We start from the raw sequence: 64,571 nt of genomic DNA, 5'->3' as shown, positions 1-64,571 counted from the left end.
ACAATCAAACACTCAAATTTTACGACTCAATTGTTCAATACAAATAAATTTTACGTTAAATATTGACGCGAAGTACCAAAAACATCCGATATCTATTTCTATACATATATATGACGGTATTTAGAGATAAAATTCTTCAGACAGCCTTCGATATTAATAGGTCGCCTATTTATACGATGTGCTGGTTAATTCCGACCTCGTTAGCACGATCCTATCCACGCGAAGAGCCTCCAATTAATCCTTTTATGCTCCCCAGATTAATGAGGCGTCTAACTTTGAGGACCTGTATACTTAAGTATAGTGCTATTTTATAGTTTACGATATTTTAAACTTTAAAGACGAGTGTTCGTATAGAGTAAATGTTTTTAGAAAAATTGGATGCTTAAGACTAATTTGACTACAATTACCCCCTTGTATTAATCGAGAACTTTGAAACGCAAGAAGTCCTCGCAATATAAGGTCTTGTGAGTCCGCACGGGTAGGTACCAACACCCTGCCTATTTCCGCCGTGAAGCAGTAATGCGTTTCGGTTTGAAGGGTGGGGCAACCGTTGTAACTATACTGAGACCTTAGAACTTATATCTCAAGGTGGGTGGCGCATTTACTTTGTAGATGTCTATGGGCTCCAGTAACCGCTTAACACCAGGTGGGCTGTGAGCTCGTCCAATCATCTAAGCAATAAATAAATAAATGTGCAAATGTTAAGGTCATATATTGTTTAACAAATATACCACAAAAAATAAATGATCGGAGACAATTTACTTAACACGATTACAAATTAGGATTCCCTGTATTGTAAAAACCAGAAACTAAATAAAAACTATTATAACTGTTTATGAAATACCCATCCACCATCGTATTAGACGTAAGAATGTGAGCCCAAAATGTGAGTCAAATGTACAACCCTAGACTAAGTAGAGTAACGTTTTTTTTCCTACGTAAGCTGATGGTCTAGAGAGACCATATCAGCGTAACCTTAACTAGTAGGTGAGCTCAGGGGCTCAAACCTGACGATGTTGCTAATACGAACCCCAGCAAGAGCCGTGCTTCGCAGAATCTACCTATGGATCGGAAACGCGACCCACTGAGAAGATCCGGCGAGAAACTCAGTGGGCTGTCTCTGTGGGTTAATTTACTCGCCGACTTTTACTTTTACTTACATCGCAAGCAACGGGATAGAGTAACGTTAATGACTGCACCGCCAGGTCAGTCAAGGATTGTGTAGATGACATTTATTTCATTTCAGATGAAACAATGAAACAGGTGAATTACTTTATTAGGTTAACGTGGAAGAAATCAAAGTGCCGAATTTTTATAAATTGCCTTTGTAGACGAGAGCATGTGACCTACCTGATAAAACTCTTCTTCTTCTTGCCCTTATCCCACATAATCGATAAGTCGGCAAACACATCCTCTTATCATGCTCCGTATGGATTTGGCACGTGTTTTACGACTTGCCTGCTGGAGGTCAACCCTCCTTGGGTTATATCTCCATGTATCTGTAACGTACCATAGATAGGGCCTTTGGGTGTTTCTTCATCATCATCCGTATTTGGTTCTATGTCTAGTATTTTTACACGACCCGATACGACTAATCGGTAGGTAATCACCATCACTCATATCGGGTATCGGTAAAGCTTATTGTAATATGTGAGATAATGAATGAAATATACATATTTACAACAAAATACATATCGTCTTCTCGCATTAAAACTGTATAATCTCAAAACATACTAATTTTATAGGAGAGTGTTTTAAAGGTTTAACATGTGATATTTTTAATATTAATCATCTTTGCAATATTATTTTTTTTATTTTTTACCAGTTACATTATCTGTAAAGTAAGATAAAATTGTGTATTAATTTTGTTTATAGTAGTCAAAATATAGGTAAACTAAAAAAAAAAAAAAAAAGTGTGTGTGTCCGCTCCGACGCACGACTGGAGTTTACTGGATATAAAAAATTAAACGAAACAATACGAGAAATAGTTCTATATTACGACAACACGATACACTACAGATTATTAACAAATTAACGAGACACAAAACAAACGACTAACAAATATATGAAAATACAATAATGAGAGAAACGCGCGATCAGTACGAGGCTTTGTGGCGGACTGCCGGCGCAGCAGCCCGGCGTCACCTGCGATAACGCGGCCGCGCGTTGGCTCCTGATTGGCGCGCGCACGCATCACGCAATCAGGAGCCAATCAGGCGCATAACGCATTTCGTGTGACATGCTAGTACGATTTTGGTCCCCATAATTTTCATACCCCGGGCCTATATATGTAAATCGATTCTAAAGGAGTAAACTCCAAAAAAAACTAAAATAAACTATGGTCTTTTGACAGTATTTATGAGAAAAATACTGATGATCCCAAATGATTGGGCATATTAACTCAATTTCGAATATTTTTGGAAGTTGTACACTTTTAATGCCAAAAGACGATATAAGGTAATTTGTAAAAAAAAATTAATCGTATCTGGAAAATTGTTTGATTTTCAAAGCGGACAAGGAATTGTTAGGCCCTGAATATAAATGGTATTGCGAGATCAAACTATTTTGATTTAGTGCTTCTATCAGTAAACGCATATAGTCTTGTATCAAAACCCGTCATTTGGTTATATAGTCTAAATTTCCAACAATAAATGTAGTTTGAAAACAAACATACAAACATACGTTTAAATAGCAAACCGGACTAACAATTAATATAATATTTTTTTTCCTGTTGATACTGGTCAGGATATTCAAAGTTATTAAATTATTGTATTATCATCGTTCATTAATGCGTGTGTAAATTTTCAAACAGACTCCATAAAGTCGGTGAAAATGACGTTCAAAGATCCCGTTAGATAAATACAAAAATGCATACTTAGCAAGCTATTAAAAAAATGTTAAAAATACTTGTCTAAGTTACCAACCTAGCATATTATATTTCGTTTGTCTTGACGCTGATATACGTCTTAATACCATACGATAACTTTATATTGCCTATTGGCTTTAATAGTGCCCATTGATCTTTTATATCGTTCCCTCACTGCCGAGGATCGCGAGCATATGTGATGTTCCTACAGAGTGTTCGATCATGGGTGGCTTGGACCGCATGGTACATACTACCACCAAGTGCTTCCTCAACTAGATCTGACCTGGCTGGTGTTCTGCCCACGGCCCGCTTGCCCTCTATGCGACCCGAAATTATGAGCTTCTCTTCTAATTCTTGTCTGGGAGACCGCATGACGTGTCCGAAGAAGCTCATAACACGTTCCCGGCAGATGGAAGAGAGCCTTTTTTGGAAGTTTAGCTCCCTTAGAATGGACTCATTAGTTCTCATTCATACTTTTTTTTATTACTTAGATGTGTGGACTACCTCATGACAAGTGGCCACTAGAGCCCAAAGACATTAACAACGCAAATGCCTTGAGGTGTGAGTTCTAAGTATGTTTTTATAGTAGAACGGCTGCACGCCCCTTCAAGTCGAAACGCAAGGCTGCTTCTCTGCAGAAATAGGCAGGGTGATGGCGGATACTCGAGCAAGCTTCCAAGACGTCATGTTATCAGTAAAGTGATAGTTCCCGAACACCTTTTGATTTGTCCGTTGGGAGGGCTATGCCAGTAGTCACCACGCTTGGCAGACGGGTTGGTGATCGCAGTACTATGTCCTTTCCTCAGGGCATGCTGCTGCCCATATCCTGATGGGTTTTTATTTAAAGACAGCTTATTATGGATGGTTATACCGCCATCGGTCGGTCGCCAGGGCCTCGTCCGTTAGCTAGCAGGGTGCACCACGGGCAGGTGAGGTTGTCTATTGCCATGATTCCATTGCCATCCCTTACACCCCAATCTGGGAAAGATTGAATGCGGAAGGCGGTGGATCTCGTTCATTGTGGCGGACTATGGGAGAGACCTATATCCAGCAGTGGAGAGATACAGGCTGATGATGACTTATTGATTAATTAAGGTCCGTCGTATTCCTTCTTTCGTTTTTATTATTTCATGCAACTCTAGAAACCCATTTTAATAGACAGTTACGTAATAATAACTGTTATGTTGTAAACTAGAACAAATTTATATCACGGAGCAATCGATTTGTTTAATTCGATTTTCTACGATGCTAAAACGAATTTTAAAATCATTTGTATTAAGTTTTGAACTTATACTAACAAGCATTAAGAACTTTTTAAAACGAATGTAATTTTTTTTTATTCACCTATATAAAATGAGCCCGTAGGTAGACCAGCGGTTCCTAAACTTATTTAGTTTACTGCACACTTTGAGAATAAATGATTATTTAGCGCCCCCATTTTTTCACCTAATTAAAAACCACTATAGCAAGAGCTCAGTCGACGTCTAAGAGTCCTCCTAGATGAAATTACAAAACGCCCTCCTTTAGGCCTGCAGCACCCACAAGGAGTCGTTATCGCCCACTTTGGGAAAGGCTGCCGGAGACTAATGGGTAGGTACCACAATCTTCATTCATATACAAGCAGATTAGGCCTCCAGCTTCAAGTTTTTTTTTTTCAATGCTTTCATAGGCAGGCGAGCACATGATTTATCTCATGGTGAGTGGTAGCCGTCCATTGTGGCAATGGCAGCTAAGAGCTAAGCCACTGTTTACCGCAGAGTACTCTCGCAGAGTAATCAAACTTCGTTGGAAGAAAGATATATCATTGCGCTCAGAAAAAATCGTCGTGGGAAAGTAAGTCGATTCCGAACCTGAATGGTGTGTGTCGAGAAAAATCTGGAAACTCAGACCAACATTTACAATAATAAGACTATTTCAATGCATGACCGCAGAATCCATTCTGTGGACGGAATGTCCGTAAAATGAATCAAATAAACCCAAGAATACTTTTAAACTGTTTTTAATTAAGTGCCTCTATCGCGTTAAACTCGGAAAAAACTATGCGTAATATCTATTCCGTTCGTTTATTGCCTATGTGAGTGATTGAGCACACGGCTCAGCTACTGTGTTGTGGTTATCGGAGCCCATGGTCATCACAGCGTGATTTTTTTTTATTGCTTAGGTTGGTGGACGAGCTCACAGCCCACCTGGTGTTAAATGGTTACTGGAACCCATAGACATCTACGACGTAAATGCGCCACCCACCTTGAGATATAAATTCTAAGGTCTCAGTATAGTTACGACGGCTGCCCCACCCTTCAAACCGAAACGCATTATTGTTTTACTTCAGAAATAAGCAGGGCGGTGGTACCTACCCGTGCGGACTCACAAGAGGTCCTACCACCCGCCACCCACCTTCAGACAAAACAAAGACACTTCACATCTTTTATATTACACAATTATTAATTAACGATCATCTGTCCTACGTCATTTGGTTTGTTTAAATTCGTATGTAAACTTCTTGTGAAACTGCTGAGTAAATATCGCATTAATTAACAAAATATACTTAAATAAATTCACAGAATTGAAAATACTCTTCAATAGGCACCCACTTGGGTCTGCTCCTGGCTCTCTGATAAGACACAATCAGAAGGGTCAGAACCGTTGTCATCCCTATCAGAAACGTGGTCTAGCTTCGCAAGCAAAAAAAAATTCAATTGTTTTTCATTTACGTTGGAATAAAAGCTATTAGGAGTCGCAGTCAGGATTTTTTGCAACCCATATTAATGTAGTTTTTCACACGATCATTTTAGTAATTTAAACATTTTTTATTACTGGTGGTAGGACCTCTTGTGAGTCCGCACGGGTAGGTACCACCGCCCCGCCTATTTCTGCCGTGAAGCAGTAATGCGTTTCGGTTTGAATGATAGGGCAGCCGTTGTGACTATACTGAGACCTTAGAACTATATCTCAAGGTGTGTGGCGCATTTACGTCGTAGATGTCTATGGGCTCCAGTAACCACTTAACACCAGGTGGGCTGTGAGCTCGTCCACACATCTAAGCAATAAAAAAAAAACTTACGTATACTCGTAGATAAACATATAAACAAACTTACATCATAAGTTCTTCTTCTGTAAAATCGTTGCTTACAGCTGGAAGGGTAGGATGGTTTGTTTACACTTACACTATATTTGATTTGATACGAATCGTATCCTACGGACATTTTCTTTTTCAGGGATTTTATGACCTTGTAACTAAGACCTTTACGTCAAGTCTTATTTTAATTTTAATTAAAAGTGCACTATTACTTCATGTTAATATTAAATTGTTTTTATACTATTTTTAATATAAGTTTATAAGTATTTATGTCTTTTAATAACTCTGCAAGTAGCGGGGGGCGGGATGAAGAATCAGACTTAATTTTCACATCACTGAGTTCACTAGCCAATACTAAACTGTCAAGCAAGAAGTTTTGACAGTCAAAACTAAGATGCTCCATGATGCCTTCTTTTTTTTATGATTGAAAGATTACTGGTGGCCCGGAGGCCTTTCCAGTTTCACCAGGACAGGTGGGCGAGCAAAGGCTCAGCCAGGAGGGGTGGGATTTACTAACAGCTACCCGAGCGCCTCCGAAGGAGACCTAACAGCTCAAGAGTAGCTGCTTCGCGAATGAATCTACTACCGGATCGGAATCGCGACCCGCTGAGAAGATCCGGCGAGAAACTCAGCGAGCTGATTCATGGGTTAGTTTGCACGGCGAACTCTTTGTCGAGTTCGACGAGTACGGTTACCGAGGTCCCTAAGCCTGCTCCTAGTGTTAGAGCTGAAGGCGTCTAATGCAAAGGTTATTGGATCTGATGGATCCGTAAGGACGTGTCTAGGGCATGTTGCCTTCTTTGGATTCACAGTGTGTACATTGTTTGTAATACTCGTAATGCCAAGTCTAGCAAGGTGCGACGGCGAAAAATAAATAATACTCCCGAACCTCGCATAAATAACAAGAACAGTTTAAATAACAACAAAGGTTGGAAACTTTTAAAGATTCAAATAAATGTAGTGTGTTTCCAGAGGTCTTTTTTGCCACGTACCATCCGGCTATGGAATAAGCTCCCCTCCACGGTGTTTCCCGAGCGCTACGACATGTCCTTCTTCAAACCAGGCCTGTGGATAGTATTAAGCGGTAGGCAGCGGCTTGGCTCTGCCCCTGGCATTGCTGAAGTCCATGGGCAACGGTAACCATTCACCATCAGGTGGGCCGTATGCTCGTCTGCCTACAAGGGCAATAAAAAAAGATGTGTGGTGTCGTGGGACACCGGATAAGAACGAAGTTCTTTATTATAAAATATTAATTTTAAGTTCTATTCGAGGTATAAAGAAAATTATTATTCGGGTGTACATTTTTTATTATGGTTTTTTTATTGATAAAAATAAAAATAATTAATTGATGTCAGAGAAATTAAATATTGTTATTTTAAACAAAATTTAATTATACTCAATAATCTCTTAAAAATAGAAAAAAAAACAAAAAATAAAAAAATATATTTATTTATAAATTTTCTATTATAATTATTAAAATCATAATAACCGTCATCACGTAGACTATACATTAGACACTGTATAGCCATCATACTAAGACTATACATAAATAATAAAAATCGGACGTTTTTTCCCGGTTAGGGTACCCCTTCGCATCGTCCCATAAGGAACTTCATTCCAAAAATAAAAAACAATGCCTGAGAGACAACCCGAATGTTTATTGATTACACGGTCTGCTACAGTATTGCGTGTAGGGTCAAGGTGACGCAAGCGGGAAGACAGATCGACGCCGTCGCAGCTGACTCAAATCTCAAACCGTAGTCAGTTCGGCTCAAACGCAGATTCGTAAGGACGTGAATATAAGCAACAGGTATGTCGCATAATGTGTTTTCGAATTTGAATTTTTTTGTTTTCTCATTCTTCGTTTTTGATCAATTATTATAGATTTAATAAAAAACGACTGAAGCCAATTGAAAAGTTTTAGTTTATCTGTAACATTGTTTTTTTGGTATTAAATTTTAACATAATGTGTGACGAATAAATGCACGAATATTTTTTTTTGCGGTAATAGAATTCTTGAAGTATTCTAGTATGAAAACGTGGGCTAAGATTAGTGTAAAAAACACGCTTAAAGTTCCATACACTTTTATTTTTTCAGACAATAAACATTATTACCTGCTTAAAACTTTCATCAAATTAATAGAAGTGATCAGTTTAATTTATTTTTTGTTTATTAGTCCTGGCTTAGAATATGTGACAGTAATTTTTATCGCGTCTCAAATTTCTAAGTAATTCAGTGTTCAAAATATAACGTCCATAAATCTATCTTTGTCGCCTACGACTTACTTATCCCTACGATTTACATTTTCTGGGTTTTGTGAGGCGTCAACATTATTAAAATTACTTTTATCTTTTAGTCTCACCTTCTGTGATGACCATAAAAATTGTAAAATATTCAAACGTCGCAAATAATAAAAAGAAATAATAAACAAAAGAAAACGCGAGATTAAGCCCTCGTAAGTAATTTTATGAAATACCAATTAACTATATAGTTATAATGTGATAAAAAAAATGTTGTGTTTACTAGGTTCGCGGGTCATTTAACCAAGTGATTTAAAACAATATACAGTTTGTCTTCAATCGATATTAACCTATTTTTTAAAATTCAATAACACAAATTTTATCAAAGATACTTGTTAAAAATTTGTATTGAAACTAAAGTCGCCTCCAAAACAACAAAAATTGAAGTTATAAACAAAACCTGAAAATTCCACAATCAAATTCTACGCTAACCCAATTAGTCGATCATCAGGCATACATGACCGCTAAAACTGCATATACCATGTTAATTGTTAAATAATCACGTGTGAAACAATTTCTACAGATACTCTGTGGGTGAGTGAAAATACGAGATGAAAGGGAATACTTGTATCGTGTACACAATTATCTACTATTTCATATGTTTATGAATAAAATATGAATCTAATTTCAAGTTTTAAGTGAAATATTATTCAATGGTTTTGCTTAGAAAACTATAGGTACTTAAAAATAGGAGAAACCTTCTGTATGTATTTTTTACATTGGACAACCATTATATTGAGATTTTGACAGTACGTCCAGTTAAAATAGGCAAAGGCATTAACGTTGTAATATTTATGAGCGCTAGAAACCTCCTTTTCACTGTTACTGAATTTAAAAGGGAGCAGTGATAAATAGAAGTAGATCATATGTATATCAACAAGTAAAAAGTTTAAAATATACTGTCTTGAAATCGAATTAAAAGTTTTTTTTTTTTATGATCGAAGGCTTACTGGTGGCCCTGAGGCCTTTCCAGTTTCACCATGACAATTAATGTGCGTAAAAAAAAACACAAAAATAAAAATAGTTCAAAAGAATAGGTACCAGTGTTGTCTCATTTTCTAGAAACTCACTGAGTTTTTCGCTGGGTTTTTCAGTATATCGCGATTCCGATGCCGTGGTAAAGTACTACGAAGTACTACTCTTGGTAGGGCCAGTGTTACCAAATTTACTTAGCTTGAACCCGTGAGCTCACCTACCAGCGAGCGTACTCTACTTAGTCTACCAGAGATTAGGTAGAGAAAGTTTTTTTTCTTGCATTGTCAAAAGCTCCTCACTTATATCGGCTAATTCTTGTTTTGAAAAAAAAAACTAAGAATATCTTATTGGGAACTTGGCTTTAAATGAATTAAGTAATACCAACAAATTTCGATAATTTTTTTGTTACCTTTTTTTATTGCTTAAATGGGTGGACCAGCTCACAGCCCACCTGGTGTTAAGTGGTTACTGGAGCCCATAGATATCTACAGCGTAAGTGCCGCCACATACCTTGAGATATAAGTTCTAAGGGTCTCAGTATTGTTACAACGGCTGCCCCACCCTTTAAACCGAAACGCATTACTGCTTCACGGCAGAAATAGGCAGGGTGGTACCTACCCGTACGGACTCACAAGAGGTCCTACCACCAGTACAAGTACAGTTTTTTTTACGTAAGCTCTATGTACTAAAATAGTTTCATTTTGCATTCAGGGCACAATTTCAACCCTTATGATTCGGTTAGTCTCAGGGTTCAGTGTTATCTTGGGGCTTTACATTCGTCTTTGTAGGTACGGTTAAAATTAAATCATGCCCGACAGCCATTTGGGTTGATTTGTCGTAAAAGGAAAGAAAAACCTCAGAGAAATCTGTTATTCAGAAAGCGTTGATGGTACCCGAGGCGGTTACACTGTAGGAAAAGTGAATATTTTGTGAAGCGTTTCGCTTCCATTTACTGTTTTGGAAGTATGTATACAAGAATCATATATCGTCTTCTCGTGTTAAAACTGTATAATCTCAAAACTTACAAATTTTACAGGAGAGAGTTTTAAAGGTTTAACATTTGTGATATTTTTAATATTAATCATCTTTGCAACATTTATTTTTTATTTTTTAACAGTTACATTATCTGTCTTTTAAATTAAGATAAAATTATGTATGAATTTTTTTAATAGTAGTCAAAACATAGGTAAACTGAAAAAAAATCTAAAACTAAACTACGCTCTTTTGACAGTATTTATGAGAAAAATACTGGTGATACCAAATGATTCCGCATATTAATTCAATTTCGAATATTTTAGGAAATGAAAAGACTGATGAAAAATGAATTTTAACTGTAATGTATGTGAATAATTGTAATTTTTTCTCTCTCCCGTCTATTTACAAAATTATGTTAATATTAAGTAATTTCATCTTTTTCGTTTTTATGTTACGCTAATTAAGGTAGATAAAAAATATTTCTGTCAGCGAATCGACCACGTAAATCCTTATTTAGGATCTCGAGCTTATTTACAAAAGGTGCAGGCATTGCGCATTTCTCTAATCTCCTAAGCGATTATTTCTTGTTTCATCTAGACGCTTATGAATCAATACTTTAATATGCGACAATCACAATTTGATTTATCATCGTTGGAAACAATTCTTGTTTATAAATTTAAATGTAGGAAACGACGCAATAAGGCAAGTCGGCCTTCCTTGCCCACAAAAGTACAGCCTCAGACTTAAAGATTGGGCACACTACTGTTTCTATACAATCTTTCATTGCTCCAGTAAAGGGAAACAGATGGGACCGTCAGCTTTCTCTCTCTCTCGCTCTATCTCTCTCTCTCTCTCGCTCTATCTCTCTCTCGCTATCTCTCGCTCTATCTCCCTCTCGCTCTCTCTCTCTCTCTCGCTCTCTCTCTCTCCCGCTCTCTTTCTCTCTCTCTCGCTTTCTCTATCTCTCTCGCTCTCTCCACCTGTGTAGGTTTCTTCATATGCACTACATTCTTTTCGGTTTCTTTAGGCATAGATAATACCAGGCGCATAGTTACGCGGTAAGCTATCTTAAGAAAACGAGAGTAAATACTTTTTATTTTATTATAAACATTTAATTTTAACATAATGCTCAAAGAATCTGAATTTCGAGATGTTTTGAACAGATAAATCTACTTTTAAATTAAGTTTTTGTACCGTAGTAAATTCTTTACTTTAACATTAGTCGTCATTGTGATATTAATTCCATAATATTCCTGAAAATTCTGGATAGGTTAAAAAACGTTGTTTCCAGAATTCTAATTGCTTGAATTAATATAAATCGGTCGGACGATTTACAACTTCGAATTCAATTCACATTTCAATATTGTTAACAAATCTTTAACGTTATATTAGAACACGCTATTAAGTTTGCGATATTAATTTTCTAAATCCGCATTTAAATAGCTTGACTTTTGAACTGAACTCTATTGATAAATAGCATTTAAATACATATTAGTTTGATGTAGGTTAATGTTTTAGTGCGCGATAAAATAACTGTGTCTCTTGGTCTTGATTGGACTTTATAATCGTTTCGCGAATTCGATTTTTATTAAATTTATTAGTGTTGCAAAACCAAATAATTCGCTATGCTATGAAATGTTAACTTTTTTTTATATTGCTTAGAAGGGTGGACGAGCTCACAGCCTACCTGGTGTTAAGTGGTTACTGGAGCATCTACAACGTAAATGCGACACCCACCTTGAGATATGAGTTCTGAGGTCTCAGTTACAACGGCTGTCCCACCCTTCAAACCGAAACGCATTACAGCTTCACGGCAGAAATAGGCGGGATGATGGTACTTACCCGTGGCGGACTGACAAGAGGTCCTACCACCAGTACTGACATATTTTATCTACATATCTGTTGAATTATTTTTGGTATTGGTAGACAAAATAATTCATACTAGTACTGTCCATCACATTCAACTCTAATTCACCTACTACTACAGTCTTTACATATATTGAAATAACGTTCAAATTTCAATACTTTGTCTTTCAATTGGAATTAATTATTGTTTCATGAAAGAAACGGGTTGAAATCGGCTTTTGCTTTAACTTTATATTCATTTTTTTTAAATAACAGTGCATAAGACTAAATGTTAACGAAAAATATTGTAATGAATTCTATTTTCGAAACTTTTTTTCACCTTTCGCCTCAAATCTAGATTCAATATAGTATATAAATCGTATACGAGTCACTCAGATATCAAGCTGTACGTGTTTTTGCATCATTTGAATTTAACCTTCATTAAGTTGAATATTATAATATGGGAAGTTCCGCGTTGGTTTATGCTGTAAGCGATTAGCGTTTTATAGAACGAATCGTTAAATAAAATGTTTTTTTTATTTTTAAAGTACATATTAATCTTTTTCTTCTAGTGCCATCTTCGTTAAGGCAATTTGAACCTTATGCACACCAATTTTAAGCAACGAACGAATGTTTTTGCTAAATCATTGTTGTAACATTTTCGCCTTTGCATTCTTTATTTCTTTGTCCGTTGTCCTTAGATTATAAGGTATATAAGCTATATTCAGGATTATCATTTCATCATTATCAGTTTCTTAATTTGTAAATTTAATTTTAGATAAAATTTGTTTGGGGATAGGTACCTTGGTAAATGTCTACCTTGCCATACACAAAAATAAACAGAACAGCTAAACAATCCTTAAGGTAAGAGTTCTGGCATTGGCTTGCCAGAAAAAAAAAAAAAAAAGGTAAGAGTTCTGGCATTGGTTTATATAGTTTAGAAACAATGTCAACCACTTTCAAACCGGTTGTCTTAAGATCAATAACCATTAGTAATGCATTCCGTTTGGAAGGATGTGCCAGCCGTTGCGACACAAAGCACGAAGTGGATTGTAGACTTAACAAAGCCATTTCTGTAACAAACAAAAAAAAACATTGGTCTTTTGTTGGCAATTTTTTAGATCAGATTTTTTTAATTTTTTTTTATGGTTTTGTTAGGTGAATTGTCTCTCAGGTGTTAACTGGTAATCGAAGTACATAGATATCAACAACATAAATGCCACCACATTTTTTTTTCTTGTTGACAGTCGTCACCCGCCTTGACACATGGGTTCTAGTCTCAATTGTACAGTACAAGTTGTAAAGGGTGATGCTAATGAGGGTGAGGATCAATTAGACATCACCGATAAGCGCTTTCATCTTTTGTCAAATATTTCACTACCAGCCTATGATCGAGCTTGATTATCTCTAAGTGAAACGAATAAGCTGATGATAATAAAAAACAAGTAAAACAATAAAACATCTCCGAAAAATTCCTACGCAACAATTCATGAGATAATCCAGCAGATTGAATTAATCTTTGCCGGTCAACATGGATTACGGGAATCCCGATAAAACGTGTTTGTAAAGGCGTTGATTATGAAAATCTTCTTTGTCTTGTGTCATATTAATTACTACACGTGCTCTCTGCTAGGTACTGACGGGTAAGTGCCGTCATCTCACCTATTTCTGTTCTGAAGCACACCGCTTTGAATTTACGTCTTTACTTAACATCAGAAGAGCCGTGAGATTATGTATCTTTATTTGGTGCGTAGGTATACGGGCTCACGGACCATTTGGTGTTTAGTGGTGACCGAAGCTAAAATAAATGTGACCACCTAGTAACGTGAGATCAAAATCTTAAATTAGTGGCCATCTCTCCCTTTATATCGGAACGCATCACAGCACAAGTAGACACTTACCTAGGTGCTTAGCTTGCAATACTTTGAAACCCGTAAAATGGGCAGGTTTTTGCCAAAAACTTTAACACTAAGCATAACGGGTAAAATTCACTTATCGTTATTATACTTTTTTTGTTTTGTTTTGTTTATTTTAAGTAATACCTACTTGTCGACCTATCGGCTATGGTAGAAATAGGTACTAGTAAGCGTTAGTATGATTATGATTATTATAAATGGGTTTCAATGGCCAATGGTATTGGATATACAGCATTTTTGTATGGAGCGTTTTACGAAATCTGTTCAACAGCTTCCAAGGTTAGCAGAGCGTTGACACGACACATGATTGTAGTCTTTGTTCTCCTACCTAAACGCCTACCAACTTAACTAAGAACGGATCAAACTAAGATTGATTGGCGTAATAGCCGCAATGTGATTTAATAGATGTAAATTTGTCAATGACCTTTGTAGTTTTTTTTATGAATTTGTAAACACAGCATTGTCTTTAGTTTATTTCAATTTATCGTATGTATTTGGGGTCTACAAGACTAGCGATTTTGAATTTGAAATTAATATTCTATTCTATCTTCTATAGTTTTAATTTCATATCGATAGGGTTGCATCCGCCAACTTCCTATGATTTAAATCACGATATTTAAACTTCCTTAAACAAGAGTGTTTGTACCTATCATTGTAAATAAATGTTTTGCGTTTGTGTTAAGGTCTCTTTACTGCTCTGTATGGGTAGATGAGCTCAGAGCCTAACCGGATTTTTTGCCACGCTTTTTTATTAACAGTGGCTAATCTGCATTTTTAACCGGACCATATTTATAAGTACGAAATTTTAAATTTTTGCGTAGGTATTTGATATTTTCTTTCGTCGTGCAAGCATTGCATGGACATGTGTTAACTACGTACTAGAGGTCCCGCAGTAGTCGAAATTCGACTATAATTAATTAGAATTGTAAGTTTGTACACTATTATGATTGTATTTTATACTTCTATAATCACAAATTTCGCCAAGACTACACTATAAAAATATTAACAAAGACAAACAATATTTAATCTATTCTCAATTTGACAACAGACGTCAAGAACAAAAGTTTGACAATAAATAGTATATATGCGTGTGTGCGTCAAATACATGGTATGTAGTGTGTGTAATGTTTTCTTTATTGATTTAATGTATATTTTATGCATTTTTAAAAAAAAAAATTAGCATTATGCACTTCTTCTCTATATTCTCTATAAGTGTGGAAATTTTCATACTCCTCCGTCCGCGCAATTTTCGTAAAAAGGGATACAACGTTTTTGCTTCACGTATTAATATAGGTATAGATTTTTACGTAAAAATTTGTACTTGGATTGAGCACTGGATTTGAACTCTGGCGCAGTGGCGTTGCTTGTTATGACTACACCGGGTATCTTATTCTTTGAGCCATGACGACTTCAAGGTGTTGAGTGCTTATAGAAGCAGCCTTCCTACCTTGAGACATGGGATCGAAGTTATAATTGAATTGTTGAGTTGAACAAGTTTCTTTTTTTTTTTATTGCTTATATGGGTGGACGAGCTCACAGCCCACCTGGTGTTAAGTGGTTACTGGAGCCCATAGACATCCACAACGTAAATGCGCCACCCACCTTGAGATATAAGTTCTAAAGTCTCAAGTATAGTTACAACGGCCGCCCCACCCTTCAAACCGAAACGCGTTACTGCTTCACGTTAGAAATAGGCAGGGTGGTGGTACCCACCGGCGCGGACTCACAAGAGGTCCTACCACCAGTAAAAACTGACACTGACACTTTACAACTGAGACAGTCACACTTTTAAAACCGAATGTTGCTTCACTGGCGTAGATTATCTAAATTTTGTTTAGTAATTAACCAAAAAAAAATTTAGCAGACCACTGATAAAAACATCACTTTTACTAGTATTTCGCTTACAATAAACTAATGCATACATATACATCTAAAATACATTAACAAACGTAATGCTCCGTGATCTGAAACAATGAAACAAAAAAAAAAACAATTTTTGCTACATCCGTATCACATAGCTATTTTGGTTCACTAATTTGACCTTATGAGATATTACAAAACCATACGGATCGAATCCCACGAACCGCGTAATGTCAAGGGAACTCCGTGATAGAGTACGCTCTTTAACATTATTGTCTGGCTGACTTAAAGGTATCTTATTGAAAATGTCTTCGAGTCTTTCTTTAATGACTGTACCTGAATGATTTATGAATCAGCCTAGATGTAGAATTTGTTGTTTGTTGTTTCTTTTGTTGTTAGGTTTCCTTCGGAGGCGCTCGGGCAGTTGTTAGCAAATCCCACCCCTCTTGGCTGAGCCTTTGCTCGCCCACTTGTCCTGGTGAAACTGGAAAGGCCTCCGGGCCACCAGTAACTTAGTAATCTTTCAATAATAAAAAAAAATAAAAAACAATCCAGCCTTGTAAGGTTGTAATATACCGCGGTAGACCGACCAGAAAACAGCTTATTAAAAATGTGATTTTATCAAATACTAGCTGACCCGGCAGACTTCTTAGAGCTACAATCGATAAATAAAAGACCTAAACTTTTGTATAAAATAAACTTAAAACAAACAAAAGGATTCCTCCGACGGGGGAACATCAAAGAAAAAACAAAATTGTTATTTTTATTTAATTCCGAGCATTTTCATATTTATCTACCTTTTAAACTTTCTTTGGACTTCCACAAATCATTCAAGACCAAAATTAGCCAAATCTGTCCAGCCGTTCTCGAGTTTTAGCGAGACTAACGAACAGCAATTCATTTTTATATATATAGATAAAGATAATGATTATTATAACAAACTTTGTGTTACTTGATTTACTTAAACTCTGACTGACTCAGTGGTGCAGTACTTAGCGTCCCTGACCGTTGCACCGACGGTCGTGGGCATCGATTCCCACATCAAGCAAACATTCGTATGATCAACAGGTCTTTTTGCTTTTGCCTGGGTGCCTATTATCTGTATATGTATATATTTGAAAATATGAGTATGTATGTCAGCCTCTGATTCCTATAGTACAGATAAACCTAATTTCGGAGCGAATGATCGTGCGTACACGTGTTTTGTTCTCGGTTTTTTATTATTCCACACTAATATATAAATCTACAGTGGTTTTACGAATGTTCCGTTATAACTACTGAACCATGCATTCGATTGACTTGAAACTTGGTATGCATGTAGAAAATACATGTAGGTACTTAATAGATAGGCTATTATTTGTATGAGTGTTGGACTCCCCACATCAGTTGCGGGGGCGTTAATGATGAGAATCTTTATAGGGGGTGAGAAATAATAATGTTAATTTTAAATTCCCAGCGAAGCGGACGGCTACAGCTAGTATTTATTATGACTCTTAAGACTCTAGAGTCTGTCTGTTCATTTCATGTTTCACATGAATTATTTATCCCTTGTGGTCTGTAGATATAGCTTGCCGTCTATTATGGAGTCTAGAATGGCACCTTAAGTCCCTGGAGGTCCGACTCAAGTCGTTTAATTAACAGCGTTTCAAAATCAACAAGAGATCTTCTTGTGTTTACTTTTCATTTGCGGGCGCTGTTTGTATTTCGGTGCCCGCTACGAATACGATTTTGTGCAGATCCCTTTGTCATCGTAAAACTAAATTACGTGTCTATAAGTTTTTTTTTTTTTGTATTCCTTAGATGTGTGGACGAGCTCACAGCCCACCTGGTGTTAAGTGGTTACTGGAGCCCATAGACATCTACAACGTAAATGCGCCACCCACCTTGAGATATAAGTTCTAAGGTCTCAGTATAGTTACAACGGCTGCCCCACCCTTCAAACCGAAACGCATTACTGCTTCACGGCAGAAATAGGCCGGGCGGTGGTACCTACCCGCGCGGACTCACAAGAGGTTCTACCACCAGTCATACGAGAAATCATTATGACAATTCAAAGCATCAGCACTTTTTAAAATCAGTGAAATGAACGCGGTATTTAAATAACTCAAGATTGACGGAATATCTTTTTTATTTTATTTATAACTAGCTTTTGTCCGCGACTCCGTCCGCGTGGAATAGTTACTTTGGCATAACGCTACATTTTATCCCCCACTATATTTACGTAGAAAGTGAAAATATTATTGTATTATAGGATGTTAAGGAGTTATTTAAACTCCTATTTTAAAACATTCTTTATTGGTGCTCCACTTGTATTGGTTTTACCGTGATGTTATGTAGCCTATAGTCTTCCTCAATAAACGAGCTATCTAAAACTGAAAGAATTTTTCAAAATGGACCAGTAGTTCCTGAGATTAGCGCGTTCAAACAAACAAACTCTTCAGCTTTATAACATTAGTATAGATATTCTTGAGGTATTTTAGAATTACGGAATTGAAGAAAAATTAGAATTACATTATGAAAACGAGGTCTACGAATCTCCATTTTATGGTCTAAAGCCTTTTTTATTTATTTATTTTTTATTGCCCTTATAGGCAGACGAGCATACGGCCCACCTGATGGTGAGTGGTTACCGTCGCCCATGGACTTCAGCAATGCCAGGGGCAGAGCCAAGCCGCTGCCTATCGCTTAATACTCTCCTCAAGCCTCTTTTAAAGAAGGACATGTCATAGCCTATCCCACCGTAAACTGAAAGGCGAGGCTGCGAATGAAATAGGCAGGGTGGTGGGTGGTAGCCTTTCTTTTTCCACCAACAAATATTTCGAAAAAAATATTGCCATTATCGAACAATACAAAAGAAGATAAATGAAAATTTCTTTTTCCATTTCTTACTCGACTTAAATTGGCCTTTATCATCTGAGCGTAAATTAAAACCGCAAATATATTGACAAAGTAACAAAGCAATTTACTTCTTAATGCATCAGGGGTTCATTGAACCGATTTGTTTCACATCATGTCTTCGATTGTTTGTTTTTGCCGTTATCTGCACAACGGGATGTATAAACCGTAATCTGTTGTTTTAGTCACATAAACACGTGCCAGGAAATAGCTTTTATTTTCATGTAAATTTTCTTTTTAAGCTATGTTTTGGCGAGAAAATCGCTCACACAAATTTCTAAAATATGATGCTCAACCAATTAAGGATAAAGGATTTTAGAAAATATATTTATAATATTAGCGAATATTATAAATTCTTGAAGCAATGTCTTCTTTCAAACGGTAGCATTGCGATGCCAATGTCTTAGGATGACGGTGACTAATTTCCATCGAGTAAATCGTATGATGCTCTGCTATCGAATAAAAAAAGAATTTGTACAAGCTAAAACCATAATACAACAGCTACAAAATGTATCATATTGATATGATATTGAGCTGACAGTATAAAACTGTAATTAACAATTTTTTTGAAGTCATCGTGGCCTAAAGGATAAGACGTCCGGTGCATTCGTATATAGCGATGCACCGGTGTTCGAATCCCGCAGGCGGGTACCAATTTTTCTACTGAAATACGTACTTATCAATTGTTCACGATTGACTACCACGGTGAAGGAATAACATCGTGTAATAAAAATCAAACCCGCAAAATTATAATTTGCGTAATTACTGGTGGTACGACCTCTTGTGAGTCCGCACGGGTAGGTACCACCGCCCCGCCTATTTCTGCCGTGAAGCAGTAATGCGTTTCGGTTTGAAGGGCCCCCCCTTCAAACCGAAACGCATTGTACCCACGCACCCATTGTAATTATACTTGAGACCTGAGAACTTATATCTCAAGGTGGGCGGCGCATTTACGTTGTAGATGTCTATGGGCTCCAGTAACCACTTAACACCAGGTGGGCAGTGAGCTCGTCCATCAATCTAAGCAATAAAAAAAAGACGTTGCGTAAAAAGACACCGTCTGTCTTCCAGCTTTCAGTTGCTTTGAAGCAGTGGTCTTACTACCTACTTTATTACCTACCTTTACTACTTACTATACTACCTACAAGTTAAAGTGTATTTGCTTTATTGCCAAAATAGTCGGAATTACGACAACAATTCGTGCGTACTCAGAATACAAGTCTTGGATAATTATTACGAATACCAAAATCACCGACAGATAACAGTCATAGTAGAAAGGTGCGTTTTCAGTAAATGCACTACAGTTGATAATAAACGGTGATCCCATGGACATGACAATGTGAACAGAGAATACGTTTCAATAAATTAACAAAACGCAACCAGCCTTTACATGAACTCAGAGTTATAGTATTCTTTATTTTATAAATTCAGACGTGATCAACACAGCATTCAGACTAATACCCGACATTGAATTTGTAATTTGGTTTTACAAAAGATTCATTTCAATTTGATTTGGAACACGACTTCGTGTTCGGCGTGACGTGTCCGCCCATTAAAATGATCCAATCGCATTAAGTATTCAATTATTTAAATAGAATATAATTCGTCTCGATCCCTTTGTTACTTCAGAGTTGCAACAGCGAAGTTTTTGAAGTCGTCGTGGCCTAAAGGATAAGACCGGTGCATTCGTTGTTGCGATGCACCGGTGTTCGAATCCCGCAGGCGGGTACCAATTTTTCTAATGAAATACGTACATAACAAATGTTCACGATTGACTTCCACGGTGAAGGAATGACATCGTGTAATAAAAGTCAAACCCGCAAAATTATAATTTGCGTAAATACTGGTGGTAGGATCACTTGTGAGTCCGCACGGGTAGGTAGGTGCCACCACCCCGCCTATTTCTGCCGTGAAGCAGTAATGCGTTATGGCTTGACGGGTGGGGCAACCGTTGTAACTATACTGAGACCTTAGAACTCATATCTCAAGATGGGTGGCGGCATTTACGTTGTAGATGTCTATGGGCTCAGGTAACCATTTTATATCAGGTGGGCTGTGAGCTCGTCCACCCATTTAAGCAATAAAAAATAAAAAAATCTTCTAGACCAATCTTAAGATTTTCTGATCAACTACATCGAAACCGTCGCCGTTTTGGAGTCTATAAGGAAGATAGTTACACACATCAACTTTCATCATAATATATAGATTAAGCGCCCATGCGTATCTGATATTATATGCGTATCTGTATCTCTCTCTAATGCTTCGATTACGATGTGATGAATGCAGTGCGTAGATTCAAATTGTCGGTGACTCAACAGATATGTGCGTTTGCTTCTTTTTTAATTTACTGGGTAGGAAAATAATTTCAGGGCCCATCTGCTATTGAGTAATTACCGGTACTCATCAGAAACACAAAGTGAATTCCACCATGTCCATTCATATTTTATATATTTAGTTGTACCTTTGCACAGAATACGACATACATTCGCAAGGAATCATTACTATCCTCCTAGTTTGGGGCTCGATACAATTAGTCATCGATTGGTTATTAATATTTCGAAAAATTTAAATACCGTTTTTGGAATCTCATTTATAGCCTATAAGACAGAATTATTGGATATATTCACCAGTAAAACACAGTGCGCGTAAATTTTCTGTCGGTCTCGAGCGATAGGATCGGCGGATTGAGGGTTGCAGGCCAAGGGAACCTTCACCCAGCAATAGGCGGATCAGGTATCGAGTCGGTTAGATATAAGTCTATAGCTTATTATCTGGCAAGTGGCTGAAACTGGTGGCGAGAACATTCCCAATCCTGCGGACAGAATGGAAAGCAGCCGACGTCGCCCAAACACGTCGTTACGGATCCTCCCGATCCACTAACGGTGCTTCTAGGTACCTCAAGCACCAGTCATCCTTCTCGTCGAATCCGTCGCTTGTGACGAAGGGCTCGACGAGCAAATTAACCCTCAGACACAGCCTACTGAGTTTCTCGCCGGATCTTCTCAGTGGGTCGCGTTTCCGATCCGGCGGTCGATTCTGCGAAGCACGACTCTTGCTAGGGTTCGTGTTAGCAACGTCATTAGGTTTGAGCACCGTGAGCTCACCTACTAGTTAAGGCGACGCTGATATAGCCTCTCAAGGCTATCAGCATAGGTAGAAAAGAAAAAAAAAGGTGGCGAGGAACAATCGAGAAACTGTAAAACGCAATTGCTGCAAGTAAAAGCAGCGCGGTCCTCAGGTATACCGATTGAGGAAGTGGAGCTACAGCGAAAAACATTTCCTTAAATAAATGAATCGCATTTTATTTTCAGGATGTCTCCGGCAGCGTCGTTTGCTGAACGATGGGCCCGCGATAACCTGTCCAGAGAAGCCACAGTAAGCGAGCTCCAAGTATTACGCCTCTTCCCGATCACTTGTGACGGAGATGAAGCAGAAGCAAGCAAGAGAGCCAGGAGATACTACAAGGCTAGGGGACCGGGCGGAATGACAGAGCTTTGGCATAAGCGACGTCCTGATGACGAGGATATTCTGTCTAGCTGTCAGGATGCGTAAGTTTAACTAATATCTTAAAGACTGGTTGTCGATAGCCTATATAACCTATCTTTTGGAATTGACTGGCCATTATAGCATAACGTAAATTCTGTCATTCACCTCAGGATATGAGATCGAAACAGTGGTAGGGCTTATCATAAGCAAGAACGGGTATCCGCCATCCTGCCTTTATCTACTGCCAAGCAGATACTTTCCAATTTGAAGGGACAAGCGTGATGCATTTCGATCTCATGTTTAAAGGTGGGCCTGAGCATTCCTCATAGCTATCGATGGAAAGAATGCCTTGCATTGCATTGCGGAAAAGCGTCAATTGAATAGTATGAAAACACCAAGTGACTTCCAATCAGTTTACTGTATTGATTTATGTCTCTTCTGAATTACAGATACATAATCCCGTTACGCGCAAGAAGCGTGGGTGGTCGTCGCATGACGCTGGTCAGGCTACCGGCCCCAACGGCATTGGACAGACCACTTTCGGCAAAAGCCCTGCTGTCGCGATGGCTTATGATTTTAGACATCAGGTACAGAATCCACCTATATTGTATACATGACCAAACAACACCACATAAGCACTATGATAAAATTGGTTGCGAATCTTGGAACATGAGATTGAAGCTCCAACTCTACTAAAATATTCGTTATCCTTCTACTTTTCGAGCCGGATTACTTTAAAATATACATATCGGATCAAAAAATTGTTTTGTATGCAATAAGTGAATATAAACGATGAACAAATAATATAATCCTCATGTAGAACAAGTACGGACTTGTAAACCTGAAATTCTACTGTTCGTAATAGATGAGAGAGTAACAGCTAACCAAGTATTTTCTGTTTATATTAAATAGGATTTATTCTAAAAGATTATGCTCGATATACCCGATTACCGGAGCCCATAGACGTCTACAACGTAAATGCCGCCACCCATATCGAGACATGCGTTGTAAGGTCTCAGTTCTAACAGTACAACGGCTGCTCCACCCTTCAAACTGCATTACTGCTTCACGGCAGAAATAGGCAGGACGGTGGAACCTACCCGCGCGGACTCACAAGACGTTCTACCACCAATAATTAGGCAAATTATAATTTAGCGGGTTTGATTTCTATTACACGATGCTATTCCTTCACCGTGGAAGTCAAAGGCAATATGAGCACAGTTAAACAATAAAAAAACCAAAATCTCCTATGTGCACTTTTTGAGATTTTTACTTTTTGACCTTTTCGTATAGTTCGCAGCCCTATCTACCGTATAAAAAAAATGTTATGTGTCTATCTATAGCTTTAATATTTATCTATAGCTTTCATTTGATATAGTTCTTAAAAATTCACCTTCATATAAAATTTTATACGAAAATGTTTTTACTCGTTAATTCAAAATAGAGCTTTTGCACATAGCAGGTATTGATTTGACAGCGACGATACACGACGATACTTGAAAACTCTTTTATGGTATAGCCTCGTGCTTACATTTACATAACAGACTTACCTAATATATAAGCTTAGACAAAGAGGCTGAAGGTTAGCCAATGTACAAAGTAATTAAATTAATTTGCCAAAAGATTATCAATTTAAGCCTTTAAGCTTTAAGCCTTAAAATGTTTCGTTGGTATTCTTCAGGCTCCGAGAAGATCCGACTCCTGGTGAAGAAGTAGTTTTCATAGACGTGAGCGACCTTCAACCTTCGCACATTAAAAATCATTTCAGAGGAACGTACTGGAAGGACTTCGTCTGGTGCATGAAGGTACGTACGGTAAACGTTAAATTTTACGATTGTTTTTAAGAGAACAATAAAATATTTATTGCCCGCCATTCTTCAGGTTGTTAAGAAACTTTAATGTTCGCCAGAAGGATAACCGCTTTGGCATTTTATTTTGCGACTTCCTTTATGTTTTACTATTTAGCTTCACACAACGCGATTGCTAATTGTTTTATGGTGAATGTTTTGTTACCATAAAATAAGGCTGATGTTCACAGCTTAATAGTTAATTAGTAGATAGATAGCACATAAATTCGGTTTAATAAACAACGTAAGTACACATGGCAACCCTACCGTGTAGCCTATTATATTATTTAAGTCGTCGTGGCCTGAAGGATAAGACGCCCTGTGCATTCGTATCGAGCGATGCGCATGTGCCGGTGTTCGGATCCCGCAAGCGGTCAAAAATTTTTCTAATTAAATACATACTTGACAAATGTTCACGAATCTTCTTCTAAGACTTCCGCGGTGAAGGAATAACATCGTGTTATAGAAATTAGGCCCACGTGGCGTCTTATGAGCCTGCAAGGGTTGGTACTATTCTGGTCTATTTCTGTCGCGAAACATTAAGCTTTTTGGCCCAATATGTTACATAGGATATTTTAAATTTGCAACGACGATATATTATTACTTTTGCCAACATTTTAGTATAATTTCGTCGTATTCTCGATTCAATCTGGGTCCAATTTACTCCAGTTCCGTACGTCAGAATTTCTGCTAATTCCACATAGTAAATAAACAGTAACAAATTTATACTTTTTTCTTTTTCTTAGATTGGTGGACGAGCTCACAGCCTGGTGTTAAGTGGTTACTGGAGCCCATAGACATCTACAACGTAGACGCGCCACCCACCTTGAGATACAAGTTCTAAGGTCTCAGTATAGTTACAACGGCTGCCCCACCCTTCAAACCGATACGCATTACTGCTTCACGGCAGAAAATAGGCAGGGCGGTCGTACCTATCCGCGCGGACTCACAAGAGGTCCTACCACCAGTAATTACGCAAATTATAATTTTGCGGGTTTGATTTTTATTACACGATGTTATTCCTTCACCGTGGAAGTCAATCATGAACATTTGTTGAGTACGTATTTCATTAGAAAAATTGGTACCCGCCTGCGGGATTCGAACACCGTTGCATCGCTTCAACACGAATGCACCGGACGTCTTATCCTTTAGGGCACGACGACTTATATATAGGTACTAATATATAAATCTACAGTGGTTTCTACGGATGTTCTGTTATAACTACTGAACCATACATCCGATTGACTTGAAACTTGGTATCCGTGTAGAAAATACATGTACTTAATGGATAGGCTAATATTTATATGAGTGTTGGACTCCCTAATAATAAATGTTAATTTTAAATGCCCAGCGAAGCGGGCGAGGTACGGCTAGTGTACTTATAAATCCTGTGATACTTTCTCAGATACACTATGATGCTGCACAGTTAATAACAAATTCAATTCTTACTCCACCACGATTGTCAATTTGAATGTTTTCTTTTCAGTCTGCTTACCCGCTTCGATTCGCAGAAGTTCACGTAATTAACACGCAACGGCTCAAGACCGTCTCCTTACTGCTGCTGCATATCGGACTGTATCCGTGGAGGCGTAAAGTCGTGACTATCCACACGAATACGGAAGAAATAAATCAAGCCATGGGCATCGATTATTTCCCTACAGACGGATTGCCTTACGAGTACGGCGGGAAAGCTGGCTCTATAAAAGATCTGAACGGTAATTTCACTGTTCTACTGTTGTTATTTTTTTGTTATTGCTCTGATGGTTGGACGAGCTCACAGCCCACCTGGTGTAGCAGACAGTTTCTTATTTAGATATACTTTGGGTTTGTGAGGAGGAAGATTTTACAATAAAATAAAATTATGATGCAACTTTCGTGGCTGACAGTTTATTAGTGACAACTTTTGAAACAAAATAAAAAAATTTTAAAAATATAAATGACAGTTGTTGCTTTGCAACTAAACTTTTTACTGCGGTTCCGAACACCTGGTGTTAAATGGTTACTGGAGCCCATGGACATTTACAACGTAAATGCGCCACCCACCTTGAGATATGATCTAAGATCTCAGTATAGTTACAACGGTTATCCCATCCTTCAAACCGAAACGCATTACTGCTTCACGGCAGAAATAGGTAGGGTGGTGGTACCTACCCGCGTGGACTCACAAGAGGTCCTACTATCAGCATTTATTGCTCATATCTAATTTAGTTATAGTCTCGAGATACGATAGTAGTAATTTGGTGGAAATTTGAGCTTTCACACTTAAGAATCGAAGGTAAATTACAATGAATCAGTACTCAAAATAGTAGTTTTCGCTGCGTCTTTTGAAATGGATTTTTTTTGTTGAGCCACTATTTTGTGATATCGTGCCAAGAGTCATTATATACATGACGGAGGAGAAACGCTGAAGGAATGTTTTTAAAAAGTGTGACGTCAGCATTGTTGACGTCACGGTCATAAAGTTCTCGATGATGACTCATGTTTGGGCTTCCAAAACAAAACTTCACGAGAACTGCGTATATTGCACGAGAAGCATAACAACGTTACAGAGAGATCCGTACTGTACTACGGCTCGGACACGAATGACTAAACGCTAGACAGCACGGCCGTATTTATAGGACTTCGTACACGTCAGCGTGTTTACAAGTATTAAACACGTGAGCGTGTTTACAAGATTTTAAAGTATTGAAATTACAATAAAAGGGACTGTTTAACATCAATTTCTTATCACAGAGTAATTAGTTGATGATCAGTAGGTAAATAGTCATATTTGCGCCGACACGGCCATACTGACAGGCGGTGCGTGCTCTGCACCGGCCTCGTTGATTCTCGTAGGTTTTTCTTTGATTCTCATTGACCTGTAGGAATAAAAAGTTTCTCTGAGTAGCGCATCTGTTATACTTGCGTTACTTGTAACTATGAAGGTTTGAGACTTATTAATGCGATTTGATTGTAGGGTTCTCGGAGGGTATCGTAGGGTTCTCGGAGGGTATCGTAGGGTTCTCGGAGGGTATCGTAGGGTTCTCGGCGGTTCTCGTAGAGTTCTCGGCGGTTCTCGTAGAGTTCTCGGCGGTTCTCGTAGATTTATTTAAGGTGTTCGGATAAGGATGTTGTGTAGTGTGATGTTGTGGCGTACACTGTGGTACTTATGTAGTGGGCGTACACTGTGGTACTTATGTAGTGGGCGTACACTGTGGTACTTATGTAGTGGGCGTACACTGTGGTACTTATGTAGTGGGCGTACACTGTGGTACTTATGTGGTGGAATTTTAGTAATCAAAAATAAAAACTTATCTTTGAGTGTTGATTTTGTTGCTCGACCATGCTGATTTGTGAAGTAGATGTATAGGCTCATCGGCTGTTGCTGGAGGGTAGTCTTCTTCCGCCGATATGGTTAAATGGTCTCCAGGTTCTTGCTGAGCGGAGGCGGCATGTGATCCCACTTCTGATGACGGAGGAGAAACGCTGAAGGAATGTTTTTAAAAAGTGTGACGTCAGCATTGTTGACGTCACGGTCATTAAGTTCTCGATGATGACTCATGTTTGGGCTTCCAAAACAAAACTTCACGAGAACTGCGTATATTGCACGAGAAGCATAACAACGTTACAGAGAGATCCGTACTGTACTACGGCTCGGACACGAATGACTAAACGCTAGACAGCACGGCCGTATTTATAGGACTTCGTACACGTCAGCGTGTTTACAAGTATTAAACACGTGAGCGTGTTTACAAGATTTTAAAGTATTGAAATTACAATAAAAGGGACTGTTTAACATCAATTTCTTATCACAGAGTAATTAGTTGATGATCAGTAGGTAAATAGTCATATTTGCGCCGACATACAGTATATGATAAATGAAACAAAGAATCCGGTTTCAGAAATTACACACCCTGTATATAAACTCGACACTTAAGATCCTTAGGGTGGATGATTCGTACTACCTCAATTAAAGGAAAACACAGCATTCATAACAATACAATTTATGCTCGAGGAATGTAAAAATATGAAAAAAAAAACAAACGCTTGAAATAAAAATTCACTCCACTGAACATCTAATAAAAGTCATAAACAATAGACATTAATTTAACCAAATCAATCAAATACAATAGTAAAATAACCATATCTACAAAACCAACAAAAAAAAAATTTTTTTTTTATATTACTTCATATTTCCGTAGCACTGAAGCATTTTTAAACCTGACAACATTTACAATTGAAATTACAGTTTTGGATAAACAATTAAAAACAACTTACAGATCAATGGACAAAAAAGTTGCTAACCAATTCGAAATGGCTGGAAACGGAAGAAAGAAAATTTTACGATACCGAATTGAGGCCGGAACTACGGACGCGCCGCCAACGTAGCGCCATGAGAACGTTGAGGAGTAACATCGGTTCATACGACATGATCACCAGAACCCACTCCTGCAGGTCGTTGAACCAGCGCGACGATTTAGACGAAGGACTTCACGGGGCGTACAGAACGCTAAAAGCAAAAACGGACAGGCCAGGGAAGAGTAAATCGTGATTAGTTTGTAAATTGTATTAAATATTGTTCGCTTTTATACGATAAGATTTATAAAATAAAGATGATTTAATTCTAAAATTGATTTAACAGTGTTACTTTGAAATTGACATGTATAAAGAGCCTTTCATCGTTATCAGCTCGTATCCCGGCACTGAGGGATAAGGTTGATTCATAGTGCGTAAGGCTGAATGGTCCGCCTTCTGCATTCCTACCTGACAGTCGATAGAGAGTGCCTTACACTGGACTTGCCCCAGCCCGTTGAGTTTCTCGCCGGATATTCTCGGTGGGTCGCGTTTCCGATCCGGTGGTAGATTCGGCGAAGCACTACTCTTGTTAGGGCCAGTGTTAACAACATTTCCATTTTGAGCCCCGAGAGCTCATCTACCCGCTAGGGTAACGCTGATACAGCCTCTCAAGGATATCAGCATAGGTAGGAAAAAAAGGTCTTGCCGGTACACGATCCTCTCTATATTGGTTATGTAGCTTAGGTAACCGATGCGATATTTGAGCAGCTTGGTTGATGCATCTTCAGGACTATACGAGTCACCCAAATACTTGGCTTAAGCCCGTTCGACTCGCTGAGCGATTTAAAACGAACAGATTAGCTTATACCTAGTAACGGTTTGTTTTTCGCACCCGCTTCGGTAATACGATCGACTATACAGAAATGTTAATTGGGTTTGACAGCTTTGGGAAAGACATGTTTGGAAATGGTTTACTGAAGAAATTGAGTTTAGATTCAAATTTAATGGCAGACGATCGTTCCGGAAGATTCTTCACACCCACCCCTCAATCGTTACTTTGACCGCTGTAGTCAGTCAGTGGTGGTGATAGGCTAGGCTTGGATATAAATACTAATATAAAATTTGAATTATAAATTAAAATAATCAGTTTACTGCTTTAAACTTTATTGATTTTTTTCCCTTCCTAACCTAAAATTTGGTAGCCTAAATAGCTGTTCCAACTACGCACGGCTTGGTAGGTGAGCTCACGGGGCTCAACCTAGGACTTGCTAACACGAACCCTAGCAAGAGCAGTGCTTCGCTGAATCTATCACCGGATCGGAAATGCGACAAACTGAATCCGGCAAGAAACTCTGTTGTATCTATGGGACTTTATTGAAAAATGTACAACAAATTTTACACATAATATGAAATTGCAATAAAATATAATACTTTTTAATACCATACCAGAATGTATTAATAACTATGCAATAATGATAATTACCCTGCCTATTTCTGCCGTGAAGCAGTAATGCGTTTCGGTTTGAAGGGTGGGGCAGCCGTTGTAACTATACTTGAGACCTTAGAACTTGTATCTCAAGGTGGGTGGCGCATTTACGTTGTGGATGTCTATGGGCTCCAGTAACCACTTAACACCAGGTGGGCTGTGAGCTCGTCCACCCATCTAAGCAATAAAAAAAAAATAAAGAAAAAATATAATATGAACGAATCTAAAAGCCTTCATAAGCAAAGACAGTTTAAATATGACGTTAATTTATTATCTTCTATATTATTATTATTATTTTTTAATTTTACATGGTATTTTATTATTAACTAGCGACCCGCCCTCGCTTCGCTTCGGAAACATTAAAACACACATGAAACCAAAAAAATAAAATAAAAAAATATTTAAAAAAAGTAGCCTATGTTCATCAGGGACAATGTCGGCTTCTAATGGAAAAATAATTTTTCAAATCGGTCCAGTAGTTTCGGAGCCTATTCGAAACAAACAAACAAACAAACAAATCTTTCCTCTTTATAATATTATAGTAAGTATAGACAAAAAGTCAAATCAATTCTATATTTTGTTTTAAATCAATTACATATTTCGCTTTATCAATGTCAAAATCGCCTCAAAATCGATGTTTTTTATAAGTGTCACAGTTAATTAAAATAAGAAGTTAAAACGTAATACTCATTATCATACGTTTCTCGACGTAGTGTTTAATTTTTTTAAATGTTCATATTTCTTTTACTAAGTACCTACGTAATAAAAATTCTAATAAATTTATGAATAACAGTATGCTTTTTATTTGAAATTAAATCTAATTTAAATTTGAGAAAACACTTTTTTTGAGAAAGGATTAATTTTGATTTTAAAACTTTTTACTGTACACGCCGTAAAAAAACTTCTGCTACAGTGGTCACAGGGCACATATGTATATACAGGGTGTAGTTATATTGTTAGAACAAAAAATTATCAATGAATAAATTTATTTCTGTGAATGATTTTCCGAATTGTACGTTATGTTACAAAATGAGAAATCACAATTACAAATCATTCGCATAATCCATGTTCTCGAAGCAACATACACGTTGTGTTTCTTTTAAATCGAAATAGCGATTTACGTCGTTTTAGTATTCGACTATCGGCTATCTTTACTGGTGGTAGGACCTCTTGAGAATCCGCGCGGGTAGGTACCACCACCCTGCTTATTTCTGCCGTGAAGCAGTAATGCGTTTCGGTTTGAAGGGTGGGGCAGACGTTGTAACTATACGTGAGACCTTAGAACTTATGTCTCAAGGTGGGTGGCGCATTTACGTTGTAGATGGCTATGGGCTCCAGTAACCACTTAACACCAGGTTGTGAGATCGTCCATCCATAAAAGCAATAAAAAAATAAAAATAAACTTTAACAGTAACAAATAAGTTTCATCACAAGCTATTTGATGTTTGAGTTGATTTGTAGCGGAATAGGCAGTAACATAGGTAGATAGCAGATAGAAATTTCTGTTCATACAAGCATACAAAACATACATACCCTACTGTTGTATTTAACTCTAAATCAATTGCTGAAATTAATGACCTAAAAACAATTCAGCTCGTCTCTCGTCTCGATGCCTTTTCTGTCTGACCCAAAAATGTTTGAAGCAAACAATTTTAAGCACTCTTAGTGATTTTAAGAGAAGGTCGGATACTCCGTGTTCTTATATCCTGGAGCTTAGACCTTCTAGTACGCATACAGTTTCTACTTTTTAAGCTATGGCATAGATTTTATCGCGGGCCTTGAGCGGAATCATGAAATTCCGTAACGAAAAAAACCTTCCACCCCTCACTACGACTACACTATGTAGCTCGCGTTCAACACATTCACACGTTGCCCTTGTGTAGTGTTTAAAGTAAGTAGTCTAAACACCGATTTATGTACTATCAAAATATGTGATATAATTTCGTGGGTAGCACCGTGGGTAATAGCTTTACCGCGGCAGTCTCCGAGTGCCACACGTCTTTTTTTTTATTGCTTACATGGGTGGACGAGCTAACAGCCCACCTGGTATTAAGTGGTTACTGGAGCTCATAGACATCTACAACGTAAATGCGCCACCCACCCTGAGATATGAGTTCTAAGGTCTCAATATAGTTACAATGGCTGCCCCACTCTTCAAACCAAAACGCATTACTGCCTCAAGGCAGAAATACAAAATATTAATAGAAATAGAAAATATAGAAATAGTAACATACATTCATCAAGGAACTCCATAGTGAAACAGTACGTCCCACGCCTTTTCAATTAGGTCGCGCCAGTTGTAGTATCTAAAATCACTATAATCAAATAAATTTAAAAAAATACGCCACGATAGGTAGTCAAAAGCCGGGGTGGTGCGGTCGATGGCACTATACGGCGCGCCCGTATGGTGCCACGCCCTGACCCGCCAGAACGTCGCCGCGCTGCGACGTCCGCAGCGCGCGATCGCGGTCAGGGCGATCCGAGGATACCGCACCGTCTCCTTCGAGGCGGCGTGCTTGCTCGCCGGGGCGCCACCCTGGGACCTGGAGGCGGAGGCGCTCGCTGCCGATTACCGGTGGCGTAGCGACCTCCGCTCTAGGGGGGAAGGGCGCCCCGGCGAAGGAGTAGTTCGAGCGCGGAGGCTCCAATCTCGGCGGTCCGTGCTGGAGGCGTGGTCTCGCCGCTTGGCGGACCCGTCGGCCGGCCTCCGTACCGTCGAGGCGGTCCGTCCGGTCCTCGCGGACTGGGTGGGCCGCGACCGCGGATGCCTCACCTTCCGGCTGACGCAAATGTTGACCGGCCATGGTTGTTTTGGCCGGTACTTGCACAAGATAGCCGGAAGGGAACCGACGGCGCAGTGCCATCACTGCGCGGACCGCGACGAGGATGACACAGCGGAACACACGCTGGCGCGTTGCTCTGGATTCGACGAGCAACGCGCCGCCCTCGTCGCGGTCATTGGAGAGGACCTCTCGCTGCCGCGCGTCGTGGCTACGATGCTCGGCAGCGATGCGTCCTGGAAGGCGATGCTCGACTTCTGCGAGTCCACCATCTCGCAGAAGGAGGCGGCGGAGCGAGAGAGGGAGAGCTCTTCCCTTTCCGCACCGATCCGTCGCCGTCGAGCCGGGGGCCGGAGGCGGGAATACGCCCGTACGTCCCGGCCCCTGTAGGTGGCGGTCTCCCCCCGGTGAAGGTCAAGGGGCGACCTGAGGGGGTGAGGCCGCGCGGCGCGCTACCAGCACTCTAGCGCGCTGCCGTGGAGTGAATAGAGCGACCGGTCGACGGTGTATCGCGTCCCGACCCGGCAGGCTGGTTCTGGTCCAGCGGGGTATTCCGGGACACCAGCGGCACCGTCTGGGCGGCCCGACGGGCTGCCGTACCGAGACGGCCGACGTTTCAGAGCCTTCGATTCGCCTCGAAGGCTCCGTCGGCTGGGCGTCCTTGGGGTGAGCCGCGCCGTCTGGTTGTAGTGTTGACCGCGGTAGCCCCCCTACCTCATCCGGGTTCTGACCTCGGAGGGGATTGGACGTCGGGTGTAAGAGTGCAGGGGAGTCGTTTAGTGGGTGGGCTCTAAAATCCTTGGGCCCGCGGTCTGCTCACAACACCATGCAGATCGTTGAGTCTCACATACCCCGCGCGCCCCATTTGCGCGGGGACCTCGTAGGAGGTTCGGCCCTCTACCCGAAAAAAAAAAAAAAAAAAAAAAAAAAAAAAAAAAAAAAAGGTAGTCAAAAGCCCTCAAATAAATTTGGAAATTATGAATTTGAAAATAGAATTTATTTTTCAAATGCTTTTTTTCGCGATAAAAACTACAAGACTTTCTAATGAAATATCAGACAATTAAAAATATTCGCTACGATGATTCGCGAAATATCTTTCTAACTTTGTACCACATAGACACGGCTGTCAAGGAATTTACTCTGGGAGAAGGTATATAGTTAACAAATGATTTCTACCTATGCAGTGCTAGCCAAGGATGTCAAAACATGAATTTCGTCGCCAAAGTCTTATTTTATTTTAATATATTATTATGTATAAAATATACAGTTCTTCTGTCTGCGTGATTTTGATGAATTTCGCATGGATTAAAGAATAGTTTAAATCCATAATTCGGGCCACTGCAAAAAACAAAATAATAATAATATTATCTTAAAAAAAGTATGAAATTTTCTGAATTAATATGTGTACATAACAAGTACATAAAAACAAAGAATATGATTGAATCTACACCAAAATAATAAGCCAGTTCGTATGTTTGGATTTCTGTGCCTCAAACCCGCAAAAGTGGCAGTAAAAGTATAGAAATTTCATGCTTCGTGAATCTAATGTCCTTATTTCCAAGGCGTTTCCAGTCCACCATTTAAAAACTTACCAAAATTCGTGATGTGATTTTGAAATTTTCTATATTATTGAAATAAAATTTATGTATGTGCATTGCTTTGTAGAGAAAGAAACCAGAATCTGTAATAACGTTCGAAAAATATTAAATTACGATTGAATTATACTAAGCTACAATCATATTCGTGACGAACTATTTACAAATATAAATATTTTTTTGCGTTATAAGCTAAGAAAGAAAATTAAATAAGACTGGTTTTAATCACGTAAAAAAATATAAATTAATGAATTTGTTAATTCGTGTTAAGTTCACGCGTTATTTATCCGAGGTAGATCAAACTGTATGTGGTTATTGTTGACTAGCGGTCCGCTCCGGCTGCGCTCGGGACTTTAACAAAAACTTAAACGATATTTGACGTTGTTTTATTTTTTAAAATAAAAGAACAGCTATTGCGGCATAACTATAATAGCTAGACATATTCTGTCGCGACACTTTTTGTAAATAATAATGTGTTCTACAAAGTCGCAGTACATTATTTTATTCTATCATCAACAGTTTTCGCAAGGCACGCGATGTAAAGAATATTTTAGGTAGTTTTTTTACACCTTGGGTTACATTATTGGAGTTTTAAAAAGGATCCCTAATTTTTTTCAAAAAAGATTATAGCCTATGTCACTCCGGAATAGTGTAGCTTCCAAACAGTGAAATATTTTTTCAAATCGGTTCAGAAGTTTCGGAGCCTATTCAATACAAACAAACAAACAAATCTTTCCTCTTTATAATATTAGTATACTTATAGATTACCATTTACGAATAACAGAGTGCGCTTGTTAATGGTAAAAAAAACTAGTATATTTTATATTAAATGTAGCAACAGTCATGGCGAAGCGCAACCGAGCATCACAAGTAAAAAATAAATAATACGAAAAATCTCGCCACGGTTCTAGCTCAATTTCACCGTTACGTACACTAATTAATATCAGCGTTACTTACTAATTACTAGCCCGCTACATGTGCGGTTGGTTAATTTCATTAATTAAATCTAAACAAAGTGGTATTTTGCGAAATTCTTGAATAATAATTCGGTATCAGAGACCGTGTTGATTTTCAGAGTGAACATTTACAATAAAACATATCTAATCTTAAGTCTTATGTGCTTATCGAGGCTCATAGCCTTTACAACGAAAAGGCGACTCACTCTCATATATGTTTTTTTTTTTTTTTCCTACCTGAGCTGAGAGCCTTGAGAGGCTATTTCGGCGTAACCCTAACTTTTGTAGGTGAGCTCACGGGGCTCAAACCTGATGACGTTGCTACTCATATATGAGGTCAACGTTTCATTTATATATTACTAGATGATGACCGGTTTTTTTTGATAACGCCATCTTGTTGTTTCTTTAAAGCGGTTAGTTGCCCTCAATTAAGAAAAATAGTATTATTATTCGCCAATAGATGTCGGGGAGAGTTGATTATTGAAAACACGAATAAAACAACATCTTCTGAAAATAAATCGTAGCTAGATCCATTTATGGGCCCCGAAATCCCCTGTATACTAATTTTCATGAAAATCGTTGGAGCCGTTTCCGAGATTCAGATTATATCTATATTAATATACAAGAATTGCTCGTTTAAAGGTATATCGCCCCCGAAATCCCCTGTATACTAAATTTCATGAAAATCGTTGGAGCCGTTTCCGAGATTCAGATTATATATATTTTAAAATACAAGAATTGCTCGTTCAAAGGTATAAGATAAGATATATGTCGGAAAAACCACAATTATTAACACCATCGTCAGACATCATAGAGGTGAATAGGGTGATCGAGCTAAGAGAAATATTGAGTAGGTACACCAATCACGTTTGTTGTCTTAAAACAATTTAGAAATCCTCTCTTGATGTTAGCAAATGAAAACGAATGACAGTTCATAAGACGGAGGTACCGCTCTTCAAGAAAGCTGGTTAGTAAGTGTGTAATGGCGTCTATGTGCCTCCATCGGCTAGACTCTGTCGTAGCACGAAGTTCGCTGAGTTCCGACGGTACCGCGATCGTACTGCCATCTCTCGGGAATCGTGCTGTGTTTCGTTTAGCTACCGAACTAATGACCGTCTCCGATATATAATAGTATAACAGCTGTCTACCATTTCAGGATCCTCCAACTATGATAAGGTAAGTGGTCAAACCGGAGTGGTACGAGAACGCACAAGCTAGTGCTCTCGCGGGACTGTGCTATCCTCCTACCCTCATAATTCGACCACCTTTGAGCCCCCAAGTGGATGACCCATTCCCTATTTTGGAGAGAGGGATGGGCTCTGGTAGTCGGTGGCGGGCTCCCTCGGTAGTTTTGTTTATAGTTATTTTTATTTATTTATAGTTAATTACCTTAAAAGTATAGGGTAGGTAGTAATCATTAGATTATGTTATTATGTCATACCGTTGCAGCAATGGTACATATTAGTGTAATTAGGTTAGTAGTTGTTGTATAAAGAAGAAAAAAAAGGGAAGAAAGTTGAACGAAGGTGCGAAGTGAAAGTATATCGATAACTGATTTGTACATAAATTATAGGTAATAACCATATTCGATGCGCAAAAAAAAATATATTTCTAGGTCTATTAAAATAATTTCAATCCTACAGCTAGATTCGTTAAAATAGATTTTTTTTCAGGTATTTCTCATGTATATTTTAAATTAATTTCAACTTTAAATTAGTCTACTGTAAAATTCACGCATTTTCGCTTAGTCACTTTTGCCTTTCAAGCGTCGATATGAAGACGGAGTTGCCGATGGAGACAGCCATCGCCACCACAAACCAAGTGATGCTACTTACTGTATTACCCCTGCCCAATAATGCTAGAAAACTCATGCCCGGGTAACGTAATTTTTATTTTATTTATTTATTAAGTTGCACCAACAAGTGATCATCAATACAAAACATTGACAAATTGACAAAAGTTCATGGCAGATGTCACCTCAATTATAGGTGCAATCGACAGTGCACTGACAAAAAAATATATATTATACAATTAAAAGTAATTCGCCCTGAGGTCCTTCCAGTTGGCACGCATGACTGCTTCAAGGAAGAAGTAGGCAGACTCTTAAATTCCCGTGTTTGTTACATCCAACCAAACGCATAATTCAAAATTGAAGCGCCAATATGGTAATTTCTATCCGTTTTTTGCGAGCCGTAAACATAATCAAAACTACTTTTTATGGCTTAATTCGCGCCTTTTATAGATATAACGACCACGAATACTGTAAATTATCCGAAACGTAGGAAATAATATTGATAAAAACAAATAAACGCGAGATTGAGCCGTAAAAGTTGTTGGAACGAAGTTCCTTAAGGGACGACGCGGAGGGGTAACTTAACCATGAAAAAACGTCCGTAACGTAAGATTTTTATTATTTATGTATAGTCTTAGTATGATGGCTATACAGTGTCTAATGTATAGTCTACGTGATGTCGGTTATTATTATTTATTTATATTTATTGAAGTGAAACTTCTTTATCGGCGTTGGAAAAAAATTTACCGTCACATTTTTCGGTTACGCGTCACATTTTTCCGTTACGCGCCATCTTTTTTGTATTCATGTCTATGATAATAAAATCCTTTTGTTTAAACTTTATCTAATTTAACTTTTTTGTATTCATGTCTATGATAATAAAATCCTTTTGTTTAAACTTTATCTAATTTAACTTTATTTAACCAATTTCTAGAAAGTTGCATGTAGATCATTTTTCGAAAAATAAGGCCATAAAGAAGTTTCACTTCTTACGTGTGTACACTAGTACACGCACCCTTTTTTTTAAAAGCTTATTAATTACATAATATTTTTTAAAGATATTAAAAATACAATTTTTAAAAAACACTATATAAAAATAGATTGCCGCTGATGGCGGTGTCTACGACACAAGCCACCAGTGGTTAGGACTCAACCTCCTCACAATACCCGCAGTATCGAGGATAACTGCCTTCTGTATTAGGCCCTTAACCCAGCTGGATAACGAAAGTTTCTTAAGGTGTTGATCGAAACTTTTCGCTATCAAGCCGTGTACCGACACAACTATTGGAACAATGATGATTGAATCAACATGCCATTATTATTATTATTATTATTCATATAAATTGCTGTTTCTTTGTATATTATTATTATAATTTTTTTATAAAGCATTATGAATAAAATAAAGTTGATAACTTTGTAAAGTAGTTTTATTTATTTATTTTAGCAATAAAAAAATCATAATAAAAAATGTATACACCCGAATAATTATTTTCTTTATACCTCGAATAGAACTTAAAATTCATTTTTTTATAATAAGGAACTTCGTTCCTATCCGGTGTCCCACGACACCGCACATTTTTTAAGTAAGGCGTCTGTTTAAAGAACGCTGTTACAGGTGGTATTTTATTGGTAAGGTAACAAAAATAAGTCTCGAAAACCGCTGCAAACTAACATTCAAGTTGACGACAAAAAATTCAATGCATGACTTTTTTGCGAACGGTAATTTCGGCTTCGGTCCGTGTTCGAACGCTGCAAGAAAATGATAATGATAGACATCAATACAGATGTACTTTAAAATGGCAGCTCGCTCTGTGTTCATTGTTGTACGAGTTGTTTTCCTTCGACGATGTCTGCTGAAGTAGCAGAAATAATAATTTATAGTAGTGGATTATGAATTTTTTACTGACTTAAATTTTTTATTAGCATCAAATCTTAACTTACCAAATTAGCTCCCTGGTTTTAACTATCAGTGTATATAACAATTGCGTATGATGCGTCAATTACGCTAGGAATTATAAGCCTTTTAGGTAATATATAGTCTGAGATTTGGAACTTTCTTATCGCTTTAATATCAAAAGTCATCAACGTCATAAAATTAGCATTTTTCTTATCTCGAAACTAATTTGTGACTTGAAAACAAACATTGCTCTTAGGTGGGGGAAGTCAGACCACACGATGACTCACAAGTCGCGGTCATTAGCTTCGCGCTCAATGACGTCAATGGAATTCTCAATTGTAAGAGCATTGGCAGACAAAATGCGTCTAAACACAAAACACTATTACGTGTCGCAATCTAAATATAAATGGCACTCGCTCCTGGCCTTTTAATTTTTCATCATTATTATTATTATTTTAATTGTATTTTTTTGACTTGTTTTTTCTTTTATTGTGAATATTTCTATTTATTTAAAAAAAAAGAAAATATTTGAGAAAAAACAAAAAAAAAAAAGCCCGCTGAGTTTGTTTCGCCGGTTCTTCTCAGGACTGTGGCTTTTTTTGGAACCGGTGGTAGAGTTAACATTGTTATTTGTATTTTGACATTCAACAAGTGTGTCATACTGACATCTAAGTTGAAATAAATGATTTTGAATTTGAATTTGAATTTGAATTTGAATGTATTCTTAATTTAGAGTAACGATGAATAATGATAAACAATTTTAATTTTGAATTAAAACATTATTAATATGATTACGAAAAAGAATCAACAGTTATTAAGGAAATATCATCTATGTGATTGAAATCAATTAACTATGCATTATTAAGGATAACCCAAACACTACTGGTTAGACTTTGATAAATTTAAATGTCACCGCCTGAGAAGCACCCGTACCCGTCGAAATGACGGAGATTACTAAGCATCAGATGGACTGTATTTTCAATTGCATACAATACTAGTGAAAAAGAACATGATTAAGTAATCCAATGTTTATCAAAAAAAAAATGTTTATTGAGTGCGAGATTTGAACCCCGGCATAGTCGCATCGCTTAACACACCGGCCGTCCTATTCGTTAGGCCACGACGACACGTACATTGTATGTTGATGCGCTTACATAGGTACTCTTTGTGCGTAATATGACTGTCGAAACAGCGCGGTTACGTGTTTCGTAATCTGTAATATCTAATCGTTTCGAAAGAGCTATAAAGCGTTGAAATTTTAATGTATTTTTAACACTCTTCAAACTTCAAAATCTTGAATTCGGATTTAAATCTGAGAGCTATTGTTACCGAGAACTAATGCGAGTCTTCCGGGCTCTTTACTCAATATCAAAAACTTGTATGGTCACACCGCCAATGACTAGGCTTGTCTTGAAGAATTCACAAGATATGTTTTTATTATTTTACTAGCTGTACCAGTCCGCTTCGATGGGCATTTAAAATTAACATTATTATTTCTCAACCCCCACAAAGATTTTCATCATTAACGCCCCCGCAACTGGTGTACTGAGTCCAACACTCACATAAATATTAGCCTATCCATTAAGTTCATGTATTTTCTACACGGATACCAAGCTTCAAGTCAATCGGATGCATGGTTCAGTAGCTATAACGGAACATCCGTAAAAACCACTGTAGATTTATATATTAGTATAGATATTACTCTACGAGTAGATGACAGAGTGATCACCAATCAACTGGCGTTAAGTAGATACCTGATACATCCTTATAATTGTCCATGTCTGATTAGATGGTAATCACATCACTGTGCCTATATGGGAAAATTTATCAGTATAATTATAACTACTAATAAGGCTTAATCTCTTTTTTATTATTTTCGTATTCCGTCTGACGTTTCGAATATTTTATAGTTTTCCAGGTCACTGATGATTAAGGTCTTATTGTGGAAGCGTGCTGGGCCCGTAACCTGTTAGGACGTGCATAGTTAGAAACAGTTTAGCCTATATCTATACTAATATTATAAAGAGTAAAGATTTGTTTGTTTGTTTGTATTGAATAGGCTTCGAAACTACTGAACCGATTTGAATCATTCTTTCACTGTTTGAAAGCTACACTATTCTCGAGTGACATAGGCTATAATCTTTTTTGAAAAAAATTAGGGATCTTTACTAAAACTCCAATAATGTAACCGAAGGTGTAAAAATTACCTAAAATATTCTTTACATCGCGTGCCCTCCGAAAGCTATTGATGATAGAATAAAATAATGTACTACGACTTTGTAGAACACGTTATTTATTGCAAAAAGTGTCACGACAGCATATGTCTAACTATTGTAGTTATGTCGCAATAAGTGTTCTTTTATTTAAAAAATAAAACAACCTCAAATATCGTTAAAATTTTTGTTAAAGTCCCGAGCGGAGCCAGAGCGGGCCACTGGTATTTTATAATTTTAAATTAACATTATACCTTGACAGCGTAACTAAGGACTCGCGACATATTAGTTCGCACAGACAATTATAGAGAAGTTGCTCACAGAACTTCACCTTATTAACACTTATTTTTTTTTTTTTTTTTTTTATTGCTTAGATGATTGGAGTGTCAATATTTGAATATTATTCCAAAACTACAAGCTAATTTTCTACAATAAAAAAAAAACTTGACATTTACGTTTCTTTTTACACAGAAAAAAACTAACGGTGTCTTGAGATGTGGCGGTTTGTTCAACTTGATTTTTCATCTTCACGTTAAACAGAATTCCAGATCTCAGGCACGAACCATATTCTACATTAAACTTTAGGTGTTTTTTATGTCTCAAAGTGGACAGTGGCATTCACGTTGGGGCTTTTCCACGGCTACAGCGGGCATTATTATAATATAAAGCAATGGAATAAAAATCCTGCTAGATGGAGCGACGACCTGCGAAAGGCATCTGGCAGTAACTGGATGCGTAGAACCGAAGATCGGGTTCAATGGCGAGCTTTGGGGGAGGTCTATGTCCAGCAGTGGGCTGCCGCAGGCTGATTATGATGATGATGAATAAAAATCCCCAAACATTTACATATTAAAATATTATAAAACAATTAGATATTCCTATAGTAATCGTTGTGAATATAACCTGACTTAAACACTTGATTGTATATTTGGTTCTAGTAAAGAAGCAAAAATAATAAAAATGGGCGAATAAAATTTATTTCATAGAGATTTTATTTCGTGGAGAATCGACAAAAAAATTCAAGTGTAATCTTAAATTGCCGAGAGAAAGAGAGAGGAAGAGAGCCTAAAACGGCTCCGCGTGAAAGCTCAACGTGAAACTGAAATTACGTTTTTATTATTTAGAAAGTGTAAAATATGCTTCGGACGGGTCGTTGATGTGTATGTACGGACGCGTTTATGTCTTTTGTTCTGCGTTTATTGAGTGAACGGGAATATTACGAACCGCTTACATTATACATATTTCCGTTTACAATCCAAACAAGCACATATGAGTCGTCTATTATCAAAGCCGGCAATCTGACTTTTGGACAATGATTGGTAAATCAGAAAAACGAATTATTGACTTTGTATTCCATTGGCAGTCACAAAACTCTTCGGAACGACATCTTAGATAAATAACAGGTTAACTATTAACCTTTATTTAATGCAGGTTTTGAACCGTATTCTTTGAAGGAGACGATTATATTCAAATAAATCTGTATTGACATATCAATAAAAATTTTTTGTCCAAATGTACAGATTGCCGCCTTTGATAATAGACGACTCATATGTCCAGGAATAATATCTTTATTTCAACATTATAACAATGACTGTGCTATATTCATGTGAACTTAATTTTTTTATACTTAGGTGGGTAGACGAGCTCACAGCCCACCCGATGTTAAGTGGTTACCGGAGTCCATAGACATCTACAAAGTAAATACCGCCACCTACTTTGAGACATGAATTCTAAGGTCTCCGTTTTTACTGACAACAACGACGTAAAACGGCTGCCCCACCTATCAAACCGAAACGCATTACTGCTCACGGTAGAAATAGGCAAGGTGATGATACCTACCTGTGCGGACTCACAATACGTCCTACCACCAAACGCTTGAACTTACTACTTTGATTTATATGTGTTTCTCTTTCAAATATTCGTATTTGTAGGTATAATACATAATTTCAGTTATCCTTGTCTTTAACCTCACCTGTCACTTGAGTAAAGTCATTCCTATTACCCAGAATCACTGCGTTCTTCAATAGAGCATTTTGAGACGTCATTTCTTCACCCTCTACATTGTTCCCGGGGGGTGTCTAAAGTTTTTATTTTTTATTTTTATTGCTTAGATGGGTGTACGAGCTCACAACCCACCTGATGTTAAGTGGTTACTGGAGTCCATGGACATCTACGACGTAAATGCGCCACCCACCTTGAGATATAAGTTCTAAGATCTCAGTATAGTTACAACGGCTGCCCCACCCTTCAAACCGAAACGCATTACTGCTTCACGGCAGATATAGGCAGGGTGGTACCCTTAGTGTCCGACAACGGCTTTGCTCAATCAAACAAACAACGAACGTATACAGCAGAAATATCAGTTCTATATTTAATCATATTGTTAAAGCAGCCTTTTTAGTGTTGCCAGCCAAAGTAAATTTATTATATTTTTCCGTAATCTCAGATCTAGAGTCGTTCAACAAGATCGTTATCATCAAATTACACTGGTACACATTTACTGAGATCTCTACGACCGCATTGTGACGTGTGACTTCTTAGACAATTCGGGCGTCAGTTATTTTGTCAGCGATTAGCGATTCAGCTACAACGGGAATATAGGCTTTAGGTACCCACCTAGAGTGGGTGGCGCATTTACGTTGTAGATGTCTATGGCTCCGGCAACCAATTAACATCAGGTGGGCCGTGAGCTCCTGCACCTATATAAGCAATTAAAAAAAAACAATCTCTCGATTAATTATGTATATAACACTTAACGGAGTTCATCCGTTAGTAGTTGAAATAGTCCTTCGGGCTAGCCTACCGCATTTCTCGCCGGATCTTCTCAGTGGGTCGCGATTCCGATCCGGTAGTAGATTCTACGAAGCACTGCTCTTGCTAGGGCTAGTGTCAGCAAATACTCCCAGGTTGAGCCCGTGAGCTCACCTACCCGTCCAGGCGTAGCTGGTATAGCCTTTTAGGCTACCACTGAAGACGTAGGGAAATATCCATAAAAAATCTGAGAGTTCTAAGAAATTGAAATTATGTAAGTCACCGTGGTCAAAAGAATAAAAAGTTAAGGGAAAGTAAAAGTAAAGATGTATACACATGTTCGCCAATGACTTCCACGATGAAGGAATAAACGTGTAATACACACACACTCTTCACAACACACACAAATTTTTAATTGCGTAATTTTCATTTATTTATTTCTAAGCCGGCAGGGATAGATACAATTATTCTGCCTATTTCTGCCGCGAAGCAACCCACTTTGATGTCGAAGCCTCAGTTATATTGTATTATCTGGTGGTAGGGCATCATACTGGTGTCAACGCATCTTGTGATTTTCTAAGGGTATCCACACCGTCTATTTCTAGCGTGAAGCAGTAATGCGCTTCGGTTTGAAGGGTGGGCCAGCCGTTGTACTCTAAAATTGAAATTTAGAGCTCATGTCTCAAGGTGGGTGACGAGATTTACTAACTACCCATCTAAGTAATAGAAAAAATTAAAGCAGAAATGAGGATGCTACGTGTTTTGTGGCAGAAGTTTGAATCGTTCAGTCATTATCTCACAGATTAGGGGTACACACTCAAATAAATCAGTCCTACCCTCGACTTAACATTTCAACATCCAATCGACTTGTTACCGTTTCATACGTGTACAAATTACATATTTTGAAAATTGCAAACTTTTCGAATGCGTTGTCTGTGGACTATGGCTACTGTAGCTTATCTTTTGATTTGACTACCGTCTATTAAAATACAGTAGACGTCCATGTAGATCTAGTTTATTAAGCCTTTCAGTTATATACAAAGCGAAGATCTCCTACAGAGCGGGTGCTGCCTCGACAACCCAACGGACCAACGCCTTAATTTTTTACTTATACTACAATCTAGGGTTTTACCGAAGTTTTTATATTCAATGTTACACATAACAATATCTATAGTGTACTAGTCGGTCCCACGGTAGTCGAAATTGGACTATAATTAATTGAAATTATAAGTTTGTACACTACTTTGATTCTATTATTAAAGACTATTATACATCTATAATCAAAGATTTCGCCAGGACTACACTTTATACAAATAATATTTAAATATTCTCAATTTACTATATATAGACTACTGATTATAAGCAATAAGAAAAGTTTGACAATAAACAAATAGTATCTGTGCGTGTGTGTGATGTTTTTTTTTATTGAATTAATGAATTTTTTATGCATAATTAGTTAAAAAATATTAACATTCTGCATTCCTTCTTTATATTCTCTATAAGTATGAGAAATTTCATACTCCTCCGTCCTCGCAATTTTAGTAAAAAAGGATCCAAAGTTTTTGCTTCACGTATTAATATATAGATACGATCTAATAAATAATAGCGTATAGACACATTTCTTCTCTCGAAATAACTAAAAACAGCTCGAAATTCAAATTACTGGCAACAAGAAGTCTAACGAGTTGGATTTGAATTTTCAAGTATCTTTGATTATACCTACGATTTGAGAATGTCCAATTAAATATTAAAACAAAAGTAATATAAACTACATGGCATTAATTTTGATGTATGTACACTGCAGTACTGATGAAGAGAGAATGTGCACAAGTTAATGACAAAACAGAAAGTCTGACGGACAGGTCATTGAACCTTGTATGAGTATGTATAATGCAACAAATAGTATTATTAAAATCAGATGTAAAAGAACTTAGTGAGATTAAACCATAAAAGTACATACTTTTAATTGTATCTACGATCCGGGAATACCGATGAAAACACAATATTAGATATTTATAAACATAATATACTCAACTGATACTACTGATTATTACTGGTGGTAGGACCTCTTGTGAGTCCGCACGGGTAGGTATCACCACCCCGCCTATTTCTGCCGTGAAGCAGTAATACGTTTCGGTTTGAAGGGCGGGGCAGTCGTTGTAACTATACTGAGACCTTAGAACTTATATTTCAAGGTGGGTGGCGTTGTAGATGTCTATGGACCCCGGTTATCACTTAACACCAGGTGGGCTGTGAGCTCGTCCACCTATATCTAAGCAATAAAAAAAACATTGTAAATATCTATTTAAATTAGTCGCATAGTTGGGTTGGGTGGGAAGGATGAGTACTCTATGACACATTCTTCTTAATAACCTACTTAGTGCTAAGTATGGGATATTTATGGGTGGTGAAAATGAATATTCGCACGAAAATACAGTCCCGAATCATCAAACGAAACTGCCCAGGCGGGAAAGGCTTCGGAATCCGAATTTTGGATAAGAACGTATTATTATATTGGCGTAACTAGACAAGGCAGGTATGGATAATGTAGGCACACAGCTTATCCTAATCATATTGTCCTAAATTAAAATGTACCTTACTCTGTAACGTCACAACATCCCCTTGTTAATTTCTATGTTGATTAAAAGAATAACTTTTATTTTCCATGAAAACTAAGTAATATCGCTATATTAACAGAAGCTGTAGTTTCATCGTAATGCTAACTGTAAATCAGTTTCAGCGAACGAAGCCGAGCATCGGTATTATTGTCAGCGATAAGCGGGGAAAGCGCTGTGAAATCGCTATTTTAAATGAGTTTCGCGTCCAAACACCGATCTTAACATAAATCTGAAAATCCTTTAACATATTTGAACGTTTGAAGAGCTAATCGAAATAGATACATTTAAAAAAAATTGAAACTGATTTTGTTTGACACAAATTAATTATTTTCGAATTTTCTTCTCTTATAATTTTATACTTTACTAGCGACCCGCCCTCGTTTGGATTCGGAAACTGTAATTTATTATTGACTAGCTGACCCGGCAGACTTCGTAGTGCCTCAATCGATAAATAAAAGACACATCAAGGGGACACATCAAAGGAAAAACAAAATTGTTTGTTTTTTATATAATTCCGAGCTTTTTTAATATTTTCTCACCTTTTAAACCTTCCCTGGACTTCCACGAATAATTCAAGACCAAAATTAGCCAAATCGGTCCAGCCGTTCTCGAGTTTTAGCGAGACTAACGAACAGCAATTCATTTTTATATAATATAGAGATTTCTCAACTATTATACATATAAACCTTCCTCTTCAATCACTCTATCTATTTAAAAAAAACCGCATCAAAATCCGTTGCGTAGTTTTAAAGATTTAAGCACACATAGGGATATAGGGACAGAGAAAGCGACTTTGTTTTATACTATGCAGTAATGTTGAAGCAGTTAAAAGTATTTACTGCAGTTTTCGCGAGTCGTCGATACAATCAAGATTACTGTTACGGACAGTCGTCCGTGACCACGAGAACTGTAACACATTCGAAATTTCGTAAATAATTAACGAGAGATGAAACCGTAAAAATTGGATTAATTTTAATTTCACAATACACACAAAAGACAAAATATAATTTTATTAATATTTGAAGTCGTGAGTTTTTGCGGGTAAAGAGAATACCTTTTTTCGTGTTTACTGGTGGTAGGACCTCTTGTGAGTCCGCGCGGGTAGGTACCACCGCCCTGCCTATTTCTGCCGTGAAGCAGTAATGCGTTTCGGTCTGAAGGGTAGGGCAGCCGTTGTAACTATACTAAGATCTTAGAACTTATATCTCAAGGTGGGTGGCGCATTTACGTTGTAGATGTCCATAGGCTCCAGTAACCACTTAACACCAGGTGGGCTGTGAGCTCGTCCACCCATATAAGCAATAAAAAAATGCTACTTAGAATATTTTGAAGATCGCAAAAAAATGGGCACTTTAAGTACATTTCCGATTGACATCTTAAAACATAGCTCATATTTTTTTGTGTAATTTGAAAGTTTTATTTACCTAAGAATGTATACGTTTCTCTTGAATTCATTGGTTAACCCTTGACTTGAATTTTCATAATGACTTCAGTATTTTCTCTTTCTATCTTCCCGAAACATTGGTATTTAAAGTAACGCTTGACACAAGCGGATAAAATTCGATCAATCACCGCCCTTACACATACTAAGTAGCATATCGTATTAGGGACCGAATTATTGAACTCTAAAATTTTCATGCTATCTTCATCGGTAACATCACCGTCCTCGTCGAACCCGTCGCTTGCGACGAAGGGCTCGACGAGCGAACTAACCCATAGACACAGCCCACTGAGTTTCTCGCCGGATCTTCTCAGTGGGTCGCGTTTCCGATCCGGTGGTAGATTCTGCGAAGCACTGCTCTTGCTAGGGTCAGTGTTAGCAACTCTCCGGTTGAGCCCCGTGAGCTCACCTACAAACGTTAGGGTGAATCTGAAATAGACTCTCAAGGCTATCAGCATAGGTAGGAGAAAAAAAAAATCGGTTACATTATCCCACACCCCTATTCTCCCCCTACTTAACTTGCAGCCGTGTTCAAACAGCGTAACGAAATCATAAAAAGACCGCACTTCATGTACGGAAAGCCATTCCAGCGCGCCATTTCGCGCCGTCTTAACTAAGTCGTTATTTTCAAATACTTTATTCCAAAAAATACGATATATTTTTGTGCCTTTCAATCTGCAAACACGTTACGTCCAAGTGCCAGTGTATACGTTGTTCAGACTTTGGCTAGTGACTTAATATTTGAGTACAGAGGTGAATCTCTTTTATTTTTAATATTTCGTGAGGTGTATGTATTTAGTAGTGTATTTGGAATTTTTGGTAAGCTTAGTTCTTAAGTCGAAATATAGATGGAGCTATAACCAACTTTTCTTGTAGATGGAAGTTTTATTATTTCACATACGTACCTAATAATAATTGAAGTTCATAAAATGTTATGTTTTAAGCACGCTTTAACGATTGAAAATGGAAACCTCAGTTTAATAAATATTTTAGAACTTCAGGTTTTCTCTTCTCTAGTATTGAATTTCAATTGATATTACGAATTAAAATTTTCAAAAATATTATAACGCGTCACCCCTATATTTTTTTCTTTTAGGGATCATCAATCAATTTTAAGTGCATTTCAATATACCGTACTGACTTACCAAATTTTCTTGTTTATTTTCCTAAGGCATTCGAACCGGCAAGTTTTACTGGTGGTAGGACCTTTTATGAGTCCGCACGGGTAGGTACCACCACCCCGCTTATTTCTGCCGTGAAGTAGTAGTGCGTTTCGGTTTTTAGCCTTAATTTCATTAAAAATTAGATCAAATATTGCTTAATATATATGGAAAACAATGAGTCTCAAAATTTATTATTTTTCTTTTTTTTTAATTATTACTTCGCACTTCAAAAAGTACGATGTTTTCTTTTTCATAAAAAGTAATTTCGACGTTGCAAGTGTTAAAGAACTCTTCTTTATGTTTTATTCATTGGAAGTCACTAACCATCCAACAATAACAGTTATTAATGTTTCAAAAAAAACACGACACAATAAAATCATTTTTCCATCCATCAATTACGTTCTTGCGAGCATTTCAAAGAAGACAAATGAAGCAAAACTCATCGAACGTGACTTTCAATGGTCATTACCACGAAAGTACTTAGTTTTGTATAGCGGTACAAAAACCACCGTTAGCCGACAGCATAAAGCAATTTGTATTTGGAAAGTGATCTCAGTAACTTAAAACGGTTTTGTGAGTTAATTTTTTTATTTTTTATTGCTTAGATGGGTGGACGAGCTCACAGCCCACCTGGTGTTAAGTGGTTACTGGAGCCCATAGACATCTACAACGTAAATGCGCCACCCACCTCAAGATATAAGTTCTAAGGTCTCAGTATAGTTACAACGGCTACCCCACCCTTCAAACCGAAACGCATTACTGCGTCACAGTGGAAATAGGTGGGGTGGTGATACCTACCCGTGTGGACTCCCAGGAGGTCCTACCGCCATCGTATTACGTTACATGTTCAGTTTTTTCTTTTTTTTTTGTCATTAATTAAACACTGATTTAATTAATGAACCATAAAACCATCTTTGAACCATAAAAATGCATTGTCAATCTTACTCCGTGGGATACGAGGAAGTGATTTTAATTTGGAAATGTTTACACAAAAAAAATTGTTAAAAAGTGACACTCTTTGAATAAGAGTACATGCGAATCGAGTACATAAAATGACAATACATATTCGAATTGCTAATCACTGTGCTTAGTGCGAGTTTTTTAACGTTCTCGAAAGCGTAAAAGTTAGCTCATTTGTATGGACTGGGATCGTTTGTCTACCGATTTAACACTCTGGTTTGAGCCCCGTGAGCTCACCTACATGTTAGGGCGAAGCTGAAATAGCCTCTCAAGGCTGTCAGCATAGGTTAGAAAAAAATGCCTACGTTTGCCGCTAGGGGCGCTGTTCCAACTGCCCAAAAAATTGGGCTAACTTTTACGCTATCGAGAACGTTCAAAAAACTCGCACTAAGCACACACAGAACAATGTTTTTTAACTCGACAATATTCTCGGACTGTGTTGAATTTTTATCGGTATGTTTGGTCACCGTACGTTACAGTAACCAGCTGTGTGGATTTAATAGGATTTTTAGCAACGAGCTACCTGTCCTGATGAAACTAGAAAAGCCTCCGGGCCAACAGTAATCCTTCCTTTAAAAAAGTTACCAGCTGAGCCCTAAACTAATGTAAAATGATCGTAAAATCGGATAGGACGTAAAATGATCAGAATATATAATATATTGCGTGTAATAACAAAATGATTATTTTATTAATCGCAGGTCCTTATTGAGCTATTAGAAGCACAATAGAAATAGAAAAAGATGATTATTAAACAAAATTATTTATTAAAAGGATTGTCGTACAGTGCCATCTATCCGTAAAATAAAGAACTGATTCAATATGCATCTGTGTTTTCAAAGATGGCTCTAGAGATCTCAATTTGCAGATGACGCTAGGCGACCAAAACATGATTGAAGGACATTTCAACTTCAAATTATTTGAAAGCAGATTTATTGGTTTGGTTTGAAAATACCAAAGAAAAACTCTTCACACCCCCAAATAAGTAAACTATATACTATATACTTGAAATGGTCAAACAGTTTATATGTATTTATATAATGTTTGTATGTATTTTGTATATTACCTTTTAAATAAAATTTAGGGCAACTGTTTTGTTGTAAAAAAAATTGAGCAGATATTCTTGATCTCTTCTACATATTTAGGACTAGAGATTATTCATTAGCTACACGTCATTACGGATCCTCCCGATCCACTAACGGCACTAACGTGGCTTGAAGGTACAGTACCCACTACGGTAGGTACTTCACTCAAGCACCGGCTACCTTCCTCGCCGAACCCGTCGCTTGCGACGAAGGGCTCGACGAGTAAATTAACCCATAGAGACAGCCCACTGAGCTTTTCGCCGGATCTTCTCAGTGGGTTTCCGATCCGGTGGTAGATTCTGCGAAGCACTGCTCTTGCTAGGGCCAGTGTTAGCAACACTCCCGGTTTGAGCCCTGTTAGCTCACCTACACGTCAAGGAGAAGCTGAAATAGCCTCTCAAGGCTCTCAGCACATAGGTATATAAAAAAAAATCATTACTCATGTATTTGTTATAGTAATTTGTTAGAGATTGTCGTAGAAAAATATCCTAAATAAATTAAGTGCAGTTGATTTAAGGCAGCAGTTGCTCATACAGACAACATCATAATAAAGTTCACAACCAAATATGGTTTATAAACCGATCCCCAATTTTCGGAAAATAATGGTTAAGTCTTAAGCAATAAAGGAGATTTTTGATTGCACGAAACATCTTATTTCCTACTTTTTGACTCGATTTCTGCTGGTGAATCAGAGCGGAGTACATCGCGAACGCACAACTCGCGCGCGGTGAAAGTTAGCATGCTTAGACGAGTAAAAAAATATATTAAGTCACTTCGTTTTTTTTGTTTTTCAACACGAAAACCGTCACGGTTTTGATGCCCCGCTGATTTCACTCTTGTAATTTCGCAAATTCATTATGAATTTCGTGTCAAATATACATCTCTGGAGGTGCTTATCCTCGATCTGTTGAATTAGAATGTATATTTTTCTTCATTCAACTAATTTTATAATCACAAAACTTTCGCCTTTCACGTTTATATTAAGAGGTAAAATTATCACTATAATTGTAAGGTAACATAAAATCAAGGAAATGTAATTTTAAATATATGCGCTGATATCCAGGGATATTAAAGAATATTTCCGATGCCTTTCGGGCAAGTAATTGTCCTGATAATTGTTGTTGATGCTGTCTTATCTATCTATATTTGTCACTTAAATACGTATACGAATTTAAAGGATAGTATTTAAATCTTTGGGTTGTGCTTAAACATTGTGTGATTCATATTCCTATCCGCACGTACATTGACACCAAACTTTGCTTAATTAAAATTTCTCGACGTTATATATATATATAACATATATTATCAATTATATCTTCAAAAGCGTTTGGTACGTGAGTGTGAAACTGGCACGCGACCATATATCTAAGGTTGTGCGTTATGAAATTTTGTATTAGGAAACTTTATGGGTTTGCGAATATATGAAGGTCGATTATTAATTATATCTTAGTCGAAATTTCTCCAGCCCCATGCAATAGTAGTACCGTCACACGAACACTAAGTCTGTTTAAGTCTTGTAAATACATACGAATGCTTTTTTTTCTAGCTAAATTGGTAGCCTTGAGAGACTATGCAAGTGTGACGGAGCTAGTAGGTGAGCTTACGAGGCTCTAACCTGACGTTGCTAACATTATCCCTAACAAGAGCAGTGCTCCGCAGAATCTACCACCGGATGGGAAACGCGACCCACTGAGAAGATTCGGCAAGAAACTCAGTGAGCTGTGTCTCTGAGTTAGTTTACTCGCCAAACCCTTCGTCGCAAGAGATGGGTTCGGCAAGGACGGTGCTTGAGGTACCTAAAAGCACCGTTAACGGATCGGGAGGATCCGAAATGACGTATTACGAACGCTGGTTGTATTCGAACTGTACGACAGCTATGTCTTAAATTGTCATATTCTTCCTGATATCTATGGCCTCTTATAGCAACTTAAGAGGTGGATTGTAATTTTATTTGCGCCTTCTAGGCAGAAAAAAGACAATTATAGCACACAACACTACATCCTGTAAAATCAACGCTGCGTCTTAAAGAAAACGTATGCTAAAAATACTAGAGTTAGAGCGTTGTAAACTCGTATGTGTGGTTCAGCTTCTCTGTTTATTTTCAGCCTATTCAAGAGATGCCATCACGAAATATTAGGCTATTTGGTTTAAGCAACGTTATTCAAACTTTACAGTAGCCATTGAAAGTTTAACATTTGGAAAAACAAAACAATAATCAAATAGCATAACAAAAAACTTCTTCGGCTATTTCATTGGATTAAATTTAATTGAAGTTCAATCCAAACATTGAACAGTCGATGCTAATACCAAATGAAAAGCGCTTTTAATTACAAAGATGAATGTCGTGTATATTAAAGTCACGTTAAAGTGGCCTTGCATCCCTTAATATGCATATTTGTAAAAGCTATTTATTATATTCTTCATACATGTTTCTATTTAACGAAAAATGCTGTGTTTTTCTATACTATTTTTATACACCGTTCGTTCAAGATCTATGTACCTTGGCAACATAAATAATTTTGCAATACGCATTAAATTAATCTTCAATAGAATTCAAAAGAAGTACCTGTTTTTTTTCTTTCTTTTCATTTTAATTAATAGTTTTTGTTAAGCGTTCAATTATTGTCGTTAGTGTTTCTTTAGTTATATCATGGAAATAAACGATATTAAGAACATATCGTGGCCAATCTGTTTCCATATTATTATATGCTCATGAGTTTATAAGTATTTGTACACAACTCTTTCTAGAACCAAACGAAGCCAAGATGACTTTGGAACAGCCAGCCGGTGAAATGTGGCAGAAGATACGCGAGGAGCTGAACGAAAATGTGGAGACCAGAGACTCCGACCTCGCCCACATCAAGGAGTGGCTGAAGAAGGAACCACATCTACCTGATGAATTCGGTGAGAGCATCGACTTTACATTTATATTTAAATGCATAGTACATAATTATTCGTGGTCAGAGTCTGTATATTTTTCTTTAATCAGTAAACACGGCACATCTGGTGTTAAGTAGTTATCTAAACCTATAGACATCTGAGAATGTTGGCTATGTAGTATGATGCTGTTATGCCACAAGACAGAACATAAGATATTTGATAAATGCCTGAATCTCGCTAATGAAATTATCTGATAAACTTGCATACACATATAAGAAATTGCGGACAATAACATTAGGAGCGTCAGCTTCCCGAACAATTTCACTCGTTCAGTGGAAGATCTTTTCATTGTCGATTCTCCCAAACTATGAACTAATGTTCGAGGCGGCAACTCGACGAGCTCTTTGGAGCAATTAAACGGTTGATATTAGTACACCGTACGTTTTAACCATCTGGCAACGATGACTTCATTTAGACATACCTACGTAGCTAACGATTACTTGACTACGCTCATGTTATTGCTGACGTGCGTAGACGACGTAATCACTCAGTAATCAATCATGTAGGAGTTTTTTTTATTGCTTAGATGGATGGACGAGCTCACATCCCACCTGGTGTTAAGTGGTTACTGGAGCCCATAGACATCTACAACGTTAATGCGCCATCCACCTTGAGATATAAGTTCTAAGATCTCAGTATAGTTACAACGGCTACCCCACCCTTCGAACCGAAACGCATTACTGCTTCACGGCGGAAACAGGCGGGGTGGTGGTACCTACCCGTGCGGACTCCCAAGAGGTCCTACCACCAGTGATTACGCAAATTATAATTTTGCGGGTTTGATTTTTATTACACGATGTTATTCCTTCACCGTGGAAATCAATCGTGAACATTTGTTGAGTACGTATATCATTAGAAAAATTCGAACACCGGTGCATCGCTACATACGAATTAACCGGACGTCTTATCCTTTAGGCCTCAACGACTTAAGTCGTGCTTAACACGACGACTTAACTTAGTGTGTGCCCACACACTCACAATGCTCGTCTGTCTACAAAGGCAATAAAAAATACATTTACCATTTTAAGTGTAGCAGTGTTTGTTCTTATCTCTTTTACGTACTTTCGATACATTAAACACGAAATTCGGCAATCGAGCTCGAATGAGGAACAAGACCCGAATATAAGTCTACTTAACTTGATTCATGTTGCTTGTTATTTAATTCGAAAACACATACCTCCACAGATGACCAGCGCATCATGACCTTCCTCCGAGGTTGTAAGTTCTCCTTGGAGAAGACCAAGCGCAAGCTGGACATGTACTTCACTATGAGGACAGCTGTGCCGGAATTTTTCACGAATCGTGACGTCAAACGTCCAGAATTGCAAGAAATTTTGAGTTTAGTGTGAGTATTGGGAGAGTTTTATTTCCAAATTATTACTTTTATAATTAAGCTCGTATTAAATACATTTTACGTGGTCTAGTCAACTCAAATCAGTTTTTGTTCGAATATAAATGAGCTTGTAGTGACGTAAATGAATACACGAAACTTGACGAACAAAATTTTTACGATGATTTTATCTGTTATCTATTCTTTGTATATCTGTATTACTTTATTTATATTATTATTTCTCTGATTTGTAACCTCGTAGTAGTAGTACCAACGGCAGTAGGACATCTTTCAAACATTCATTTAACGGGTGGTAGGACCTCTTGTGAGTCCGCGCGGGTAGGTACCAAGGCCCTGTCTATTTCTGCCGTGAAGCATTAATGCTTTTCGGTCTGAAGGGTGGGCCAGCCGTTGTTATTATACTTGAGACCTTAGAACTTATATCTCAAGGTGGGTGGCGCATTTACGTAGTAGATGTCTTTAGGCTCCAGTAACCACTTAACACCATGTGGGCTGTGAGCTCGTCCATCCAACTAGCAATAAAATAAAAACCTCTACATTCTATATTCCATTTAATTCACGTCGCATGGTAGCTAAAGATCGAGGAGCCTGTTTATGCTCATTGGTAAAATATCTGCAGAAGTTCGTATTAATCTTGGCTTTGTTGAGATTGTATAAAAAACATTCAATGGTCAAACGTGTTTATTATATCTTTGGAAATTACACAGCAGATAGAAAAAACCTAATGATTCTGTATACATTAATCCACAAGAAACAACAAAAAACATTTTCTTACAAAAATAAACTCGTGTAAATCTGAATCTGAATACAATTACTTCATAATGGGAATCAATTGATTTGTTTTTACTCATACATCGCTGTGTTTAGAACAAAAAAACTGTTGTTAATCCCACGAAAACTGCGTCGCATGTTATGAAGCACTAAAATTGACTTCACCTCCATTATTAAATTTAAGTATTCACAAATCAATAATTACAAGTGACACGTCATACTAATGGAAAACTGGGATACCAAAAATCCTTTATAGGTACAATTATCCTTTAAAAAATTTTCATTGAAATAATAACATACATCTAATCTATGTAGTTTTAAAAGCAGTATGATTTGAAATTTAAGCCGGTTAGTAATTTAAGCTAGATTTTGATCTGAAAGACATATATATCTGCCATTCACATTCTTCTTCTTTAAGCGTGGAAACAAAAGAGAAGATTTTCAGTTATTCTATCTATATCTACTTCTTCGCTAAAATAATGCCAATCCGCTTACGTTCGTAAGTACAAAACGAAAAATATATTCACGATATTGTTTTGATAATTTCAGTCAAACTCCTGCATTACCTGGCATCACTCCCGAGGGCAGAAGGGTTGTTATTATGCGAGGTTTGTGCATATCTTACACTTATACTATAATCTATACTAATATATAAATCTACAGTGGTTTTTACGGATGTTCCGTTATAACTACTGAACCATGCATCCCATTGGCTTTAAACTTGGTATCCATGTAGAAAATACATGTACTTAATGGATAGGCTAATATTTATATGAATGTTGGACTCCCTAATAATAATGATAATAAATAATAATGTTAATTTTAAATGCCCAGCGAAGCGGACGGGTACAGCTAGTATCTTAAAAATCAAAACCTAAATATCTTATATTACAAAATTACTGTTGTAAACTGCAGCTTATCATATGTGCGCTCGCATGACTTGGTATTCTATCCTTCTCAGTTTTGAGTTATCATGTTCGAAGATTAGAATTATGGCTATCCCATTACAGTTTAAATTTTTAACGTCGTATCTCGAGTTAGGCATCGAAGTTCACGTGGTCCCAAAATCGTCTGATAAACACTATGGCAATTCAATTTTCGCTCATTTTCGTTGTATTCAAATTATCTAAATGATGCGAAAAGTATGTGGTAGTCACTGCTAATTGTTGTTTATGTCAACGCTCCCATGATATAGGAGATTATTATTATTGCCACCTACTCATACATACGTCTAGTTGTCGCAAATAAACTTTTAATATTTTTGGTTAGGTATTAACAAATCTACCTATATATACATATAGGAAAAAAAAATTCTTAAAATTCCTTTTGCATTTGCTTGATTTTCTTACTGACCCAACAGTTTATGGTAGTTGCTCAATTAGGGAACTTTGACCACTTGAGCAGTCCGTGTGAATTGTTAAATCAGCAAACATTCGAGATGCCTGTATTACTCGCCCTTAAATGAATGTAAATCTTGAGGTCCTAGTAATTATTGTCGAATTTCGAATGACTTTTAATTCCTTAATCTTCTAGGACTCGATAAAGATGCTGCTACACCAAACGTTGCCGACGCTTTTAAGTTGGCCTTCATGATGGGAGACGTCAGACTTGCCGAAGAGAAGGAGGGAGTAGCAGGAGACGTGTACATTCTGGATGCTTCCGTGGCAACTCCTACGCACTTCGCCAAGTTCACACCGACCTTGGTCAAGAAATTCTTAGTTTGTGTACAGGTTAGTACAGCTTCTAAATATGTATAATAGTATATGAAAAAAGTTAGTTGTCGACCTCTGTTTGTCCCTACGCTTATCTCTTTTAAACTATATTAACTATACTTGAGAAATTTGTAACTATACTTGAGATCTTAGAACTTATATTTCAAAGTGGGTGGCGCATTTACGTTATAGATGTCTATGGTCTCCAGTAACCACTTAACACCAGCCGGGTTGTGAGATCGTCCACCCATCTCCTCCTCCTCGCGTCGTTTTCCTCATTACTGAGGGTCGTGACTCCCCCGCTGCATCAGTTTCTCTCGTACGATTTCCCTCCATCTTCTACGATCCTTAGCTTTGTGAAGGGCATTGTGGAAGTTGATGTTCAGAGAAGATCGTATTTGGTCGTATCGTAGGACTGCGTCCTCTGTGACGTTTGCCATCTACCTTTCCTATTATTATTATTACTTAGATGTGTGGACGAGCTCACAGCCCACCCGATGTTAAGTGGTTACTGGAGCCCATAGACATCTACAGCGTAAATGCGCCACCCACCTTGAGATATAAGTTCTAAAATCTCAAACATAGTCACAACGGCTGCCCCATCCTTCAAACCGAAATGCATTACTGCTTCACGGCAGAAATAGGCAGGCTGGTGGTACCTACCCGCGTGGACTCACAAGAGGTCCAACCACCAGTAAAAAGCTATTAAAAGAAGGCCACGATTGGTTCTAACAAATAGGTGTACTTATAAATTGCGTTGGGCACAGTGACGGCATTAATTACTCTTTATTTCGTCGATATTTTCAGGAAGCCTATCCCGTCAGGCTGAAAGAAGTGCATGTTATCAACGTATCCCCACTTGTAGACAAAATCGTGAACTTTGTCAAGCCCTTCATAAAGGACAAGATCAAAGAAAGGGTGAGTTTCGATACCAAGTAATATCTGTTACATCTGTGTGCATTCAAATCTGTATGCAGTTGGAACGTTTGCCTACGTTTACCGCTAGGAGCGTTGTCCCAACTGCATACAAATTTGACTTAACTTTTACGCTAGCGAGAACGTTAAAAAACTCGCACTAAGCACAGTGATTAGCAATTCGAATATGTATTGTCATTTTATGTACTCGATTCGCATGTACTCTTATTCAAAGAGTAAGTCACTATTAACATTTTTTTTGGGTAAACATTTCCAAATTAAAATCACTTCCTCGTATCCCACGGAGTAAGATTGACAATGCATTTTTATGGTTCAAAGAGTAAGCTACTGTTATTTAACTTTTATACTATTAACATTTTTGTTTGGGTAAGCATTTCCAAATTAAAATCACTTCCTCGTATCCCACGAAGTAAGTTGATAATGCATTTTTATGGTTAGCTTTACCTGAATCGTCATCGAGGATTAACTTCGGATTCAGATTTGTATTTTTTTTTTATTGCTTAAATGTGTTGACTGGGTCCTACCACCACTAAACGTATGTATGTTACGGATTCTTTCATTTTCTATTTTTTAACCGACAACCGACTTCAAAAAGTTCCATTTAGTAGAAAATTAGCAAACTAATCGAGGACCGATAGTGATTCAATAATTTATACCTTCGCTCTGATATCTTGATCAGTACCAACAGGGTTGTTAATAAGGGTTTGCTATCTAAGAGTTTATTTTTTAAAGTACTTATTTAATGACTATGAATTTATTTTTCAGATCTTCCTTCACACTGACACTAACGATCTTTACAAATATGTTCCCAAAGAAATGATGCCTGCGGAATATGGTGGTAATGCTGGTTCTATGAGCGACCTTCATGGTAAGACGTTAACCGAATGTACTAAAAGCAATCCTTTTAATTGAAAAATGCTAATTAGCGCCTACGTCCGTATTGTGCTCTCACACGGGTTTGAAAGATTAAAATACTGGTGATGGGACCTCTTGTTAGTCCGCACGGGTAGGTACCACCACCCTGCCTATTTCTGTCATGAAGCAGTAATGCGTTTCGGTTTGAAGGATGGGGCAGTCGCTGTAACTATACTGAGACCTTAGAACTTTTATCTCAAGATGGGTGGCGGATTTACGTTGTAGATGTCTATGGGCTCCAGTAACCACTTAGCACCAGGTGTGCTGTAAGCTCGTCCACCCATCTGAGCAATAAAAAAAAATGTTGTTTTTCCATTTCAGCTTCTTGGGTGAAGAAACTAGACGAGTACACAGATTGGTTTGCAGAGCAAGAGAATATCAAGGCAAACGAGGCTCTGAGACCAGGCAAGCCTACTAATTACGACGAGCTGTTCGGAATCGACGGCTCATTCCGTCAGTTGGTGATCGACTGAAAACTTTCTCAGATACGTACGAAGAATGTAATTAAAAACTATCGCGTCTAATTCGAATGTCCAAGCCCAAATCAAATACAAAAAAAAAACAATTCCATTTTCAAATATGTACGTTAAAATATATCAAAACTGACATTCTGTTAGACAAGCATTTTTCGTACGCAATTCGCAGCTTAGACTAAGTTTATCCTATCAAGTTTCAATGATATCCTTATCGCAGTATTATACCATCTGAATTATCTCACTTGAACTTGGTTAGATATGCGTCTCTTCTATCCGCTTATTTTCAGTGAAGTATCAATAGTTCAAGTTATTCTCAAGCGACGGAATGCAAGTGTCTTCTGACGTCTTACATCAAAACTGACAGTTGTCAATTTGACACATGTCAGATTGTTTTGAGCCTTGAATATTTTGCATTGTATTACTAGTTTTTTTTTAATTGTTAACCAAAGTTTGCTCAATATTGTTTATGAGTTGATAACGATCGTATAAAATACGATCTAGGTTTAAGTATTATCAATAAATACTCTTTTACAAATGTTGGGGTTTTTATTTGGTTATAAACATACAGCTCCTTTCCATTTACTTTATTTCTAAAATATTCAACGGTTGACTAATATGGATTACTTAATTTTAAAAAATCACTAAAATTCACAATAAAACTAAAATTTAATGATCGCTAGATTAAACAGAAATTTGCTTAACTATATAAATACCTATGTACCTCCTGTTAATAATCAAATATTAATTAATTAAAACTACATAGTTGTTAAAAAAGCTTCCAGTTTTTATTAGCATACCAACATGAGAGGTGCCTATAGGCACTATCACGCGAAATTTGACTGTGCCTTATTTATTTTTGTTGTAATTCGAGTCGCATTTGAGACGACCATTGTGTCCACTTAATGACAACTAGTTACTGCCACCTATGAACACGAGCAACCTCAGAGGCCAGGCCGCTATTTCCCATAAATTATCTTGAAACCTCGTTTGAAGAGTGATATAAATCTTAGCACTAAAGGTATACCGTGGTGATTGCGTTAGAATAACTGCCATACCTCCCTCCAATCCTGAATGCTTGATCGTTTCGATATGGAAACATTCAGGACTGTGGTATAAAGCCGTACCGATCCATTTTCTGATCTTACTATTAACGCATCACGTATCAAAAATGAGATTTACATCGCCCCGATCAATACCTCAATACCTAGAACCTCTGTGTCCGTTCAAAGACTTTGGAACGTACCTCCCTACACGGACTTTCCTAGGCTCTGTGACAAGTCCTTATACGGGCAGCGATAGGCATTGCTTAACTGGGCCCCATCAGGGGATTTGTATATACAAAGCTGTCTACGATAATACAAAAAAAAAAAACAAATATAATTAATTACAAATGTCATAGGATCCACCTTTAATAGCATCCCACCGGAAATCTAATCGATATTTTCACGCTCAATAGCTCTCGTCAAATGTGACGGTGGCGATTGAGTAATCTTCGTTGCGCTGTTGTGACGGTCTGATTGCAGTCGCCGCAACCGATGTACAGCAATAGTACGAAACGATAAGCAACAGGGTCGCATAAGGTTACGCAATTCTAGCATTTTAGGTGAATGTCATTGTTACGAGTTGTTACTCCGTTGAAACTACTAGTCGAAATAAGAATTTGCAAACTACAATACGTATCACGTATGTCATGTTGGGATTAAGAGATCTTTATTTGATCATTGTTCTACTAATGGCACTGCTATATTTATGACCTCCGGTATCCATTTAGCTTTTTTATTGCTTAGAAGGGTGGACGAGCTCACAGCCCACCTGGTGTTAAGTGGTAACTGGATCCCATAGACATTACAACATAAATGCGCCACCCACCTTGAAATGTTAGTTATAAGGTCTCAGTATAGTTACAACGGCTGCCCACCCTTCAAACCGAAACACATTACTGCTTCACAGTAGAAATAGGCAGGGTGGTATTACCTACCCGTGCGGACTCACAACAGGTCCTACTACCAGTAAAAGCTCAGTTGTCCATTTAGAAAAATAACAAAGGGAATGTCCTAATTTTGGGCAAGTGGTATCTGGCGTCGAGGAGTATTTGACCTTAGAAGGAAGATTCGGCAGTTCGATTAGTGGTTCTAATAGTCGAAGATTATAGAATGAATCATTCTAAAACTTAAAGACAGAGCTTTGATGCAACTAACTCATGGTGTTGCCAAATAATGTGCAATAACTTGATCTCGCAAACCAATTCAAACGCTCGTGTGGAAATTGCGCAATGGCATAGCGAAAACATATTTTAAGACCATCGTTCACTAAGGAAGTTTGACACACAATAAAAACATTCTCAAAAATACAAGTAATATAAATATGAATATTTTAAAGTAGTGTGACCGTCGCGCAAATTTACATTTAAAAAAAAGATTTTTATTAACCCATTTTTGTAAAACTAGCATTCGCCGAGTGTGCCCACTGATCCAAATTCAATCATAATCACAGATAAATCAAGATATAGATTCGTTTTACTAATATATTTTTTTAATATTTTATTATTTACACTGTATTTTGTGTTTACAAAAGCTTGCAAAACACTGTTTTCAATTATGTTACATGTTGAGAAACTAAAGTTAGTCAAAAAAAATTTATAAAATAGATTGACAAGTAGCGCAGAAGTATACTGAGCTATTTTGTCGTTGCCTACTAAATGTTGGGCGTTACAAGCAGTCACACATTACATGTGCCTTAAACTATAAAAAGTCAACAACAAAATGTAAATTTTTTTTAAGAGATTAAATGACCTGGTAACTGAGACTTTTAAGTCATGTCTTATTTTAATGTATATTCTTAATTTTATGAAAAATGATATTATGGAGTGAAATGAAATGAAAATGATTAATTTGAGACATTAATCAACTGGGATGAAATTAAATGAGATGATATGAGATGAAATCTAATCTCAGTAAAATGGTGGTTATTTACTAAGATTTTTTCAGTCGACTTTTTGGAGGATCCCGAGAAGTTACGTCCAGCGGCTTTGTTTCATTTTCCCACATTTGTGCACTTAAACCACCATTATTACACATTTAAACCCGAAGAAACACTAAATAGACAAAATAAAACAAATCACACAACTTCACTCCTCGCGTTCCCGCCAAAAAGTCCACAAAATGTAAATAATTCAATGGAATAAACTACCCACGATTTTAGGAAACATGAGAAAAAAAAAAGTATTTTTAAATGTAATCGATCCAACTCGCTTAGTGTGTGACATCACTATTATAATTGTGTAACCCGGCAACCGTAATTATGGTTCTTACACCGTCAACGAACATAAAAGATGGAGCCCAAAACTCAAGGCTCTCTTTATAATTCCATGCAAAAATTTAATCACAAGCTTACACAAGTAAGGCTTAGTGAATAGCAGAGTTATTGACGAAAGAATAAAAGGTTTTTTTTTCCTAATCCTATTCAAGATTTTTGTTATGAACAAAAGCGGTATTATTATTTATAAATTGATTCGCTACTACTCTACACACATTACACACATATAAATATAATTAGTAAAAAAATACTCGTAAATACGATGAATTTTCACATCATTAATGTTTCTAGTGATGTGGGTTCTTACGATAAATTTTGTTTCAAGAGTATTGACAGCCACAACGTCACTGCCGGCTAACACTGTTAGATATGTGGTTAAAATCTCAGACTGCTTCCTAGTAGAAATATGGGCTGGGGCAGCAGGTTTCAATGGATTACCAACACTGTTATTCGTTCATTGTGAAAGTCGACAGTGAAACCTTGGAATATTCGCAACAATTGATGCAAACACGCCGGATGTCTTACCCATTAGAGCGGGACTCATAATTTAGATTATTAATATTTATATAAAAAAATTGAATGTTTTGCCAAAATCTGAGGTGTTTTGTGAACGGGTTAGTATGAGTCCTCCTCCTGCATGCGTCGTGTTCTTCAGTGCTGAGGGTCGTGGCCTTTACGAAACACTTGCACTTTTCAACTGGTGGTAGGACCACTTGTGAGTCCTCACGGGTAGGTACCACCACTCCGTCTATTGCTGCCGTGAAGCAGTAATGCGTTTCGGAGTGAAGGGTGGGGCAGCCGTTATAACTATACTTGAGACCTTAGAACTTATATCTCAAAGTGGGTGGCGCATTTACGTTGTAGATGTCTTTAGGCTTCAGTAACTACTTCACAACAGGTGGGCTGTGCGCTCGTCCACCCATCTAAGCAATAAAAAAAAATAAAAAAAGCTTTTTTAGGACTATGCTCCTCCATTACTTTCTGTACTCTGGGCAATGGATAACGACATTGATGCTGGAGTCTAATGTCTTAATCTGATCGGACCAGCGCATGGGACTACGCCCCCTATGCCTCTTTTCTTCCACTTTGCCGGTGATGAGTAGT

At 37.5% G+C, this 64,571-nt stretch overlaps 2 protein-coding genes across 3 annotated transcripts; both read left to right on the top strand.

Moving 5' to 3' along the window:
* Nucleotides 1-7,659: 7,659 nt before the first annotated feature.
* LOC101742743 (uncharacterized) lies at nucleotides 7,660-28,655 on the top strand. Its single transcript, XM_004928871.4, has 6 exons — nucleotides 7,660-7,752; nucleotides 22,021-22,257; nucleotides 22,645-22,782; nucleotides 23,877-24,000; nucleotides 25,529-25,757; nucleotides 28,302-28,655. The coding sequence occupies exons 2-6, from the start codon at nucleotides 22,022-22,024 to the stop codon at nucleotides 28,571-28,573; spliced, it is 999 nt and encodes a 332-aa protein (XP_004928928.1). The 5' UTR covers nucleotides 7,660-7,752; nucleotide 22,021; the 3' UTR covers nucleotides 28,574-28,655.
* A 19,850-nt stretch (nucleotides 28,656-48,505) lies between these two features.
* LOC101742894 (alpha-tocopherol transfer protein-like) lies at nucleotides 48,506-60,687 on the top strand. 2 transcript variants are annotated; one of them, XM_004928872.4, is made up of 8 exons: nucleotides 48,506-48,599; nucleotides 53,800-53,955; nucleotides 55,177-55,336; nucleotides 56,663-56,721; nucleotides 57,647-57,843; nucleotides 58,633-58,743; nucleotides 59,527-59,629; nucleotides 59,998-60,687. In XM_004928872.4, the coding sequence occupies exons 2-8, from the start codon at nucleotides 53,817-53,819 to the stop codon at nucleotides 60,147-60,149; spliced, it is 921 nt and encodes a 306-aa protein (XP_004928929.1). In that variant the 5' UTR covers nucleotides 48,506-48,599; nucleotides 53,800-53,816; the 3' UTR covers nucleotides 60,150-60,687. The 2 variants fall into 2 exon arrangements, with proteins under 2 accessions (XP_004928929.1, XP_062529163.1); XM_062673179.1 differs by lacking the exon at nucleotides 48,506-48,599 and adding an exon at nucleotides 50,873-50,951.
* The last annotated feature ends 3,884 nt before the right edge of the window (nucleotides 60,688-64,571 follow it).

This window comes from Bombyx mori, chromosome 16 (genome assembly GCF_030269925.1).
Source record: "Bombyx mori chromosome 16, ASM3026992v2".
Classification (NCBI taxonomy): Eukaryota; Metazoa; Arthropoda; class Insecta; order Lepidoptera; family Bombycidae; genus Bombyx; species Bombyx mori.
The sequence above is the reverse complement of the archived record's forward strand: the minus strand, read 5'-3'. Positions and strand labels throughout refer to the sequence as shown.

Coding starts and splice junctions, on each gene's coding strand:
- LOC101742743 (XM_004928871.4), top strand. CDS start 22,022: ATGTCTCCGGCAGCGTCGTTTGCTGAACGATGGGCCCGCGATAACCTG. Junction 22,258..22,644: donor CTGTCTAGCTGTCAGGATGC/GTAAGTTTAACT, acceptor TCTGAATTACAG/ATACATAATCCCGTTACGCG. Junction 22,783..23,876: donor CTTATGATTTTAGACATCAG/GTACAGAATCCA, acceptor GGTATTCTTCAG/GCTCCGAGAAGATCCGACTC.
- LOC101742894 (XM_004928872.4), top strand. CDS start 53,817: ATGACTTTGGAACAGCCAGCCGGTGAAATGTGGCAGAAGATACGCGAG. Junction 53,956..55,176: donor ACATCTACCTGATGAATTCG/GTGAGAGCATCG, acceptor ATACCTCCACAG/ATGACCAGCGCATCATGACC. Junction 58,744..59,526: donor AGGACAAGATCAAAGAAAGG/GTGAGTTTCGAT, acceptor TTTATTTTTCAG/ATCTTCCTTCACACTGACAC.